At 40.5% G+C, this 72,089-nt stretch overlaps 1 long non-coding RNA gene across 1 annotated transcript; it reads right to left on the bottom strand.

Moving 5' to 3' along the window:
- Positions 1-36,923: 36,923 nt before the first annotated feature.
- Positions 36,924-69,029, bottom strand: LOC140739443 (uncharacterized). Its single transcript, XR_012101641.1, has 3 exons — positions 68,634-69,029; positions 66,403-66,439; positions 36,924-37,831 (listed from the first exon to the last, which is right to left on the bottom strand). It is a non-coding gene; the product is annotated as an uncharacterized lncRNA (long non-coding RNA).
- Between the last annotated feature and the right edge of the window lie 3,060 nt (positions 69,030-72,089).

Genomic DNA, 72,089 nt, shown 5'->3' with positions numbered 1-72,089 from the left:
CTATACCTGCTATCGAGGAGAATGGCCACAGGGGTACTCTGCACTCTCTGCCTATAGGTCACCTAGTTACCTGGGTGCACCTTGGGTGTAACTATCTCTGTGTTTGTCCTGTCTATCATCCTCTGAGCCTCCCGAATGATCTGGAGTTCATCCAGTTCCAGTTCCAATTCCTGAACATGGTCTGTTAGAAGCTGCAGCTGGATACACATCTCCTAGGTGAAGTTATCAGGGACACTGGAGATCTCCCTGCCTTCCCACATCCTGCAAGAGGAGCACCCCCAATGGTCTAAATGTGCAAAAAGAAAGAATGAAAGAATAAATAACAAAAATAAAATCTACATGTAGCCTGTGCCTCTCCTTGCTGAATCCTTGATGAGCCAAAGCTCCATCTCCCCACTCCAACACTTTCCTACTCTCACTATGGCCACTCTGTTCACACCCAACCTCCTTTTTATTGCACCATACCAAGCATCTAATTAGTGCAATCAAACGTTTCCACAGAAATTAAGGCACGCTCAATGTGCTAACTACCCCAGCTTGCTTCTTTTAACCTTTCTCTTGTATGCAATCCAATGTCTCCTTGGAAACTGTGGCACACAAAATCTGCTGAATCCCCCCCCCCCCCCGTTCACTTCGTTTAAACTCTTTTCCTCAACTGCCTGCCCCCCACTTGCTTCTTTTTGACCGTTTCTCCCTCTACACAATCCAATATCTCATCGGATACTGTGGTGCTCAAAATAAGGAAATAAAATATGGGAAAATGAAAATATATATACTTATGGCCAGCAGATTCAGAAAGGGCTAATGGGTTAGGAAAAATATTGGAATGATTATACATGATAAAAGATTTGCCAGTTGCTGTCCTAAGGGATATTTAGAGGATGGTATCTATAAAAGGCAAATAAGTTACTGTAATCTATGGGAAATGAATGGGTATTTGGGATCCATTGAATCCTTTTGGATTAGTTGTTTAGGTTCTAGCTTTTCTGCTTAGGGCACAGACTTGATGACTGAATGGTCTTCTTTTTGTTTTGTTGTGCAATAGACAAATTTTAAAGATTCATAAAACAATGGAGATATACTAAGTAACTATGAGGATATTAATAATACTTTTCAAGATTTTTATTCTGATCTTTATAGATCTCAATTTCCTGTAGATTCCTCCAAAATGGAAGCTTTTTTACATAAGATTAAATTTCCACAAATTTCTGATGAAGATCAACAGATGCTTGATGCTCCAATTACTGAGCATGAAATTCAGAAAGCTATTTTATCAATGCAATCAGGTAAAGCTCCCAGACTTGATGGTTATTCAGTGGGAGTTTTCAAAAAATTTGAAAGATTACTTTCTCCGTATCTTTTGGAAATGTTTCATGAATCCTTTGAGAAGTGTAATTTACCTTCTTCTTTTTTATGAAGCATCTATTTCCTTAATTCTTAAAAAAGATAAAGACCTTGTTGAATGTTCATTATATAGACCTATTTTGCTATTAAATGTGGATGCAAAAATTCTTTCTAAAATAATGGCTAATCACTTGGAAAGTATTTTAATTAAAATTATCTCTACGGACCAGACGGGCTTTATTAAAGGCCGTTACTCTTTCTCTAGTGTTCGGAGATTGATGAACATTATTTATTCACCATTATCTAAGCAATCTCAATGTGTTATCTCTCTTGATGCAGAAAAGGAATTTGATAGAGTTGAATCGCCATACTTGTTCAAAGTATTAGAAAAATTTGGTTTTGGTAATAATTTTAATAGATTGATTCAAATGATCTATAAGAACCCCATTGCCACGGTAATTACTAACAATTATAGGTCTTCTTTCTTTTCACTTTCTCGTGGTACTAGACAGGGATGTCCATTAAGCCCTTTATTATTTAATCTTGTATTGGAGCCTTTAGCTATAACATTATAGGAGGCCAAAAACATTCATGGTATTTCTATAAATGGAACCATATATAAGATTTCTCTTTATGCAGATGATCTTTTGATTTTTATTTCAAATCTTGAGGAATCAATTCCTAATCTTTTGGAAACACTTAAAGACTTTGGAAAATTTTCAGGATATAAACTTAATTTGAATAAAAGTGAATTGTTTCCATTAAATGCTCCTGTTAGTACATATAATGATATTCCTTTTAGAATTGTTAATATATTTAGATATTTAGGTATTATAATTACTAAAATATATAGAGAATCTTCAAATATGTAGTGTGCAACTGGCCAATGAAACTTTTGGCCAGGCTGCACTGCTACAAAATTCACAGGAATATGAGGCCCAAAGCATCATGTGCAATTGAACAGCCATTGCATGATTAACACACCCTGAGGAGTTTACCCCACTCACTCTACCTCAAAGTGCTAGATAAAGGAAGTGGATGAGCAAAGGTAGAGACTGGGGAGTTGAGGAAGATGTCAGACTGGGATAATGGGATCTGTGATCCAAGGTTTGTTAACGAACAGCTCAAAAGAGAGGTTTTAGTGAAAGGAACCTATTTGAAGTCAGTTCCCAGCATTGAATGCCATGGTAGTTCTCCTTTACTTTGAGGTGCATTTCATATACCCTGGCAAGGACTAATGATATTTATAGATGCAGGATTCAGATGCACATTGCTTTGGCTTAGACGCCATTTGTCTCAATGCTTCAATGCAGTCATCTGTCCGACCCAGGGGGGACATGAAAGGATATTTAAGGTCTTGCTTAAACGCTTAAGTCAGAGGTCATTTCGAGATCCATGGTGCACCTTGTGCTTCTTGTGAATCAGAGCAGACTAGGAGCATTGATTAGGCCTCAGGAGGCAGATTCCAATGATATTTTGACAACTCAAAAGCCTTCAAAGGCCTTTGTGATTTGTGGGCCAGTGATTGCCGTGTACAAAAAAAAAATCACCCCAATTAGTAGGAGTTCCAGAGAATTCTTGGATGTAATGCTGGCCAATGGAAGTGAGGGTTGAAAATGCTCTGTGAAGGATATCGATGTGCCTGTTTAGACATTAGCTCTCCCATCCCTGCACCCAGCACACTGAGCTCCTAATACCTACCCTGTCCTCACTAGGCTGATACATCTATAGACTTTGAAATCATAATCCCTGTGCTCTAAAGTTATTTGGCTGTGATAGGACATACAATACCCCATGCCCATCCCTAGGAGGCTGATTGTATACTGCATTTCCTTCCAGTAAGTACAGATCAAAAGATCTTTTTGACTGCTGTGACTTGTTCTCCATTCCTCTCAGCATTTCATGATATTTATGTCGCGTAAGTGTTTGTCAAAGCTTATGATCTCTCTGTGAGGTGAAGCTGACTTCCCTTAGCAGGTTTCTATGTGAGGTGAGCATGGCTGGCAGCAAGTGCAGGTGACTCAGACTGAGTGGAAATTCTGAGCTATTATGATCGCCGGGTGATAGCTGTTTGAAACATACTGAATTTGCCCTTTTACACTTTCCAAACAAAGCCATGTACCACTCCCTTCCTTGTAGGCTAACGAAATATCGATTAGAGATTCAACCCTGAATACACTTGAAGAGTCCTTCAGGCTTAGGCCTAGTACAATGTTAATCTTCAGCCTACACTAAAGGAATAAAACTGCTCTTTCAGTGTCATGGAATAACACCGTATGGTAATAGGCTCTTTGGTCCACCAACTCTGTACTAATGATCGAGCATACATTTACATTAATACTGTTTTATTCTGTCCAGCAATTCCCCTCAGATTCTACATTCACCGACACTCTAGAGGGACAATGTATAATGGTTAGATAACTTAACAGCCTATACATCTTTGGAATGCAAGAGCAAGCTACTGCAAACCAGAAAACCACATGGTCATGGAAGAATATACAGACAGCACTAGTGGTCAGAGTTGAACCTAGACTGCTGGAGCTGTATGGTAGCAGTTCTCCAAACGTTGCTACCAGAATGGCTTTTTTTTGTTTTTCTTCAAAGTTTGCTACAGACTTGCCCCTTTTGTTAATGGGTGATGCTGTGTGCAGTCTCACCAAAGTATCATTGATTCTATCGAAGCTTTGCAGAGAATGTAAACTTGCTCTCTGCCTGAGAGTGAAGTTTGAGGCAGCCCACTCATGCCCTACCGACACTTTGAGCCACGATGCCCAGCAATTTAGTCCTAGTCTAATCGTGGGACAATATACAATAACCAGTTAACCCACTTTGGACTGTGGGAAGAAACCAGAGCACCCGGAGGAAGCCCACACACTCACAGGGAGAACTCCTTACGGGCAGTGGTGGGAATTGAACCTGGATCGCTAGTACTACGCTACTGTGCTGCCCTGAGGTCATATGTGAAAATGCTACCTGACCAAGATATTTTTCTACTCTGCAGACTGTTCTCTTCAGAGACCAGATGGGAATGTGCTGGTTTCAAATAAGAAAGCCAAAATCTGCACTGAAACTTCTGTGGTATGGAGTGGTCTGTTCTTGGTGGTTACTGCCTTAAATGATTTTTTAAAACCACAAATGATCCCTGTGATCGTTTGAATGTTTCCTATCACCCATACCATGTTCTTGTAACTATCTCTATCCCATCAAACACTCCGTCCTTCACGTGATCATCTCTTTGATCCTAAGAGCTCTGCTTTTCGATTGTATTCATTGATTTCTTTGTAAACAAAATCTTGCCTTGGCTTGCCTTGTGCCCTTAACTCCTGGTGGAGTTGTTGGGGTGCCGTCATGACAAGCTTTGCACCAGTCTGTTCCAGCCTTCACGGTTGTGTGCCAGAGCCTGGATCACTGCAAATGTTTTCGCTGTCCATTCTCAAACATTGTCCATCCATCTTTTCCTCTGTCTGCCTCTCCTTCGTTTCTCCTCTGCAGTTCCTTGTAGAACGGTCTTTGCAAGGCCACTGGATCTTGTTACGTGGCCGTACCATCTCAGCTTTCTTTTCTTCGCCGTCGTGAGAAGGTCTTCATGAGGACCATTGTGGTGCCGGATGGTCCTGTGGACCTGCTCGTTTGTGACGTGGTCCAAGTAGGAGATGCCCAAGATGTTGCCATAGCATCTCATTTCCAATGCCTGTATCTTCTTCTGTAGCTCTGCTGTGAGGGTCCATTTCTCGCATGCGTACAGGAAGATGGAGAATACCAATGCATGCAATTCACCATGAAGTACGCAATACCAATATATTGGAGAATACCGTGCAAAACAAAATCTACAGTACATAAAAATTATAAATGAAAAATGTTATAATTTTTCATTCTAAAGGCCATAGTTTCTGCTTTCCAACTTGGAAATCTCCTGGGTGCCACTTCAATGTTCTGTTAAAAATTACTTACAATACCATTACTTGCATTTTTATTACTTGCATTATTGCAGGAACAGTCACTTGTTGAATTCAGTGCCAGATTTTAAAAGTGAGCTGGGCTTGTCGGCACTTTCTGCGGAGCTTGAGACAGTTTGGTTTAGGAGGCAATTGGAAAGGACCAATAAAAAGAAGTTAGCTATAAGTGGAGTGTAGAGTTAGAGTAGAGAGAATGGATCCTAGAGTAGAGGGAATGGATCTAAGATCAGTGGTGTGTTCATCATGCAAGATGTTCGAGATCTGGGAGACCTCCGGTCTCCCTTATTGCTACGTCTATGAGAAGTGCATCTGGTTGCAGCTCCTTATGGATCAATAGTTCAATAGTTAGGGGAATAGAATGGAAATTCGGTGGATGTGAAAGGATCAGATGGTATGTTGCCTCCTAGGTGCCTTTGTCAGGGACATCTCAAATCGGGCCATAGTGGGTAACAGGTCTCTTGAAGTGTGGACATTTCCGGGGCAGTGAACACTGACCTTTACTATAGTCTTGGGAGGGGATGGAAGCAGACGGTGTGGGAAAGTATGTAATTGGGAGAGGGTAAATTATGTTTGGTACTATTAGGCAGGAACTTGTGAGCGTAAGTTGGGAGCAGATGTGCTCAGGGACATGCACAACAGAAATGTGGGGGCTATTTAGGAAACACTTGCATGGGGTTCTGGATAGATTTGTCCCATTGAGGCAGAGAAATGATGGTAGTGTAGGGAACCATGGTTGACAAGAGATGCAGAGCATCTGGTCAAGAAGATGAAGGAAGCATACTTAAAGTTTAGGAAGCAAGAATCAGACAGCGCTCTGGACAATTAGAAAGTAGCCAGGAAAGAGGTTAACAATGGGTGTAAGAGAGCTAGAAGGGCACATGAGAATGTTGGCAAGTAAGATCAAGGAAATGCCCACAGTATTTTACATGTATGTGAAGAACAGGAGGATGACTAGAGTGAGCATAGGATCCATCAGGGATAAAAGTGGAAGCACATACCTGGAGTCAGAAGAGGAGGCCAATGTTGTTAATGAATAATTCACTTCAGTACTCACTGATGAGAGGAACCTTGACAACTGTCAGGACAGAGTTGAACAGGATAATGTGCTGCAACATGTTGACATTCAGTAAAAAGACATTGTGGAATTTTGAAATACATCAGCATAGATATCCAGATGGGATATACCCTAGGTTACAATGGGATGTGAGTGAAGCGATCCAATATTGAATCCAATATTGTAGAAAATCAGTCTTATTACTTACCAGACAGTAGAACCTCATCAGACACTTGATTGGTAAGTATGTTTGAAAGTTTTGTGTGTGATGGGATAGATTACAATGCTTTCTCCTATTTACAGTGATGAGCTTGTGCATAGAAACTGCTGGCCATATGCAGTGAAGTCACTGGTGTGCAATGCATTATTGATAACATTTACACAATTTACCAGTCCATTTACACACTTAATGAATAGCACAGAACTTGGCCACAGAAACAGCCTAATCTTGAGCGTTAATATCTGCTCCATCTTAAAAGGCTTATTCCTCCTTGAGATTGTCAATGCTGGTGAAACTAACAGTAAAGGCACTTCAAGGACCAATATTCTTCTTGGAAAAAAATTCCTGTTTTCCCTTTCTAATATTTTATTGCATTATCACTGCAACCTCCAGTTTTAGAGAACTTTCATTTCCTCTGTGATCCCTGGAATCATCCCCAACCATTGCTCCTCCCTCCTGAATCACATCCCTCCCTCCTCAATCACATCCATTCTTTCCGTGATCTATTCCCTGCTTCCCAATTTTTCTCATTTCTCTCTTCCATACTCCTTCAGAATTCTCCACTCCAGAATTTTCTTTTGAGCCCACTCTGTGTTTTTCCATATTTCTCTTGAATTTCACTCATACCCCTATTGAGCAGACTCTATGCTCTCCTATGGTCCTTTCCCCCCAGTCATTTTACTACCACAATAACTTCTGGCATTCCTCCCAACTTCAGTTCTGATCACTTACACCTGTAATTTTACATCAGGCATTCTCCCCCTAGTCTCCACCTACTATCAGGATGGACATGACTTGTCTGAGAAGGCTTAGGTGTGACCCAGAACACATACACTACTTTCTCCCATTCTGCCAGAAGTTCTTCACTGCTGCATCAGTTTGATGTGAGAGTGTGAGGGTCTGGTGCTTCAAATGCACAGAATGTCAAAAACTTTTGAAAGCAGGATTTTGTAATTTTGACATAGAATTTGTACAAAGTTTTGCAAGTGGTCACTGTAAGTTACAGAATTTGCAGAACCAGATTATAAAACTGAAGTGAAAAATTAGCTGCTGGAGGACCTCTGTGGATCAGGTAGTATCTATGAAATGAACAGTTGACCTTTTGGATTCAAACTATCATCTGGCCCACAGGAAACTAATAGGAAGCTAAGTTTTGGTTGTAACTTAGTTACTTTAAAAAATTCTAGAAACTATGGGTGGATTCAAGAAATCCATTCTGATAGTCCTGACAGTAAAAATAATCTTGACTTCCTTAACATTGGGGAAATGTAAATGTTTTGTGTGGCACTGATTGGAATAATACAGATAATCTCGATGACCAACTCGACAATCAAAAGTATATCTAGGTTTTTTTAAAAACTTCAATTCCCGATATGCTAGTGAATGGACTTAAAGGAAGCGTCATAATATACTTTGAAGAATAAGGCCAAATAATTAACCACTTTAATACTTCTCTCTTTTGACCACCAAGTGGAGCTCAAGTCACACACAGATTCAGGTATATTTTTCACTTCTAGTACTAAGTTAAGAAGCAATCATTACATCTGTAAACAGCAGCAAATTTTGCAGCCCAATAATAAGAGCTAGCTTGGCATGCAATATACAGCTATAAACAAGTGACAATAAAAAATAACTGTTTTCATTAGATAGCATGAAACAAACATATTCAGAGATTCTTTTTAGTCGATGATATATATTTAATCTTTCACTGCTGACTATTTATCTTAAGAAATCTTTGAAAACAGAAGCACTGTCTCCCATTTGTCATTATCAGACAATTCTGCAATTGTATTCTTGCAGGTCACTATTTGATCAATGAGCAGTTGACTGAGCAAATGTGGCCTGAAAATACTGTAAGTACTTGATCTAAGAGCAGTAGAAAGTGTGGCAGGAGGTTTTAGTAAAGCTTCAGAGAAAATATGTTCCCAGAAAAGGAAAAGGGTGGAGTTACCAGATATAAAGTCCTTGGACAATGTGGAGAACACAGTATTACAATGCAAAAAAAAAAGCTTACGCCTTATCGTGAATGATGAAAACTACAGAAAGTTTGGATGCTTACAGAAAGTGAAGGGGCGAAATTAAAAATAGATATCTGGAGAGTGAAGGAAATGACCGAAAATATAATTTCGGACAAGCTCAAGGAAAATTCAAAAAGTAAGTGAAATAAAAAGGAATGATTTGGGTTTGTTAAAAGACCATATAGGTAACCTCTGCGTGGAGGGGGAAGACATGGGTATGGGTTATTGGTAAAACGAAGAAAGATTATGAAATATATAAACAATAGAATGTAAAAATGTTAAAGGATTCAGCATTGTTAGATCTCCAGACCCAGCAATTTATCTCAGGCTCTGAAGAGAAAAAGTGGAGCAACTAATGGAGTCTCCATCCAGTAATTCCCAATTATCTTGGCTAGAGATAATGTGCTGAAGCCTTTGGGCTGCCGTTTTAGGAAGGAGAAAGGGATAACTAAATATTTCAATAGCTTTCAGCCTTAACATCAGTGGTGAGCAGATTATTGGTGCAGATTCAAAGTGATGATATGTATTATAAACCAGAAAGATAGGAATTAATCATTGACATTACACATTGAATAGTTAAGGGCAAGTTGCAATAGAACCTAGAACAATACAATACAGTACAGGTCCTTTGGTCAACAATGCTGTGCTGACCTTTTAACCAACTCCAAGATCAATCTAACATTTCCCACCCACATAGCTCTCTACTTTCCTTTCATTTCATATGCCTATCTAAGAGTCTCTTGAATGTCTCTAATATATCTTTTTGGCAGAGCATTCCATACACCCACCACTCTCTGTAATAAAAACCTGCCATAGACATCCCCTCCACTCTTTACTTCCCCATACTTTCATCGAACCACCTTAACATTTTGCCCTCCCATATTAACCACTTTCACCCCAGGAGAAAGGCACTGAATGTCCACTCTGTTTTATACACCTCAATCAAGCCACCTTTCATACTCTTTCATTCCAAAGAGAAAAGCTCCAGCTCTCTCAATCTTTCCTCATAAGACGTGTTCTCTAATCCAGGCTGCATCCTGGTAAATCTCCTTTGCAAGCTCTCTAAAGCTTCTCTGCTGCCTATTATGAGGCAAACAAAACTGAACTCAATAGTCCAAAAATGCCCTAACCAGAATTTTATAAAGCTGCAACATTACTTTGTGGGTCTTGAATGTAGTCCTCTGACTAATGAATACTAACATATCATATTAACCATTTCATCGATTTGTGTGGCATCTTTAAAGTATCTATAGACATGGACCCCCAATCCCTCCATTCCTTCACACTGCTAAGAATTCTGCTATTAACCCTGTATTCTGCCTTGCAAAGTGCATCACTTCTCACTTTTCTGAATTGAATTCCATCTACCTCTTTTCAGCCCTGCTCTGCATCCTATCGATGCCCCGAAATAACCTTTGACAATCTGCTACACTATCCACAACACTATTGTAGGAACCATGTATCTGTTCTCTATCTGCTTTGTATTCTGAATTGTACATTTATTGTGTTTATTATGCTAACTAGTCACATGAGTGGGGGTGCGGTAAAAGCGAAGGGAATAAGTTACGTATTCTTGCTTATTTCCTGGCAGTTTGTGGCTTTGGACTGGTGGAGCTCATATTTTGCTGACCACCTAATATCATTCAACAATGCTTAATTGTATGTTTGCTGATTGATCAAAATAAGGAATTCGACTCTTTGGAACAATCATTTCATTTGATCTGAGGGTGCGTCACGCAAGTATAACAATCCCGTGCCGGTCACAGGCTAGTGACAATTGTTTTGATTTGGATTTGTTTTTGCTACTACAAACATCAACCTTTGTGTCTTCTGCAAAGTCACTAGCCACCCTTCAACTTCCTCATCCAAGTCATTGAGGAAAAAAAACTTACAAAGAGCAGGGGTTCCAGAATAGATCCCTGAGGAACACTCCGGGCAGTATATGCCTCATCTCCTACCATCCTCTATTTGTCCATTTATGGACAAGTGATTTCAGAATCCATGCAGCTAAATTTCATCCCATGCTTCCTGCTTCTGACTGAGCCGATGATGGGGAACCTTGTGGAACAACTCACCGAAGTCCATATACACCACATCCACTGCTCTGCGTTCATCAATGAGTTGTGTTTGGCTAACTTAAGTAACTTTTGAGAAGGTAATGAACCTTCTGAATGATTCTCAAGGTAGTACATATGGCTTTTAGTAAGGCATTTGCAAAAATGCTGCATAATAAACAGATTGGTAAATTGAAAGTCCAAAGGATCCAAGAGAAAGTAAAAATGGATTCAATGTTATGTTGAAGAAAGGAAACAAAGATAATTGGTCAATAATGTGTAAATTATTGAAAGGGCATTTCTGAAGTTCAAAATTTCTTGTATTTTGTGTGATTTATTAATTATTATTATCTTGCAAAATTAAGACAAGAAAAAAATTATTCTTTATATGTTTCACTGGAAAAGTTCTAATTCCAGAGGTAAGATGTAAATGCCTTTGACATGTAGCTGCTTGTAAACGCCCTCTCCCAAGTGAGCTGCAATGACAGTTCACTGGCAATTAGAATTCAAACAGTAGAATTATATCACTATGTAGATCTCTTGGTCTATATGTATCTGTAAGTACTGTGTAAATACATATGCAGCTACTAAAAGCAGAGAGAGGGTGTTAATATAAAAATTAAACCCTCTGTACAGTAATGCACATAGTGATCAAATAAAATGGAAGGATTAACTATCTGAGGATCCTATATGGAGAAGATGCTTGAAAGAGTGAAGGGTGTATAGAGAACAGGAATGGCAATTGAATATTGCTAGAGGTAACACATATCAGAAGCAAAGAGGTGAGCTGGAGTAGCTGTTTTAGCCAATTGCAGTAGTATAAGAACATGTTATCAACAACAAGATAGTTAGTTAGATTGAGAATGAGTTTTCAATGGGCTGTACCCAAGTAGGCTATACCACAGTTCAACAAATCTATTTATTTAGATATGTAGTGTTGAACAGGCCGACCGAGGTGTACCGCCCAGCCACCCACTTATTTAACACTAGCCTAATCACAGGACAATTTACCATGACCAATTAACCTACGAAAGGTATGTACGTCTTTGGAGTGTGGGAGGAAACCCATGCAATCACACAGGGAGAGTGTACAGACTCCTTACAGACAGCACCAGAATTGAACTACGAACTCTGTGCTAATAACATTGTGCTAAGTTGTTCTGGGCAGATGGGGCTCGTTAACCACGGATGGTAGCCTTTGCCCCTTCTCCTGTCAGTGAGAACAGCTCCCCTGGGCTTAAGAACTATGCCACACGTGGAGGCCAGGAGTTGGACTTGGTTGTCAGAGGCTGTTTGAGACACACGCCATGAAGAGCATTTGTTTAGCAGTGGGAGCTCGTCCCCACTACCGCCCTCCGGCTACGGCTACCCTTGGAGTCAGGCAGGTCAGTGGTGTTCACTTAGAAGGAGAGCGGTTATTCGGTATCATTCTGCCGGCTCATTCAGCAGCAGGAGCAGCACACAGTGAATGAGTTTTTTGCAGCTCGGTGGGAGCAGCACAGAGAGGAGTTAATAAAAGTACCGAGGGGACAAGCGGGGCGGCAATTGTTAGGAGTGGGCTGGTGGTTCGAGCAGGAGTATCAGGTTTTGGTTCAAAGGGGGCTTCGGCTCAGAAGTGATGTTGGTTCTTGGTAAGCTGTCCAGGTAAGTTTCTGTTAAATTTCCTTTTTCTGACTGTGTCAGGGGTACTTTATGTAGTTTAAATGGCCATCGTGTGCTCCTCATGCCAGATGTTGGAGTCCTCAGAGACCCAGAATCTCCCAGGGAACTAATTCTGCGTGAAGTGCATCCTGCTGCAGTTCCTTGAAGACTTGTTAGGGAAATGGAGCAGCAAATGGATGACCTTCGGCTTGAATGGGAGAGTGCGGAGATAATCGATCAGAGTTACAGGGAAGTAGTCACTCCTTAGTTGCAGGAGGTGGGTAGCTGGGTGGCTGTCAGGAGAAATGGAATTTGAACAGGCAGTTAGATCAGAGAATCCCTGTGGCCTTTCCCCTCAATAATAAGTAAACCGTTTTGGATACTGTTGTGGGGGTTGAACTCCCAGAGGAATGCCATGGAGACCAGGTTACTGGCACTGAGCACGGCTCCGTGGTACAGAAGGGAAAGAGGGAGAAGAGGGGAGTGGTGGTGATAGGGGGTGCAATAGTCAGAGGACTGTGGATGTGAATAGGGCACCCAGATGGTACGTTGCCTCCCAGGTGCCAGGGTCAGGGATGTCTCGGATTGCGTCCACAACATTTTGGAGGCAGAGAGAGAGAGAGCAGCCAGGTGTCTTGGTACATATTGATACCAGTGACATAGAAAGGAAAAGCACTGAGGTCCTGAAGAGAGAATTTAGAGAGCTAGGCAGACAGCTGAGAAGCAGGACCTCCAGAGTAGTAATTTCTGAATTGCCACCTGTGCCATGCGTCAGTGAGGGTAGAAACAGGATGATTCTGGCAGATAAAGGTGTGGCTGAGAAGCTGGTGCAGGGGGCAGGGCTTCAGATTCCTGGATCATTGGGATCTCTTCCAGAGGTGATATGACCTGCAGCCACCAGGTTGTAGTTGCAGCCAGCAGGGTGAGTATCAGTGCATTAGGAATGCCGTACCAAAAAAGGGTAGTAAACATAGAAACATAGAAAATAGGTGCAGGAGTAGGCCATTCGGCCCTTTGAGCCATAATCGTTTTTCACTGTGATCATGGCTGATCATCCAACTCAGAACCCTGTACCTGCTTTCTCTCCATACCCCCTGATCCCTTTAGCCACAAGGGCCATATCTAACTTCCTCTTAAATATAGCCAATGAACCGGCCTCAACTGTTTCCTGTGGCAGAGAATTCCACAGATTCACCACTCTCTGTGTGAAGAAGTTTTTCCTCATCTCGGTCCTAAAAGGCTTCCCCTTTATCCTTAAACTGTGACCCCTCGTTCTGGACTTCCCCAACATCAGAAACAATCTTCCTGCATCTAGCCTGTCCAATCCCTTTAGAATTTTATACGTTTCAATAAGATTCCCCCTCAATCTTCTAAATTCCAGTGAGTAAATACAGTACTTCTAAATACAGTACTCTTAGTGTTATATCTTAATGCACAAGTATACCAAATAAGGTGGATGATCTTGTTGCACTTTCACAGATTGCTGGGTATGATGTTGTGGCCGCCACTGAACTGTGGCTGAAGGATGGTTGTAGTTGGGAGTTAAAGGTCCAAGGTTACGCATTGCATTGGAGGGATAGGAAGGCAGGCAGAGAGGGTGGTGTGATTCTGCTGGTAAAGACTGGCATCAAATCATTAAAAAGATGTAACATAGGATCAGAAGATGCTCAGTGAAGAAACTGCAAGGGTAAAAGAACCCCGATGGCAGTTATATACAGGCCTCCAAATAGTAGTTGGGATGTGGACTACAGATTACAATGGGAAATAGCAAAGGTGTGTCAAAAGGGCAATGTTATCATAGTCATGGGAGATTTTAACATGCAGGCTGAATGGGAAAATCAGGTTGGTAACGGATCCCAAGAGAATGAATTTTCTAACCAGCCTACGAGATGGGTTGTTAGAGCAGTTTGTTGTTGAGTCTACTAGGGGATCAGCTACACGCACAACACTCTGGAGGAATTCAGCAGGTCGGACAGCATCCGTGAAAATGAACTGTCAACATTTCGGGCTGAGACCCTTCATCAGGACTGAAGAGTGAGGGGGCAGGGTCCTCATAAAGAAGGTGGAGGGAGGGTGGGAAGGAGAAGGCTGGTAGGTGCAAAACCAGTAAGGGGAAAGATCAAGGGGTGGGGGAAGGGAAGCATGGAGGGGATAGGCAGGAAAGGTGAAGAAGGAATGTAAGGGGAAAGCACTAAGGGGTAGTAGAAGGAGGCGAAACATTGACTGTTCATTTCTATGGATGCTGCCCAACCTGCTGAGTTCCTCCAGCATGTTGTGCGTGTTGCTTTGACCCCAGTATCTGCAGAGTATTTTGTGTAGGGGATCAGCTATATTGGAATGTGTGTTGTGTAATGGATTGGAGGTGATAGGGTGCTTAAGGTAAAGGAATCCTTAGGAGTCAGTGATCACAGTATGATTGAAATCAACTTGAAACTTGATAAGGAGATAGTAAAGTCTGACATAGCAGTACTTCTGTGGAGTAAAGAAAATTTCAGTGGCATGAGAGCGAAGTTGGCCACAGTAAATTGGAAAGAAATGACAGGATGACAGCAGAGCAGAAATAGCTTGAGTTTCTCAAAAAACAATAAGGATGATGCAGGATAGATGTATTCTAAAAACAAAGAAGTACTCAAATAGCAAAATAGTACAACCGTGGCTGACAAGGGAAGTCAAAGCTAATGTAAAAGCAAAAGAGAGGGCATACAACAAAGCAAAATTTAGCAGGAAAATAGAGGATTGGGAAGCTTTTAAAAACCTATGGAGAGCAACTAAAAGAATCGTTAGAAGGGAAACGATGAAATATGAAAGCAAGCTAGCAAACAATATCAACATGGATAGAAAAAACTGTTCAAAGCATGTAAAAAATAAAAGCGAGATGACAGTGGATATAGGATCACTAGAAAATGAGGCTGGAGAAATAATAACGGGGACAAAGAGATGGCAGATGAACTAAATGTGTATATTGCGTCAGTCCTCACTGTGGAAGACATTAGCAGTGTGCCAGATGTTGAAGCGTGTGAGGGAAGAGAAGTGAGTGCAGTTACTATTACAAGGGAGAAGGTGTCCCATAAGCAGAAAATCTAAAGGCACATAAGTCAACAGGACCAGATGATCTGCACCCTTGGGCTCTAAAAGAGGTAGTGGTAGAGATTGTGGAAGTATTAGTAATGATCTTTCAGAACTCATTCATCTCTGGAATGGTTCTGGAGGACTGGAAAATTGCAAATGTCACTTCACTCTTTAAGAAAGGAAGGAGGTAGCAGAAAGGAAATTATAGACCAGTTAGCCTAAGCTCAGTGGTTGGAAAGATGTTGGAGTCAATTGTTAAGGATGAGGTTATGGAATACATGGTAACACATGATAAGATAGGACAAAGTCTGCATTGTTTCCTTAAGAGGAAATCTTGCCAGATGAACCTGTTTGAATTCTTTGAAGAAATTACAAATAGGATGGATAAAGGGGATGTAGTGGATGTTGTATATTTGGACTTTCAGAAGCTATTTCACAAGGTGCCACACATGAAGCTGTGTGGTATTACAGGAAGTTACTAGCATGGTTAAAGCAGGAGGCAGCAAGTGGAAATATAAGGATCCTTTTCTGGTTAGCTGCCAGTGACTGGTGGTGTTCCAAAGGGGTCAATGTTGGGACTGCTTCTTTTTATGCGGTATATCAACTATTTAGTTGATGGAATAGATGGCATTGTTGCCAAGTTTGAAGCTGAGATGAAAATTGGTGGAGGGAAGATAGTGTTGAGGAAACAAATAGGCTGCAGAAGGACTTAGACAGATTAGGAGAGTGGGCAAGAAAGTGGCAAATGAAATAAAATGTGGGAAAGTGCATGGTCACGAACTTTGTTAGAAGAAATAAATGTGCACACTATTTTCTAAATGGGGAGAAAATCCAAAAATCTGAGATGCAAAGGGACTTGGGAGTCCTTGTGCAGAACACCCTAAAGGTTAACTTATAGGTTGAGTCTGTGGTGAAGAAGGCAAATACATTGTTAGCATTCATTTCAAGAGGTCTAGAATATAAAAGCAGGGATGTGATGCTGAGGCTTTTTAAGGCATTGGTGAGGCCTCACCTTGAGTATTGTGAACAGTTTTGGGCTCCTTATTTAAGAAAAGAAGTGCTGGCATTGGAGAGGGTCCAGAGGAGGTTCATAAGATGATTCTGGGAATGAAAAGGTTATCATATACGTAACGTTTGATGACTTTGGGCCTGTACTCACAGGAATTCAGAAGGATGAGGGGGAATCTCATTGAAAACTTTCAAATGTTGAAAGGCCTAGATTGAGTAGATGTGGAAAGGATGTTTCCCATGGTGGGGGAATCTGGGACGAGAGGGCAGAGTCTCAGCATAAAGCGGTGCCCGTGTAAAACAGTGATGCGGAGACTTTCTTGAGCTAGAGAGTGGTAAGATTGTGGAATTTGTTACCACAAGCATCTGTGGAGGCCAGCTCCTTGGGTGTATTTAAAGCAGAGATTGATTGGTTGGTGATTGGCCATGGCATCAGAGGTTACAGGGAGAAGGCTGGGGAGTGGAGCTGAGGAGGGGGAGAAAAAAAGATCCCCCATGATTGAATAGCGGAGCACACTGGATGGGCCAAATGGCCTTATTCTGCTCCTATGTCTTATGGTCTTAAAGAGAATGAAACGTCTTGAAGTCATGCACCTACCAAATCATAAGGGAATTAGAGTGCAGATGTCAGAGCAATGTTCCGTTGAGTAGATTGGCCATCACTTAAGTTGTTGCCTCATAGGTTCACACCCTGGGACCATTTGTGACCCCCTGTGCTTTCTGTATAGAGACTGCACCTTCTCCCTCTGATAGCATGGGTTCCTTAGGGTGCTCCAGTTTTTCACCCACATACAAAAGACATGAAGGTTGTCAGGTTAGTTGTTCCAAGTGTGTAGGTGGGTAGTAAAATATGGGAAGAGTTTATTGGAATGTTGTGGAAAATAAAGTGGGATTAGTGTAGTGTTGTTGTAAATGGGTACTTGGTGGTTAGTGCAGACTCAATGGGCTGAAGTGCTTATTTCCATGTTGTATGGCTCAATTGGGATTGTGAGAAATAGAGACAAGAGTGTCTTGTTTCAGTATACATACCTGTGCCACCCGTTTACTGAATCATTCAGAAAAATACCCGAATCTGCATTAGAAGATAAGTACCTTGTAACTGAAAGTACAATCAAAAGGGAATCCACTAAAGGCTTATATCTTCTTAACTTCTATAGAAGTAATGTGGAGAGCATTCTGACTGGTTGCTTCTGATTTTGATGAATGCGATGGAATTCTGATCAGAGTTAAACACTTTAGAGGAGTAATGTAATATACAAAAGGATTTTGATGTTGCATTACACGATAGGCTTATTATAACCAGAATCATATATATTATCACTGACGTGATGTGAGATTAGTTGTTTTGTAAAAGGAGCACAATGCAAAGGCATAAATTCATGAAAATTACAAAGAATAAATAAATAATGTGGAGAGAAAAGGGAGGAACTGTTCATGATAGACACATGGAATCCGGCAGGAATACCTGAATGTATTACAAATTGAACTGAATTGAATTGACTTTATTTCTTATATCCTTCACATACATGAGGAGTAAAAATCTTTACGTTATGTCTCCGTCTAAATGTTCAATCATAGTAATTTATAATAATTTGTAATAAATAGAACAGTCAGTGTAATATAGAGTAAACCCAAATCAGCGTGAGTTAATCAGTCTGATGGCTGGTGGAAGAAGCTGTCCTAGAGCCTGTTGGTCCTGGCTTTTATGCTGTAGTACCACTTCCCAGATGGTAGCAGCTGGAATATATTGTGGTTGGGGTGACTTGGGTCCCCAATGATCCTACGGGCCCTTTTTACACGCCTATCCTTGTAAATATCCTGAATCATGGGAAGTTCATAAGTACAGATGCACTGGGCTATCCTCACCACTCTCTACAGAATCCTGTGATTAAGGGAGGTACAGTTCCCATACCAGGCAGTGATGCAGCCAGCCAGGATGCTCTCAATTGTGCCCCTGTAGAAAGTTCTTAGGATTTGGGGGCCCATACCAAACTTCCTCAACCAAGGTGAATTGTAGGGGTCCATTTTGGGTGGTAGCAAGCTGCAGATGTAATCCTTGACCAGCCTCTCAAAAAATTGAGCAATTGGAAGAGAGGCCGTGTTGTTGGTGGCACCACAACGTTTGGCTTTGAAGTCTGTGATGGTATTGCAGCCCTTGCCACAAGACATGTGTGATATTCGTTGTGAATCTTGACTCAGTCTTGTCCCTGTATCGTTGTTTGGCAGCCTTGATAGCCTTGCGCAGATTATCGTTGCTTTTCTTGAGCTCTGGCTGATCACCAGTGGTGTAAGCTTGATGTTGCGCTGTAAGTGCTGCTCGCACAGAACTATTGATCCAGTGTTTCTGGTTTGGGAAGATCCTGATCAACTTCTGGGGGACAACATCATCAATGCTCTTCCAGATGAAGCACGTGACTCCACGGTTAAGTGGTTAAAATGGTTAAAATGCGAAGGGCGAGGGTGGAGATATTCAGAATGGACAAAAATAGAAATTGATTTGCAACAGAGATCTGCTCCAGGACCATCTTCGTAAGCTTCATTAATGATTTGTACTTGGGATAAATATCTCAATATTGAAATCCGCAGATGTCATCAAGCCATGTACCAGTCATTGAAGAGAAAATTCAATATAGTAGAAGTCAGGAGAAAACCTGCAGACTGGGCCGTTAAGTAACAAATTGTGAGGCGTTTTGGGCCCCTTATCTAAGAAAGGATGTGCTAACATCGGAGAGGGTTCAAAGGAAGTTGATGAAAATGATTCCAGGATTGAAAGGTTTATCATATGCAGAACATTTGATGGCTCTGGGCCTGTACTCACTAGAATTCAAAAGAATGACGGGGTGACCTCATTGAAACCTTTCAATTATTGAAAGGCCTTTCAAAACCTTTCAAATATTGTTAGAGTGGATGTGGAGAGGATGTTTCCTATGGTGGGGGATTCTAAGACCAGAGGACACAGCCTCAGAATAGAGGGATGTCCTTTTAGAATGGCAATGAGGAGGAATTTCTTTAGCCAGAGATTGGTGAATCTGTGGAATTCGTTGCCACAGGCGACCGTGGAGGCCAAGTCTTTTGGTATATTGGTTGATAGAGGTTGATAGATGCTGTATTGGTCAGGGCACGAAGGCGTACAGGGAGAGGCAGGAGACTAAGTCTGAGGAGAAAAATAGATCAGCCAAGATGAAATGCTGGAGAAGACTCAATGGGCCGAATGGCCTAATTCTCCTCCTATAGCTTATTGTCTTATGGTCTAAGTGATTTTTTTAATGTAAGATGATGTATCTTTTGAGGGAAAGTGGAAACATTACATACAGATAGAAGGAAAAGAAGCTGTAAACACTACCCAGGAACAAAGCCATTACAATATTGATTCAGCTCTCTGAGTCAATGTTTCTGTTTGTTAATCCTTCATCAGAACTTCCTTTGCATCTGATGCCCGGTCATCAAACCAAAACATTAACTCCATTTTGTTCTCCACTGGTGCTGGCTGATCTACTAAATATTTCCAGAAATACAGCACATTTTGATTTTATTTCAGCTTTCCAGTGTCTGTAATTTCCTTTTACTTCCTGATTACTCTGATTTTTCTTGTATGGATGTGAGAAGGACTGAGGTGAGACAAAGCTTATACAAGTTATTAGTTGGGATGCACTTAGAGCATTTCGTGCAGAGTTTTAGATTTCATACAGTGAATATTGGATCAAAGTTCTGGCGAAAGTGCAAGCAAAATTAACAAAGATAGTATCAGAACTGGGAAGTAACAGTTGTTGGAAAGAAACTGAAGTTGCTGGAAGTTTTTGTTTGGTAGAATGAAATGGTAGTTGGGAGAGATGGCTTCATTTGAGAGAGAGTATAAAACTAGAAGCCATAAATAATGTATGTAGGTATGATTATGTCGGGGTACAAATATGTAGGTACTAATTAAATCCAGTGGGGAAATAAAGCAATCATTTTCTCTGAAAGTAGTTAGACGGGAAATTGCAAGCACAGGGTGGATTGAGGCAAATATTTGAGATGCATTCCAAATTAAACCTCATGAGTGCAGGAGAAAGAAGGCAATAGAACAATATTCTGAAAAACCAGGAAGAAAGGAGGATAGTATGGAGTTTAAGTATGAATAGAGTCTCTACATGGCTTGATGTTCAAGACTGATTGAAGGAAGAGCACTAATTCTCATACAATTAAGTAACATTAAAATATGCAGATTTATATTGGAAAAAGAGGAAGCGAGAACTTTAGATCTGAGAATGCTAAAATTTATGCCACACATTGCACACGGCACTTCAGGTGTTCTATGTGAGAAAAATGTCTTGCGCAAATATAACTTATTTTTAAAGCATTCAGATGTTGGAGATGGCATTGCTTTGCCAGTAGTTAATGAGGAAAAATTTTAGAGCTTTACATTAAGAAGACAAATATTGGCATAACTGCTCACAGATGCCTAGGATTGAATAGCTAATGGGTTACTTAATGCATATTGATAAGCACAAAGATAGTTTTATTACTTTGTGTTGAATGATTTAATGGTCATTTATAATAGAGATAAAGTCCTTAAGTGCTGTATTTTGTCCATTATCTGCAATCATGTACAAAAAACAAAATCTATCCATTGGCATATAGTTTAGTTTGACAATTTAATTTTTCATATTTCAGGGCTTCATTTTTGACAGCAAAATTGATGTGAGAACTGGGAGCAATAATTATTTTTCAATTTGTTTCCTGTGTTTCTGTGTGTGACAAGCCCAGATTTCAGTGCTTTTCGCGCAATAATTTTCAGCTGGTCCATAGTACAAATGGCACACAGGTTCCCTATAAAGAAACAGCAACTATCGCGCTGCAATTTGTTAAGTAAACTCACAACAGTTAAATACATCATTAGTTAATGCACACATCTTCTAGAACATGAGATATGGTCAGAAGTATTGACATTTAGTTTCACAGAAAGAAAAATGATTGATGGAAATTTATGCCCCAGATACAAGTAACACTATTAGAACCTCATGTGGAAAAACGCAGATATGACTTATCCTCTGTAACCTTCGCTGTAATAGACACAAAAGCTGAACAAGACTCTCTTGAAGTGGGCAAAACAAAATGCTGGAGGAACTCAGCTGGTCAGGCAGCATCTATGGAAAAGAGTAAACAGTCAATGTTTTGGCTGGTGAACCTTTATCACCTTGGCTTGAAATATCAACTGTTTATTCTTTTCCATAGATGCTGCCTAGCCTGTTGAGCTCCTCCAGCACTTTTGCTTATTTCAGAATAGTTATTCTGCATTTTCATCTTCTATAGACTTTGATCACTCTTCAACCCTTCAGTATTTTATCTCGAAAACAGAAGTCCATTGATATGAAAACAGTAGCTTTGTTTTTCACTCTGCAGATGCTGATTGACACAGTGAGAATATCAAACAGCTTGAATAAATTTATTTTCCATCTTCTGCAGTCTTTCATGCCTGTTTAATGTTGGGATCTTCCTCACAGATTGGGGACTCCCTTCACCAAACTAAAAACTTTCCTTTAGAGGTTTTAAAAGGAGAATAATCCAAGTGGATGTCAGGGCTTGTGATGTCACTTGGCCTTGGGACCCGTGAAGATGACATCACCTTGGAGTTTACAGGTGTCACTTGACCTTGTGGGAGTCACTTCACCCTGGCATTTGTGGAAAGCACCTAATTCCAGGACTTCTGGACTTGGAGCTTTTAAGTATGGGGGAGTGGGTTCAATTGATCTTGGGACTTGTGAGAGTCATCTGACCCAGGGCTTATGAGAAGGGGATAGCTGGGTGGGTGATCAGAGGGTATTCTGGGTATCATTGGTTTATTGAGCTTGCGGGAGTCACTCGATCCTGGAGTTTGTAGGTGCTCATTGATTCTGGGGATTCTGACTATTACCTTTATGGCTTGGAGGTGTTACCTGGCCTTGAGGCTTATGGAAGTCATCTAGCAGGCCAATAGGAGGCTGGAAGGAGGATGTTCCTCATGATTGAGAAGTCTGGATCCAGGGCTCACAATCTTAAGATAATGGGCATGCCATCTAGGGGAGGGATGAAAATGTCTTTGTTATAGGATGGTGAATTCTGGAATTCTTTACCTCAAAGGCCATGGAGGCTCATTCACTTAGTTTATACAAAAGAGTACTTCTATGGGATGCTAACAAGGGAATCAATGGTTATGGTATCATAGGATATTTCAAAGCTGTCCTAAGCTGTTGAGGATGACTCGCTAGCACAATGGACGAGGCATGAGGTACTTGGCAGGGTAGATGGGTAGGATGTATTGCAGTTTGTCCTCTTGTTTTTTTTTTGTTAGGCTTCTATGCATTTCTAACAAAGGACCGAAAGAGTCTTAGTGCCATACTGAATGCTCTGTCTTTGTTTTAAGTTATCATGATCCAAGAGTTCATGTGAGTTATAAGGCAGATATATTATCATAAGTATTTGAGAAAATCCTTAAATATTTTCCTGTCCTCCTTGTAATCATTTTCCACCCGAGGGCCGGTAATAGGTGTGCTGTTTTAGGAATCAGGTGTTGGGCATTTAAATAATATGGCTTGGCTACTGGAACTAACAAGGTATAATTATGTCCATAAGGCCAGGGATACCGGCCTGGGAGAGGAAGCTGACTTCACCTTTCTTATCCTGCCAGTGGATTTGTATAGCATGTTGTGGAGATCTCTTCAGTGCTTTGTCATGCCAGCTGTCTTTCATTCATGTCTCAAAAACATACAATAGGTTAGGAATCACTGAGAGAGAAACTTTGTACCAGATATGAAATCTTGACCTTGGAGCACTAGTTTCTCTAGGTGGTCGAAAGCCCCTACACAGTAGACGGTAATACCTAAAGGCATCCTACAATCTGAGTACAATACAAATGCACATTGTTGTTCTTTCAAGTCAAAGAACTGCCTCCAAGTCCTGGGTATTTTTGACTGGCAGGTAATGACAGCTGTACTGTAAAAATTTATTTACCGGGGCTGCCTTGAGTTGCTTTTGATCTCTTCCTGTAATCTTTCACTAATTCCAGGTCAAAAATAAGTTTCTTTTTACTTTCTTGAGGTATTGAGTCAGAAAATTGCTGTCACGTTTTACAACACAGCACTCATCTCTTCTTTCAATATTTTCCATTTTAGTTGAAAATAACTTCATGTACGTTTTCTGAGCTGGATAGTTTCATACTGTGCTGAACTTTCATTTTCTCATCCAACTATTTTATCTTTGACTGTTCTGTCTGTTTTTTTTTGTTTCTAATGTTTTATTGCCTTCGCATTGCATTGTCCGGCATTTCTTCAATTGAGCATTGTTGCTTTCCTTAACTGTTCTCTTTCTAGGATTAAAAAAAAACTTTCCGAAAATAGTCCAGAGAAGTTCTTTCCTTTTATTTTCATTGACACAACTCTTGTCCCCATCTGTTTCATACATAAAACTGCCCGTTTTGCTGATCCAGTTGTTTTTGAATTTTGCTGCAATTTGTCAACATAATCTCCTGCTGTATCTCGTCTCCATGGTTTGGTGGTTGTAATATATTCACAACACAGTACCATGTATCATCTTAATCAATTATTCTGACAAAATAGATTCTGTTTTTCCATCATGCTTATGCTCGACTGCTGTAATCAAAACTTTGATTAACTTTTCCAGCCATACCTTCTATGCTGTCTATCTCCATGAATATTTTGTATTCAGACACATTTAGCTTCATTTCCTGTGCTTGTCATAGCTATACTTTATTTTGCTACCACTACCATTTCTCTTCTGGAACTCATTAATTCCATGGACTATATTTTGCAAATTTAGTTCTACACTGTCTTAAAACACAAATATTATTTAAACTCCCCTCTTTTTTAAATTCCTTTTTGAAATCATGTGCAGTGTTTTTCATTCTTTGAATTACTTTCACGTTTTCCATCTTTGTTCCCTCCCTTTCTCCCCCATCCCTGCTACACTGATTTAACCTTTACCCGCAGCACCTGTTATTCTCTCAGCCATGAAAATGATTCCCAGCACATTCAATTCTATTACACTATCCTGCTGCTGCTGCAGACCTATCCCAAGGCTTCTTAATTAGTTCCACCTCCAGTTTTTCCTCAGTCAGGCATTTAATTCCCACATCTGTTCCTATGATTGGCTTGTAACAGTGAAAGTAATCCTGAGATTACAAATGCCAGGGCTCTGCCACCTATTTGCTGAATTTGAGCCTGATTCTATTTCTTCATGTACCAGTAGATCAGATGTTCAAACATCCATAACCTTTGCCTGTAGCCTGGAAATTGGACAGTATGCTGCTGTTTGTTCAGGGCCTTGTGCACTCAAAAACCAATTTCACTTGGAGCAGATTGTGCTAATGATCTCATCCAGGTGAAATTACATCAGTCACAACATTGGACTGGACACTTGCATGAGGTCTGTCAGCAAGTCTGATCATTTCCCTGCTTCAATCATATACCTAATGATGTCACTATTTATGCACTGACCATTTCCAGTGCAAATTGGGAATTGGGACTGAAATCAAATCATTAGAAAGAGGTGACATAAGGTCGGAAGGTGTTAATTCATTGTGGATAGAACTAAGGAACTGAAAGGGTAAGCAGACCCTGATGGGAGTTATATACAGACCCCCAGACAGGATGTGGTCTACAAATTGTAATGGGAGATAGAAAATGCATGCCAAAATGGCAATATTACAATAGTCATGGGGGATTTCAATATGTAGGTAGATTAGGAAAATCTAGTTGGTGCTGGACACCAAGTGAGGGAATATCCAGAATGCCTACAAGATGGCTTTTTAGAGTAGCTCATAGTTGAGCCCACGAGAGGATCAGCCATCCTGGACTGGGCGTTGTGCAATGAACTGGAATTGACTAGAGAGCTTAAGGTAAAAGAACCCTTAGGGGAAGTGATCATAATATGATCAAATTCATCCTGAAATTTGAGAAAGGGAAGCTAAAGCCAGATGTATCAGTATTACAGTGGAGTAAAGGGAATTACAGAGGCATGAGAGAGGAGTTGGCCAGAATTGACTGGAAAATAACTCTGGCCATAAAAGCCAAAGAGAGGGCATATAATAGATCAAAAAACAGTGGGACGTTAGAAGATTGGGAAGCTCTTAAAAACCAACAGAATACAACTAAAAAAGTCATTAAGAATGTAAAGATGCAATTTGAAAGTAAGCTAGCCAATAATATTAAAGAGGATACCAAAAAGTTTCTTCAGATACATAAAGTGTATAAAGCCTTTGTGCAGGATTGAACCCTAAGGGTTCATTTGCAGGTTGAATCTGTGATGAGGAAGGCAAGTAGAATGTTAACATTCATTTCAAGAGACTGGAATATAAAAGCAAAGGTGTGATGTTGACATTTTATAAAGCACTGGTGAGGCCTCACTTGGAGTATTGTGAGAATTTTTGGTTCCTTATCTCAGGATATGCTGAAACTGGAGAGGATTCAAAGGAGGTTCATGAAAATGATTCCAGGATTGAATGGCTTGTCGTATGAGGAGTGTTTGATGGCTCTTGGCCTGTATTCGCTAGAGTTCAGAAGAATAGAGGGTGACCTTATTGAAACCTTTCGAATGGTGAAAGGCCTTGATAGAGTAAATGTGGAGAGGATGTTTCCTGTTGTGGGAGAGTCTAAGACCAGAGGAAGCAGCCTCAGAATAGAGTAGCGTCCCTTTATAATGAAGATGAGGAAGAATTTCTTTAGCCAGAGAGTGGTGAATCTGTGAAATTCTTTGCCACAGGTAGCTGTGGAGGCCAAATCTTCAAGTATATTTAAGGCAGAGGTTGATTGATTCTTGATAGTTCAGAGCATGAAGGAATATGGGGAGAAGGCAGGAGATTGGGGCTGAGAGGAAAATTGGAGCTGCCATGATAAAATGGCGGAGCAGATTCGATGGGTCAAGTGGCCTAATTCTGCTCCTATATATTATGGTCTTAAGGTTCCTGTGTCATGGAGCAACCTTTTTGAAATAGGAGCACATTGTGCTCATTCATAGTGTTTCCCATTTCTGAAAGGATGCCCTAATAACATTGAGAAGCTGGACTGGGCAGCCTTACAACTTACTGAAAGTTGTACAAGCACCTTTTAAAGACCACAGGGTGTGCCACAACTTCCAGCGAGGGCTTTCTTCAGCACTTAGCTGCTGAGGTATTGATTCAGAGTAGGTGCCTCAGTTGTGCCTTTGCTGGCACCATTCCATTATAATTTGGGGATGAGAAATTAATACAGCAGGCAATGACATGGCCAGCAGTGATGAGTTTATAATAATAATAATAATAATAATAACAACAACAACAATAATAACAGTTACTTTATTGATCCCAAGCGGGAAATTATTTTGTTACAGCAAAAACATTTAAAAACACACTTAGCAATAATAATAAATGTAATAATAATTTTAACAAATAATAAGGTACAGAATAATAATCTACCACTGTGCAATAATAATGTTCAAAATAATAAAACAGAGACTATTTACTATGATGTGTGTTCTCCTGTCACACAGAGATGAACTGTTGTTTATGCTTACTATGTTTGGTAGGCAAGATTTTCTGTGATGATCAAGAAGGCTGGTGTATGTGGTTGAGTGGGATCCAGGATTAACCTTGATGGAATGAAGGAGCAGACTCAATGGGCTGAATGGCCTAATATTGCTCCTATCTCTTATGGTCTTATGGATCCTTGTGACATCAGAGCTGTATGAGTCTGTTCAAAAAGGCGTTTCACTGCTTATTCAATAGGTCATGGAGAGGTTGTGCTTGATTGTCCATAACGAATAACAGTTTGTTTAGTGACATCCTCATCACCGCTAACTCAAAAGAGTCCGTGTTGTAGCCAAAGACGGATCCAGCCTTTCTGATGAGTTTATTTAGTCTTTTTGCATCACCAGCACCAATGCTGCTCCCCCAACAAACATAAAGCTGCAAAGGCGACTGCACTCGCTACAACAGACTGGTAAAAGGTCTCCAGCATCTTGCTTCACACATTGAAAGATCTCAGCTTCCATAGAAAATAGTGTCTGCTCATCCCCTTCTTGTAAGAAGCCCTGATGTTGGTTTTCCAGTCAAGTCGAGATGAACACCCAAGTATTTGTACTCCTCCACCACCGCAACTTCTTCTCCCAGAACGTATACAGGACTCGTTGCAGTCCTCTTCCTCCTAAAATCAATCACCATCTTTCTGGTTTTGGCCACATTCAGGAGCAGGTGATTCCTCATGCACCACTCCACAAACTCTGTACTCCGACTCCTGCACATCTCTGATACACCCAACCACCGCAGAGTCATCAGAGAACTATTACAAGCGACAAGACTCAGACTGGTACTGGAAGTCTGAGGAGAACGGTGTGAACAGAACGTAAGACAGGACAGTTCCTTGTGGCATTCCAGTGCCACTCACCACCATCTCAGCCAGACAACAATCATGCCGTACAAACTGGGGTCTGTCTGTCGGGTAGTCAGTAATCCAGGAGATGGTGGATTTGTCTACACCCTTTCTTTGCAGCTTCTCATTCAGAAGAAGGGACTGAATTATATTGAAGGCATTAGAGAAGTCAAAATATGTGATTCTCACAATGTCACCAGCATCATCCAGGTGGGACTGAGCTCTTTGTAACAGGTAGATGATGGCATCATCACTCCCACATGAGGTTGGTAGGTAAACTGTAAAAGATCTAATGAAGATCTCAGCTGCAGTCCACGGTAAGTCAGGACCAACCTCTCCAGCAGCTTCATCATATGAGATGTGAAGGCAATTGCTCTGTAGTCATTATGTTCAGATGGAGTCGCCCTCTTGGATACAGGAACCAAGCAGGAAGTCTTCCACAGCACTGGCATCTTTTCCTGACTCAGACTCAGATTGTAAAGGTGCTGCAAAATATCAGACAAGCTGGCTCACACAGTACCCTGGGGCTGATACCATCCAGTCCAGCAGCCTGCCTTGCCTTGAGGGACGGTGTGTGGTTTGGGCAAGTGGGGGAGGGGACAGCAGGAGGCCCCATGCTGAGCATGTTGATAAACAAGTTCAAATTGTTGGCCCTAACCAGCCAGCCCTTTATCTTCCTTTCCCTAACCTTGAAGCCAGTGATCTGCTTCGCGCCCAACTACACATCTCTTATGCTGTTCTGCTGGAGCTTGTACTTCAGCTTCCTCTTGTAGGATCCTTTCCACTCCCTCAGCTTTACCCTCAGTTCACTCTGTACTTGCCTCCAGAGCTATTTCCGGAGCTGAAGGCTTTCTTCTTCATATTCAGAAGTTCTTTCAGGTCACTGGTGATCCAGGGCTTATTGTTGTGTGTGGTCTGTGGTGTTCTCACAGAATCTGTGATACGATCAGTCATTTTGTGTGGCTCACGTAACATATTCCAGTCCATCATCTAAAAGCATTCCTGCAGTGCTTCATCAGCATTCTGAGTCCATCTTCTTACGGTCCTTGTTGACCCAGGCTGCCGCCGCACGTACCTGTGTGTTGTCAGCAGCAGGCTGTAATCAGATCTGCCAAGTGGCGGAAAGGCAGTGGCACTGTATGTGTCCTTTACTTTCGCATACAGAAGGTCCAGTGTTCTATTGTCCTGTGTAGGGCAGCTGACATATTGATAAAAAGCTGGTATTGTTGCCTCGAGAGAAAAATAATTAACATCCCCAGTAACAGACAGAAGAGCATTGGGATATACCCATGGACTCTATAGATGTCAAATCCTACCTGGTCTCCTTCATCAGCAATGCATTTGTAGGTGTAGGCTCAGTTTTGTCCATGTCTATTATCCCTGAAATGTGTGGCATTTGTAGCAAGACTTAGGCAGCTTACTATTGTCATGTTAACTCACAACTTTCTCACCATAGAAAGCGATAGCAGCGGTCCTATTGGCTACTATCTGCTTACATCAGTCCAAGGTCATCTTGCACAACTTGCTGAGCTGTGAACACAATATTGTGATATGCTATATGTTGCCCAGATGTGCAGATTGAAGAGAGAAACTGGGGTAAAGAATGAGTAGAAAGCAGATCAAAAACTAATGAAAATTATCTCTCCATCAGGGGCCCCTGGCAAAGATTCCCTCCTTCATGAGAGAGAGCTGAAGAACAGCAGAAACAGAAGAAACAGGAGGATGGGAAAGGCAGCCAGGGTGAATCCCAGGTGATATAAACAGGTCATCTTCCCAAGAGTGGAGGAGGAAGCCAAAGCCTGCATGGATACAAGGGAATACTCAGACAGAACCTTCATACTTTGGAGCCATTTTCCCATCCGAACCCTTTATCCCTTAATGCCCCAAACTATATCAATCTCTAGTCTTGAGTTCACTCAGTGACTGAGACACTGCAATCCTTTTGGATAGAGAATTCAAGGATTCAGAACTACTCAGGAAAGGGTAGATCTTTCCACCATATTCCTAAATGCCCAAGCTCTTATACTCTGAATTCTGGTTAAGGACACTTCAGTGAAAGGAAGCATCACTTTGCATCTAATCTCTCTAGTTTCTTGCATTGGACATTTCAATGCAAGAAACTCTTCTTCTAAGCTCAAAATAATACATTGAGTCTCCTTAAATTCTCCCGATGGGAAAATCTCCCCATTTCAGGAATCTTCATCTGGCGAACCTTTGCTGCACACCTTGTAATACGTCCTTCCCTAGGTACAGAAGCCAGATTATATAATACATTAAATGGCAAAATCAATACAGTTGCATTTGCTGAAATTTCATAAAAACCCAAAGAACCCAACTTAACTACAGTAATTCATTTTTACATTTGCATTCAAACACTCTTGCAATGAAAGTCAACACTTTAAAAAGTGATTGTTGAGCTTCATATTAATTTTAAATTATTCATGTAGGAAAACACCTAAGTTCCACAGAAGACCAACAGCTTTGAACTCTGGCCATTTAAAGTAAAATACCGCTTTTCCGGTTTTCTGCTGAAGTCGATAACCTCATATTTTTCCATATCCTTGTCTATTTTCTTTGTTTGCCTATAACCCTCTGAAGTTTTTGTGTTTCCCCGCAAGTCACATTGACAAACGTGGATACATTACCTGCAATGTTCTGATCCAAACCATTGAAATAGATTATGAACAACTATGATTCCAGCATTGATCACTACATCACCCTATTTCTCAGTTTCCAAACCAGAAATTACCTACTTAGTTTGTAAATGCTTCATTATTGTCACACGTACACTGCCCAGAAAAAGGCAATGGCAAACCACTTCTGTAGAAAAACTTGCCAAGTACAATCATGACCATGATCACCCATGCCATACTGCATGGCACATAATGATGATGATAATGACTGAGATATAGTGAAAAACTTTGTTCTGCATGCCATCCATACAGATCTTTCCAAATGAAAGGATATCAAGGTAGTACAAAGGAACCACAATAAAACAATGCAGAATATAGTGTTACTGTTACAGAAAATCTGCATTGCAGGTTGAGGAATAAGGTGTAAGGGCTACAGTAAGGTAGATCGGGAGTTCAAAAATTCATCTTTATTGTATTATCTCAATATCTTTTTATTGATTCATTCAGGAGTCTTGTATCAGATGGATAGAAGCTATCCTGGAGCTTGGTGGTTCATGATTTCAAGCTTTTGTAGCTTCTACCGATGGAAGGGTGGTGGGGGGAAGAGAATGCCCAGGTTTGGATGGTCTTTAATGATGTCTACTTTCCCGAGGAAGTGGAAAGTATAGACCGAGCCAAATGGAAAGGAGGTTGCTTTTTGTGATAGACCTGGTGTATCCACATCTCTCTTCATTTTCTTAAAGTCTTGGGAAGAACTGTTGCCATACAAAGTTGTGATACATCTGGATATGTCCTGAAGAAGGATCTCAGTTAGAAATGTCGACTGTTTATTCATTTCCATAAATGTTGGCTGACCTGCTGAGTTCCTCCAGCATTTTGTGCATGTTGCTCTGGATAAACACCATGGTCCTGAAAAAACATTGTCTCATTTTTACTATGTACTGTACCAGCAGTTATGGTCGAAATGACAATAAAAGTGACTTGACTTGACTTGATAAATGCTTCCTATGATGTACGTATATAAATTGGTGAGGGTCAATAGGGAATTTCCTTAGCCTTTGAAGAAATAAAGGCACTGGTGTGCTTTCTTGGCCATAGTGTCTGCATGGTTGGACCAGAACATGCTGCTGGTGCTATTATTACCAAGCAACTTGAAACTCTCAACTATCCCCACTTCAGTACCATGGAAACATACACCAAATGTTACAATGCCCCGAATCCCATGTACTCTAATGTGAAGGTATCAAATTTTATGATTCCCTCTAAGCTAAAATCCTGAACTTCTGCATTCCAGTGACTGCTAAACGAATGAACACATCATCTATTGAGAAGGGATAAAATAAGTATCAGGTTCTCATAACACGTCTTCACTTAAAAGAATCTGATGCTTATAGTTCATCTATATAGACTATGAAATTCCCAGTATAGATTTCTGAAATATGTATAAAATTCGTTAGCACAGAGCTGCACTTGTCCTCAGTGGAGCTCTGAGCTTGATGACAAATATCAATTGCAGTTTTTATTCTAGATCACTGTACACTTATAAACAGCACACACACACCTGGATTTGAGGTGAAGACAGGAACAGGACACAGCTGAACAACCTGTCCCTACCCAATATATATAGACTTGCACGTTATGAATGGCTGCATAAAGAAGACAAGATATTTATTTATTTATTGCCATACATTGTGGAATAGACCCTTCTGACTCTTTGGAGCCATGTTGCCAAGCAATTTCCTAACTTATTCCTAGCCTAGTCATGGAACAATTTACAATGACCAGTTAACCTACCAACCGCTACGTCTTTGGACTGTGGGTGGAAACTGGAGCACCCGGAGGAAACCCATGCAGGCACGGAGAGAATGTTCAAACTCCTTACAGTCAGTGGCAGGAATCGAACTGGGGTTACCGGTACTGTAAAGCGACATGCTGCCCCAGATTCCTCTCTATGTGGAGAATAATAGGGGTGAACAGAGTTCTAGCGTAAGGTGACAGGGCAGATCGGTACTTCACATAACTCATATGAACAGTTCACACTTTCACTGTTGGACTATATGCCAGCAGTATGCCGAGGCTCCAGAAGCCACTGACTCACAAAATTGATGAGGCTGACTGCTATTCAGGGTCCTCGCAATCCTCTAAGCTATTTATTGTAAAATTGTACACTTGAACTTTAAATAAATTAATCTCTTATCATTGCCACAGAAACTTCAAGGCCATCGATCACCTTATTTTACGTTAAAAGTCAGCGTAAAATAAAGTGATTGGACTATTTTGCCTCACTTCCAGCTCAGTTCTGCTCCTGCAGTTAGTTGTCAATGTCTGTCAATCGGCATTTTTTTTTTGTGCGGCCAGGAATGTTTCCTGGAAGAGATAAAAAAAATGGTTCTTCATGCTTGGACTACCTGAGACATGCCAGCAAATGAATGATCCCCAGCAAGTCACAGAGCTACGTTCTAGAAGCCAGCTGCCAATCAAGTGCTGCTCAGGTAGCCCCTGGGTAAGATCCCTCTGCTCCTAATGTGCCACAGTTGATTTGTTTCAGTTCCCATATAGTTATATGTCATATAATACCTCTGTTGTACATTGTACTTCGGTATAGTATGTTTTCAGAACAATCTCCTGTTCTGAAGAAAAGTCACCACTCTAAAACAAAATCTCTGGGAATATTCTACCAGTTTCACTGGGAGTGAATTCACTTACAAATGTCTGCACTAATGGCAGAACTTGAATCCATGATGTTCATTAGAATTAAAATTAATAGGGAAGAAAGATACAGAATCTGAATTTCAGGAAAATGATTAGAAGAGCTTTTAAGAGATTATAAATAAAATTCAATTAATCTTGCTTTTGTCAGGCCTTGTAATATTCTATGAGTTTGAAAAAAAAAACACAAGACATTCAGTGCACTAACCCTGACCATAACAGAATTCTTTCCTTAAAACCTTGATTTGCATATTCAGGTATCCTGGGGTCTGGTTTCCATAATCTCTATCCTATCTGTGATTCCCTTGCAATACTCCACCAACTTTCCATCATTTTTTTCCTTCCCTCTGGTCCATAAGTACTTCCTTTAATTCCAGTACGTTTCCTTATGACCAAAGTAGCTTCTTCCCTCTTACCTCACTCCTGTTACTTTGCTTTTCCAACATTTGACATACTCTCTATCAACTTACAGCTTCTCTGGCTCCCTCAATATTTTCCCGAGTCCTTAAAATCTCCCTACACTTTCCTTCATTCCCAAATGTTCTTCCGGTGGATAGCAGAGTGAAGCACCTCATAGAGTTTCTTCTTCACAGCTCTGGAGATCTGGGTTTAATCCAGATCTCTGGTGCTCTCTGTGTGAAGTTTGCATGCACTGCCTGTCACTGCATGGGCTCCCAAGCACTACTGGTTTGCTCCCACGTACCAAAGACTGCGGATTAGTAGATTAATTGGCCACCTGAAATTGCCCCCAGTGTTTTGGTGTATGCTTATATCTGAGGGATTTGATGAGAAATTAGCACGAGGAGATTAAAGGGAAAAATTAACGGAGTAATGGGATTGTTTTGCAAACTAACATTGAGGTGATGTGCTGAATAACCCCTTCTACATCATAACAAAATCTGAAATTGTTCTTCTGCTTCCTTTCCTTTGCCTTTAAAAAGCCATGATGAAGGAGCACAGAGGAATCAAAAGTGACCTGAATGGAGTGTTAAATGGCAAAATTCCTGATGGTAATAAGATTGGTATGCATTTCAAACTGATTACAATGAGCATCCAAAATCTTGGCTGTAGTAGTCATAGACTGGACAGGGAACCACAAGAAGAATGGCTGACAACAGTGATGCCAGTGTTTCATTTGAACTGTGAGTTTAAATGAAAGCAATATGAAAGGACTATTTAGGAATCAGAATCAGGTTTAATATTACCAGCATATGTCATGAAATTTATTGACTTTGTGGCAGCAGTACAATGCAATATATAATAATAGAGAAAAACCTGTAGATTACAGTAAGCTATATATTAAATAGTTAAATTAAAATAAATAGTGTAAAAATAGAAATAAAAAAATAGTGAGGTAGTGTTCATGGGTTCAATATCCATTCAGAAATCGGATGGCAGAGGGGAAGAAGCTGTTTCTGAATCATTGAGTGTGAGCCTTCAGGCTTCTGTGCCTCCTACCTGATAGTAGCAATGAGCACAGGGCTTGACCTTGGTGATGAGGGTCCTTAATGATTGATGCCTCCTTTTTGAGGCATTGCTCCTTGAAGATGTCCTGGATACTACAGAGGCTGGTGCTCATAATGGAGCTGCTTTTATTTACAAAAAGAAATGAGTGTAATAGGGGATAGGCATTGTATAAAAAAAAAATCCTGGACCAATCTAGTAGCAGCTAACGAACACACTGAATGCCAATGAACATTTCAAATATAAAAATGAAAGAACACTACAAGAGGACATTTGACTTGGGACTGGTCTTCAGAGAGGTATGATGTCAGTTTGGCAGCACTCCATCACACTGCCCTTTATTATTGAAAAACATAAGCAATTAGAGGCAAATTTTTGATTCAAGATTTTGACAGAACATATGCTACTTACAGTGTTAAGCATATGCAGTTAGCGTCTGAGTGCTGTTACCTTACTCTTTTGCTGTTTAATCTGAGATTTGCAATGTAATCATGAATATGGTTAAACAGTTGGGCGGGTTGATGGAGAAAAGAATGTTTTTCTTCAGTCCTTGTTTCACTACATTTTATTTGAGCATGCCACATCAGGGACTGTAAGTCTATCACTGCAAGTGTAATTTGTATATAAAATGTCACAGATAATAAATATATGTTTGCATTGAACCATAGAAGAGAAATCAAATGTATGCCATTCAGAGAAAAAGTACAAACTGAATATTTCGAAACTACATATTAAGTTCATATATACCTTGGAAAAAATCATGCTCTGCCCAGAAATACATTGATTATGATCTACAGAATAAACTGGGTCAAGCCTCCTCTTAACATAGAAATGTATAGTAGCAAATGTATGTCGCTATAAGTTACTGCAAACACTAGCAGACTGAAAGTCTGTCAAGTGTAGCAAAGCAAGAAATTCTATAAAGCTTGTGGTTATGGGTAGAATAAATGAAGGTTTCATTCATGATATTTGGTAAAAAATTGTCTTAATCAAGCTAATAACAATGTTTAATATGTTAGCTAAAGCTGAAGAAAATAAACTGATGTTTTAAAGCGTATTTTTGAGTTTAATTCTGTTTAAGAGATTCCAGCCAGTCCATTGAATAACTAAAGGGCCAGATTCAGAATTCAACAAAGATTCTACATGGTGAGAACTTACTATCTTGACAGGAATGTATGAGGAACGTCTGGTAGCTCTTGGGTTGTATTCACTGGAGTTCAGGAGAATGAGGGGTGATCTCATAGAAACATTCTGAATGTTAAAAGGCCTGAACAGATTGGATATGGCAAAGTTATTTCCCATGGTAAGGGAGCCTAGGACAAGAGGGCATGACTTCAGGATTGAAGGACGTCCATTTAGAACAGAGGTGCTGAGAAATTACTTTAGCCAGAGGGTGGTAAACCTGTGGAATTTGTTACCACAAGTGACTGTGGAGGCCAAGTCATTGGGTGTATTTAAGGCAAAGATAGATGGGTTCTTGATTAACCAGGGCATCAAAGGGTATGGGGAGAAGGCAGGGGAGTGGGGATGACTGGAAGAATTAAATCAGCCCATCATTGAATGGCAGAGCAGACTCGATTGGGTGAATGGCCTAGTTCTTCTCCTATATCTTCTGGTCTTGTGGTCTAAGTTCAGTGTTGAATGTATTACTTTTATTCCTTGAGAAATTCTGCTCCTTTCTTTGTAGGGACTTGTTATTTATCACCTTGCAGTGTTTGGTATGTACCAAAAACCAGAATTGCATTTGCCTTTTCCTTGTGGTGTTTCCTCCACTCCTTCACATTCTCCTTGTTTTCTTAAAACCTGCTCCAGCAGTAACTTTTCAAGTTCTGATGAAAGATGCATGCCCAGGCAAAGTTGTTTCTGTTTCATTGCAGTAGTCCCTAAATCCATGGCTGGTAGTGGTAATTTCTGCTATTTCTCATTTACATCAAATGGTAACAGGACAACTTATTTAATTTAATTCATTGGTTCAATCCACTTAAGATAAGCTATTGATGTTTTACTTTTGTAGAAAAAACATTGTTTTAAATAATTTTGCAGTAATATGTTTGTTTCTAAACAGTTTGTTGAGACTTCTGAATGTTTGTTGGATGTCAAGGAGCTGTGGGGGGATTTGATGGCTATCCAAGCCATTCTGAGAGTACAGCTGGCCACTGGTGCTTTGCTACTTTGGTTAGGGTACAATTAATGCACTGGCCTGAATTGAGATGTCCTTTGTAGCATCAGAAATAACTACTTCAGCCTTTTTAACAATAAAATTCTGACTGGTCTATGCTGGGTCTACATGTCCTCATTTTTATTTTTGCTTCGTCTTATGATGCACTATCAATAACTCCAAAAGACTGGAAGTAGAGTAAATACAGAAAGGCTTTTATTAGCAGTAAAACGGAGCACATCCATGCTGGATGACTGCCCTGGACTGTGGGAGGAGCAGTGACACAATCACCTTTATCCAGGGGTCCGTGAGAGGAGCCACAGGAGCAGTCAGCAGAGAGACGTGTCCAGACAGATATACATGGTTTACCACATCTTCTAACATATATTTTCAATCTAAAAGAGGTCAGTGAGTATATTTCAAAGAGAAACGAAGAGGTCTTTTCTCAGATGTGCAGGTAGTCAGATCACAGCTTTGTGAGGATTGCAGGCTTCGTTGTGTCTAGGGACACACAGCACGGCAACAAATCCTTCTGCTCCTATGCGCCTGTGCTGCCCAATTACACCTAACTGACCAATCAACCTGCTAATCCATATGTCAGGGAATGTGGGAGGAAATCAAAACACCTGGACGAAAGCAACACAGTCACAGAGAGAACATATAAATTCCTTACAGACAGTGGCAGGAATCGAACCCAGCTCTTTGGTGCTGTAATAGCATTACACTAACCACTGTGCTACTGTGCCATCCCATTGGATACATCTGAACACTAAAACCAATTAAATCTTCCAATTCTTCAAAATCCAGTTGTTGTTCAGTGTTCTCCAGTGAATCAATATCCAAAGTGTAATCATGCCTTCATTCTCTGGATGTTTGTTTTGGTGGGTGCTTTTAAACCGAAACAATAAGCAAAATGGAGAAGAAATCAGCGTTGTCCTTCACGTGGCTGCACTGCTCGAATGTCCCTTGCTGGATTTGGCAGAGTCTCTGTCGTCTGCTACATGATGCATATCCTTGTGTTTATGAAGGGGAAGTCAGTGCTCTCCACCATATGTTCAGCAGAGAATGCAGAAGATTGGAGGAAGTGAAGAGACAACCTATATGACACAATTCTGCTTGGTCTATCTGAAAAAGATAAATTCCTGTAACATCATCCTTAATTTTCCATTCATCAACCTTGACTCTTTCATCTTTAATCATCATTGCATCAGCAGTAAAATCTGTCACAACCCAGGGGCACTTTCTTTTTGAAGAGATTTGTTATTTTAGTCAGTATATGGACTGTATTTTCTTGGTGTTGCCTTGTGGATATGTAGTATTCTTTGTGTAACACCCTGGGGAAAGGTTTCATTGCTAATGTAGTAGCTTTTCTGTAGCAGCAGGGTTTGGGTTATGGCTAGAGATAACAGTGGATTTGGAATACGTGCCGTCCAATGAAGGGAGTGTTTTATTTTCTTGTGTACCTGAGACCAAGGTGATCTGGGTCTTTTGTTTGGCAGAAGATGGGGAGAGAGAGAGAAGATGCCAGAACAGGAGAGGTCGTAGACACCAGGATGGAGTGGACTTGGAGTGGGACTGGGAGTTGACGAAGCCCGAGGAAATCAATAAAGGACCAACGGAAGGGAAATTATGAGCTCCAACTAGTGCACATTAGACTGTTTCATTAAAATGGGCCCTTTTTTGTTTCTCTTTACTAACCCTTTAGTTAAATTAAGAATTACAAAGCTGCATTGTTTACTTGCATATGGTGTACTGTCTGTTATTTTGTGGTACTGATTTGTAACGGGGAACAGATCACACAGCATCCACCCAAACAAGAGGTTTTGCAACTCAGATTTGACATGCTTGGCAGGGCCAGAAACTGTCTTTCCAAGACTAACGCCACTGGCTGAATCTGAGGGTTATGCTTGGATTGTTTATCTTTGAACTAGATCAGGGTTTTCAATCTGTTTTGCAGGTGTCTCATTTGGTATCACGGGGATTGTTAAACTCCCTTTGTATTTATCACTTTTGTTCTACTTGGGGTAATTTAGCACAGGATTTTCAATGTCTTGTATTGTCATTGTTGGCTTTGGGGATTATTGCTTCACTGGACACCACGGCTGTCTGATTGGTGCTGAATTCCTATGTGGTCCAGGGTGTATTTCTGGTGGGGGTGGGGGGGAAGGCTTGCCAACCCCTCTTTGCTGGGTCATTGTGGATCATTGCCTAATGAGTCATCAGTGATTTCAGTTCGTCAAGGTTCAGCACAGTTTGCCTGAGCTCATATTAGATTCTTTGGTTAATTTCTGTAATAAATCTTTAGTTTTCTTTGAATTAGCAAAGTCTTTGTGATTCCTGCACTTGAGTTTGCTAGCGGCCCTCACAAAAACTGGGTTGAAACAAATTCCAAGTTTATTAATTAGATCTTGCCATATTCCATCCAATGTTCAAGCCGGGTGCCTTGCCTTAATGGTTGTCTTCCTGGGGCCTTTTTAAGCTGCTACATGCAGTACAAGTTCAAAGGTTACTGAATGTCAGTGGAGGGCGGCGCTTAGGAGGATGACGGTGCCTAACGGCGACTCCTTTGCTTACATCTTTGGAAACAGCTCTATTTCTGTCTTTAATATCTCTTTTTTTCCCCCCTTTTCTGTGTTCTTTTGTAGACCATGACCTGAAGTTGCATGCTGACTTTGGTTCTTTGCGGGAATGGGACCCGCTTCCGGGGTCACAGAACCGGCTGCTTTTCGATATGTCGAGGATGCGGCCTTGGTGGCTAGTACATCTTCGGGGTGCCAGATTTCCGTGGCTCTGGAGGTGGGCAGACTTGTGGTCGGTGCCGCCAACTGGTGCGTTGTGGGAGACGGAAGATTGAAAACAGCGAGCTGACTGCTGGCTGTGTACCCAGAGACCCAAGTTCTTTGGGCACCGAGCTTGGAAAAAGTGACACAACAGACATTTAACACCATAAGTTGGTGGGTTGCTTTGCTCTGTCTCCCCCCTCACTGTGAAATGGGGACATCTCTTTTTCCCTTATTAGGGAGAGAGAGAGCCTGTGGTATGTTGACTACCGGGTGAACAGTACTGTTTTGGGTAATGCAAATCTTTATCTTTATTGATGCTTTGCTGCACGCTGAGTGCTCGGTGGGGGTTGCTGATGCTCTTTTACTGGTGTGGAGGTGTGGATTGTTGCTTTGCTGCTGCTTGTGTATGGGAGGGAGAGCTGGAGCTGGGGAGAGCTTTGGGTTCTAACATTTTAATGGTCAGTCTTTCTTTTGGACACTCCTCTGTTTGTGGATGTTAGTGAAGAAAAAGAACTTTAGGATGTGTATTGTATACATTTCTTGACATTGACTGTACTTATTGGAGAGCCTGAAAATGTCTGTGAACAAAAGGACAAGGTAATAAAATCCTGCCTGAGGAGTGCTTCATCCTAGTGTCAGTGAAAGGAGTTTGGCCTGGCTGGGTGAGGAGCAGGGCTGTGTGGAGATACACCGTTTTCCTGAAAGGGGACAGTTCGTTTGTATTCCATTGAACTTCTGAGCCTCTGGGATGGTGCCTCAGGCTTCGCAGTAATCTGGTGGAAGCCTGATTGTCAGTCCACCATGAAATCTCTAATCTTTTTGTCCAAAGTGATTGACAGGCATGAGTTAATAATACAGCAGTCAGAACTTCCAGCACAGTCATTCATTACAAATGCAAGAAAGTCTGCAGATGCTGGAATTCCAAAGCAACACACACAAAATGATGGAGGACCTCAGCAGGCCAGGCAGCATCTATGGAAAAGAATAAGTAGTCGACATTTTTGGCCAAGATCCTCCTTCAGGATTGTCATTGGTTGTCACTTGTGCTATAACCAATGCTCTGAAATCACCATTAGCCTTGAATAATAGTTCTGATTATCAGTGTGAAAATGGATTTTCAGGCAAGATAGACAAAGGAGAGCCAGTGGATGACGTTTACTTGGATTTTCAGAAGGCTTTGAAAAGGTATCACACTTGAGGCTGCTTAACAGGGTAAGAGCCCATAGCATTACAGGACAGATACTAACATGGATAGAAGATTAGCTGATTGGCAGGAGGTAAAGAGCTCGAATAAAGGCTGGCCTATTCTGGTTGGCTGCTAGTGAGAAGTGGTGTTTCACAGGGGTCACTGTTGGGACGGCTTCTTTTCATGTTATACGTCAAGGATTTGGATGACAGAACTGATAGCTTTGTGGCCAAGTTTGTGGACAATACAAAGATAGGTGGAGGGGTAGGTAATGTTGAGGAAGTAAGGAGTCTGCAGAAAGACTTGGACAGATTGAAAGAATAGGTAAAGAAGTGGCAGATAGAATTTCATGCAGGGAAGTGTATGGTCATGCACTGGTAGAAGAAATGAAAAGGTTGACTATTTTCTAAATGCAGAGAATATACAAAACTGAGGCACAAAGGGATTTGGGAGTCTTTGTGCAGGATTCTCTGAAGGTTAACTTGCAGGTTGAGTCAGTGATGAGGAAGTCACATGCAACGTTAGTATTTATTTTGAGAGGACTAGAGTATAAGAGCAAGGATGTGATGCTGAGCTTTATAAGGCATTAGTTAGACTGCAGTTAGAGATTTGTGAGCAGTTTTGGGGCACTTAAAAGATGTGCTGGCATTGGGGAGGGTCCAGAAGAAGTCCATGACAATGATTCTGTGAATGAAAAGGTTAATGTATGAGGGGCGTTTGATGGTTCTGGGACTATGCCCACTGGGGTTTAGAAGAATGAAGGAGGATCTCACAAGTCCTATCAAATATTGAAAGACCTTGACAGAGTGGATATGCACGGGGTGTTCCTTATAGTGTGGTAGTCCAGGACCAGACGGCGCATCCTCAGAATAGAGGGGTGCCCATTTAGGATGGAGATGAGAAGGAATCCCTTTAGCCAGAGGATGGTGAACCTGTGGAATCCATTGCCAGGGCTGGCTGTGGAGGCCAAGCCACTGAGTATATTTAAAGAAGAGATTGATAGGTTCTTGGTTAGTCTTGGAATCCAAGGTTACAGGGAGTAGGCTGAAGAATAGGGTTGAGAAGGATAATAAATCAGCCATGATTGAATGATGGAGCAGATTTGATGGGCCAAGTGGCCTAATTCTGCTCCTGACTTATGCTCTTGTGGACTCTCGCTCAGGATCTTTGTATTGCAAAATGAGCAGCACAGATCTTCACTTCTGCCCTTCACCCCTGAACATAGAACCGTGCAGTTCAGTACAGATCCTTTTGCCAATGACATTGTGCTGACCTATATAAATATATTCTATGACCAGTCTAACCCTTCCCTCTTGCATAGCCCCAAAGCCTCCATTTTCCTTCCATCCATGTGCCTTTCTAAGATACTCTTGAATATCCCTAATGTATTATCTTCAACCACCACCATCCACTGGGAAATTTTGTGTTGTGGACAGAGTGCACATGAGGAAAGCAAGCAGTGTATGCATGTACCACTTGCAAACTGTAAATCAGGAGAGACATTAGGTGAAAGGAATGGTAGGAAAAAGAGGAAAAAGCCTTGCTGCTGGCTATGGTCTCAGTAATGGGATCCTTGTGGTGGTCAGCACCCCTCTGACTTGGAAGTTAGGGTAGATGTTGTACCTCCTCACCACATCCAATTAGCTTTGGCTATGTCCAATTATATGTCATCTTGTCGTGGGCCAGAAATAGTCTTATTGAATTTTGTGGTGTGTATTTATGAGATGTTACTATCATGGTTGGATAGCTACCAGTGAGAAGTTGGTATGAATCACTGGGAAATAGATTGTATTGCAGTGAAGTATTGTATGTGGTTTTGAGCTCTTAACAATGAAGAATGGTGGCTGTGTGATGAGTGTGTCGTCAATTGTTCCTTCCCTTGGCTAAAGATGGAACTTTTAGATGGAGGTTCTGGATGATGAAGGTGTATTTGTTGACCTATCATGGGACTTCACTGAGCATCTTGCAACACTGAGGCTTAACTCCTAGCATTGACCTCCAAGGCATCAGAGCATGAATCTGGAGGGCTTTCAGACCCCTGCAGATACTAAGTGTTGTCCTTCCCTTCAGCCTTCTCTGTAGAGGCCCCCAGTGGAAGTTCTGAAAAGCAGGGTCAGTTGACTCCTATGCCATGCCATTCTTAATGGATTTAAGCACATTTGTAGAATGCCTGTCAGAGCCTGCTCCAGCCACATTGCACCTTCTCTTTAATAGGTGCAAGTTGGCTTTAAACAGTAGGGTTAGTTTTAACTGGAACTACTCAACCACAATGGAGTATTCTGTTGAAATGTTCCCCCAATGAGTACTGTGGGTACTGGCTGGTCACTACACTCATTAAACTTAACTGAGTGTTTGGTTAATACCAAACAGATCTGAATTAATTGTGCATCACAATTTCTGCACCTGTTTTGTGAGTGTTTAGCTTACTAATTCTCCTGCACCATTTCCTCATTCATTTTAGTGAATGTGGCTCCAATGGAGGTCAAAGTCAACAGGTTCACCTTGGTTTATTTGTGTGAATTTATTCAGGAAGTGGAAAAATAATTGGAGTGCCAAAGGGAACCTTTCAGTAATCATGCTCCCCTGGATCATTATGTTTTGCCTTTATGAATTCTGTTCCTATTCTATAAAAAGAAAATGTAAGGAAAATAATTAAATTCTATAAATGTCCTAATTTAATTATGTTCAGTTTTACGCAGTCACCAAGTTGAGAAAGTCAAACAAAGTGGCATGTAATATTTTCATAAATATTGGAACTGTGTTAAAGAACTCAAAAATGTATGGTTAATGATTGCTCTTGTATATATTTTCTGAGTCTTAGATTTCAAACTTGGCAGTGACGACAAAATGATAAATGATATCAATTGTTATTGCCAACAGCAAATTTAATAAATGTGTGCCTCTGAGAACAAACAACACATTCTATTTCAATACTGTGTGCGAGGGGCCAGCTCCTTGAGTGAGCATGCTTTGCAACCTGTTATTGGGAAGCTACAATAATCCAAGGTGAAGGACTGAAGTCAGTGTTATACATTTCTGAAATTGCTCGTGAAAGGTCGGCATCCTCGCATACTGGAAAGGGGAGGAGAAAAATGACCTGAACTAAGCTTGACTTAACTTTCACAGTGAAACCATGCAATCTAATTTCTGTTATTGCCTTATGTGTGTAAGTAATAAATAGAAAGACTTGGTAAACATTGTATCATTAAGAGTGTCCCATTTAATGGATTTCATTATTTCTGTTGAATGTATCTGAAAATGTCTCTGGGGAGCTGTAGCTTTGCATGCAGAACACTTTCAATACCAAGTAGCAGGCAATCTGATTTGTTCTATTTATACTGGGCAGCAGAATTCAAAGTGACTGTGCTATTGTAGGTATCATTAGCTGAAAATATGCAGGACATCAATCAAAATGTTAGAAGGAAATAATATCTTCTGTGCTTCTTTCTCTTTATTTTGTTTTTCTGATATGCAATTGTCATCTACATTCTAATAAATAACAATAAAAGACACACTAGGTATATACAGAGTCACTTTGCAGGATCCTTTGGAGTCATTTACTTAAGATTGGCTATTAAGCCTTTCTAATCAATCTAACATATCAGCATGTTCCCAAAACCCTAGTTCCGGTCTTCTGATGGTTCATTTAATTGCTCAGGAGCACGTCATTTTTATTTTTATATTGGGGCATATGGTGCTGTGTTACATACGATAGCCTGGTAAAGAAGGGAGGACATTCAGTGCGGTATTAAGGTGAATGCTCTGCTCTTCCTTGGATATCTGACAAACTGTAACCATGGATGTGATTATTCTGAGGAGCCACTTGCAGTGTGCATCTATTCAATTATCAATTGCAAAGGTCAGGGATCTGTTCAACCATATCGCAGCCAGCTAGTATCATACTTTGGTAGAATGCCTCTCCTCAAACAATAATTTCAATGCCAGTGTTCTGTGAGCCTGTCTGTTATGCATGACTGATTTCTTCTATATTTCCATTTTCTCCAGGTTTTTTGTTTAGAAGGAGGCAGTGCCTATTATTAATTAACTATCCAACAAGCTTTTTAGCTTTTCTGGAATTTATAATCATTAGTTCAGGGATCTGAGCATCCCTTGTGGCATTGCAATGATGAACAGCAACAGACAGATTTACAGCAGTCTGCACAAGTTCTGGTGGGTTGGGAAGGGCATTGAGCATGGGGAGAATTGCCTTCCACTACAATGGGGAAACTGGAATTCCTGGTTGGAGTTTGAAATATGCCATTACACAATGAAGCAAATGACTCTGTTAGGGAAACTCTAGGAGGAAGAAATGAATGGTCTGATCAAACAGGGTCTGTTCTAATTCCCCTGTAAATCTCCAGTACAAGCTCTGCTATATCTTTAGCAGTGACCTAGGCTCCACCTCCCGCAGTATGTTGCTAAAGGAACAATGTATGCATATTGGAAATGAGGGTGTGATAAAATGTTGAAGTGGAAAGATCAAGGGAACATGGGGTGGGTGGGGGGGGGGGTTGCTTGGAGGGATATGGGCCGAACACAGGAAACTGGCAATAGCTGAGTGGATGTTATGGGCATTGGACCATAGGACTGTATTGTTCCATTGTTCTAATAAAATATCTTTGAAATTGTTGTTTCTGAATGTACTGATTAATAAAGAAAAATGTTCTTTTAACCATGATGCCTTTTTCAATAATGCCTCAAAATGCTTTATGTTCATTCACATGGTAAGAACATCATTAGCAAAGGTAATATTGATTTCACTTAGGAAAGTGGTGGTGAGCTGTCTTCCTAAATCTGTAATTAATGTGCTGTGTTAGGTCGGGAGTTACATTATTGAGAGTGAGAATATGGAGTCAGTGACATATTTCCAGGTCTGGGCCTCCGGAGGCAGAAGTGTTCTGATGCACTTTAGCCTTTTGGGTGGTGAAGATTTGGTTGGAAACACTTTGAAATATTGTTGTGTTAGGTTGCGTGGGATTTGGGGGTAGTTAGATAGTGAAGTGAATTCAGAATTTGCTCGATAAGAAACAGGGTGATAGTTACAGGTTATACCTCTGATTAAATAGTATGACTAATGGGGTGCCCTAGGAGTCGATGTTGGAACCTGTTGTTCATTATTTATGTAAATGATTTGGATATGAATGTACATAGCAATTAGCAAATTGAATTGGGGGGGTCTTGTTGATGGTGAAGCAGGTAACAGTGAATTACAAAGAAATCATGATCATTTAGGGGATGGGCTGAGGAATGGCAAATGGATTTCAATTTAAGTAAGTGTGAGGTGATGCATTTAGGACAGTCAAACCAAGGTGGGACTTGTATAACAAATAGCAAGGTACTGATGAGTGTGGTGCAACAGAGGGATCTGGGATTCTAGGCGCAGTTTGCTGAATCAGCTGCACCGGTAGATAGGATATTGAAACAGGCATTTAGAATGCTGGTCTTCATCTATCAGGGCATTATGCTTAGGAGTATGGACATTATTCTGCAATTGTACAAGTTGTGGTGAGACCACACTTGGAGTATTGTATACGGATTTGGTCATGCAGTTGTTGGAAAGACATGATCAATTTGGAGGGGGTGTAGAAGAAATGTATAAGAATGATGCCTGGACTGGAGGGCCTGATTTGCAGGGAGAGGTTGGTTACACTAATCTTTATTCCTTGGAATGAGGGGAATGAGAGGAAACCTTACACAAGCTTATAACATAATGAGGGATGTGGATCAGCAGGACATTCAAAGTATTTTCCTCAGGGTTGGGGAGATCAAAACTAGACATAAGAGGGGGAGAAAGATACAAGGAAAAAGATTTAAAGGAGATGAGAGAAAACTTTTTTTATACAGAGGGCAGTGAGTAACTGGAATGAACTGCCAGAAAAGTGGGCAAGATGGGTAGAGTGGCAACATTTAAGAGGTGTTTGGTACATGGAGGAGAAGCACAAAGGGTTATGGGCTGAAGACTGGAAACTGGGACTAGCAGAGCAGGTGCTGTGGTCAGTATAGACCAGCTGGGTCTAAGGATCTGTTTCCATGCTGTGTTACACTATGACTCTACATTGCTCAATGGTCTGCCAATTGATTTGAAATGCTATCAGCGTTGTTATATAGAGAAATATTTTTTTCACAGCAAAAGCTACAAGGTTAACTGAGCAGCTGATTTTCTTTCTGTATTATTCTGTCAGGGAGTGATGTTGTTCAGAACACCTACAGAACTTGTGTTGCAGTTGCATTTGTACAAGATGTTGGTGAGACTGTAGACTTGTGTTCAGTTTTCATTACTACAGGAAAGATGCCATTAAGATGGGAAGACTGCAGAGAGATTGACGAGGATGTTGTTTGGCAGGACTCAAAGGACTGTGTTATGGAGAGACATTGAGCAGGTTAGGATTTTATTCAATGAAGTGTAGAATAAGAAGGGATCTTATGGTGATGTACTGTAAAAAATCATGGGGGTGGGGTGGAATAGACAAGTAGAATATGCACAAACTTTTTCCCCAGTTTTGGGGAATCAAGAATAAGAGGACCTGGGTTTAGCGTGAGAGGGGAGAGAATTAATTGGAACCTGTGAGGCAACTTTTTCATCCAGAGGGTGGTCAATACATGAATGAGCAGCCAGAGGAAGTGGTTGCAGCAGGTACACTAACTATGTTAGCCATGGCAAGTACATGGATAGGGATGTTTTAGAGGGATATGGACCAAATGCAGGCAATGGGAATGTTCATCAGCATGGACCTGTTTCCACACAGTATGACTCTGTGAATAAGACCTCCTCCCCATCTGACTATATTGTCTTAGCATAATTTTCAATCTGAAAAATGGCACCTCCTGTGTGTCATTGTACAATGTCTGTCCGGTTTCCTGGACTTGGATAGAAACATAGAAACATAGAAAAGAGGTGCAGGAGTAGGCCATTTGGCCCTTCGAGCCTGCACCGCCATTCAGTATGATCATAGCTGATCATCCAACTCAGAACCCTGTACCTATTTTCTCTCCATACCCCCTGATCCCTTTAGCCACAAGGGCCATATGATGTACCTTATGATTAACGAGTCAGTTCACTGGCAATTGGTTGAAGTTGTCAAAAGAATAAAATGAATATTTATTTTTATGTAGTGCCTTTCACAATTTCATTGTATCTCAAGATGCTTTACCATACAACTAATAAGAAACCTTGGGATTGTACCTAATGTTGAAACATGGCAGTTAAACTCCTACAATTAGTAACAGGATGAAGAAGTGTTTATCAAATTTATTGATGGTGGTTAAAGGAGATATATTGATCAGTAAACTTGGGTTGCTGTTGCTCATATAAGAGGTTGGTTGTTACATAAATTGAATACAGAATAATAGCCAAATAAGTTGAAATAAAGCTGTAAAAATGCTTAACTCAGTAATGCCACTACAGTTTTAGTTCAATTTTTAATGTGGAATTAAAAATTCACACTGCCAATTGAGTTATGGTTAGATGATATAATTCAGAATGACAGCTCACATATGCCACTTCCTGCCTGAAATCGTCCTCCTTCTTAGAAACATCTTAACTTGTCTTTGGAACCCAATCTGTTTTCACATTTTCTGTGACTTTGGTGGTTAACCTCATTTCAGAAGTCAAATCTTTTTTTTGTTGAGTTAAGTGGGTACTGTTTATTCATAACATTTCAGGCTTTTACCAGCTATCACTTCTTTAATGCTCTAAATGTTATTTCTGATTTATTAGAGCATGAGTAGGAAGTAGCTAGCCAGACTACATTGTGTATGTACATCCCACCTACAAGCATCTCTATTTATTCTCAGTCTGATTCACTGTCTGGATTATTGGCTTTTTGATTAATTTTAACCTGTTTCTCTCGAAAGATTAAAAGAACTCCAATCTAATTGCCTTTCATTCTGGCAATCATTTAAACAGTACAGTATTTAAAGATCTTTATCAGTGAGCTTATATTGCGGCCAAGTCATTAAGTTATAACTTTAATTGCTGAAGTTTTATGATATTGACATAGTTGCTGCTACTCCATTTAAGTTCAACACAATTGTACCTTCAATACTAATCAACAAGCTCTAAAACCTGGGCCTCTGCAACTGGATCTTTGACTTCCTTACCGGGAGACCATAGACTATGCAGATCGGAAATATCATGTCCTTGCTGGCAATCAACCCTGGTGCACCTCAAGGATGTGTGCTTAGCTCACTGCTCTACTTTCTCTTACACACATGACTGTGTGGCTAGGTTCATCTATAAACTTGCTAACTGTTAGCAGAGTTTCATATGGTAATGAGGAGGCATACAGGAGTGAGATAGATCAGCTGGTTGAGTGGTGTCACAGCAACAACCTTGCACTCAGCAAGGTATTGATTGTAGTCTTCAGGATGGGGAAGTTGAGGGAACACACAACAGTCCTCATGGAGGGATCAGTAGTGGAAAGCGTGATCAGTTTCAAGTTCCTGGGTGTGAACATCTCTGAAGGTCTATCCTAGGTCCAACAATTACAAAGAAAGCATGACATTACCCATATTTCACTAGGAGTTTGAGGAGACTTGGCATGTCATAAAGACACTTGCAAATTTCTGTAGATGTACTATGGAGAGTATTCCAACTAGTTGTATCACTGGTATAGAAGTAAAAGCTGCAGAAGGTGGTAACCTCAGCCAGCTCTGTCATAGGGACACTTTCTAAAGGCAACACCTCAAAATGGTGGCATCCATCACACAGAACATGCTGTCTTCTCATTCCTACCATCAAGGATGTGGTAGAGGAGCCTGAACTTTTCAGGAACAGCTCCTTTCCCTCTGCCATTAGATTTATGAATGGATAATCAATCTATGAACACTACCTCACTATTTTTGCTCTCTTTTGCTATCCTTATTTATTTTTTAATATACACTTATTGTAATTTTATTTATTATTGTGTATTGCTGCTACAAAACAGCAACTTTTATGACATATACCAATGATATTAAAACTGATTCTGATCCTGAACTGTGAAAATAATAACAAATATTAAAAACATGGAGCAATGCCATGCAATATAAACAGGAAGTCTGGAGATACTCAGCAGACAGTATCAATGGAGAAGGAAAATGAATTAACATTTTCAGGTTTATAATGTTTCATCAGAGCTACTGTATATACTGCTATGTAAAATAGACTGGGAAGTTGAGATGAAGCAGAGACTGGGAGAGGACGCAGGAGCTGCTACCGGGAAATGACGTACTTCAGAAAAAAAAAAGTAGAACTTTGGACCAATTTCTAACTAATGCTATCCTTGATGAATGACATAATAAATATTAATATGTAAAAACCACTGAAATTACAGGTTGGGAAGAATTTTCACAAATACTTGAGAGAAGCCCAAATGATGATTAATGTGATTAATAACAGCAAAAGGAATATGGTGAAGAAGAAGTTGAGCTCTGGGGCAGTTCTTGACATAAGAAACAATTTCTTAGGATCTCAGTTTAGTTTTTAATGAGGAAGTATATGACAGAGTTATTTGAGATAGTGCAAGTTTTCTCATTGGATGTATTTGAGTTGTTTTCATTAACTAATAAATATAAAGTAGCATTTTTTTATTACTACAGTTGAAGAAATGCCATCTAAATTTGGAGGTGGGTATAAAAGTGGTTTGCGTTGGGTTATGTTATTACACATGGTGACCTTTGTCATTGATTTAGAGCTTCATTTAAAGTGATTTTCATTTGCAAATAATACTTTTAGTTGTAAGGTTTTGTACATGCGGGAGAAGGATATGGTCTTGAGACAATTCTTTGAAATGAATTATAATGTAGATAAATTTGCAGGTATTTTTGAAAATCAATTAAGTTATCTCTCTTGCCCTCCTAGTTCTGCTCATGAATGTTCAGCTTGCATCAATAGTAGCTAATAATATATTAGGCGAATATATTATCTAAGGTGCTGGGGAGTAGGTACAGAGGAGATGTCAGGGGTAAATTTTTTACTCAGAGTGGTGAGTGTGTGGAATAGGCTGCCAGCAACGGTGGTAGAGCTGGATACGATAGGGTCTCTTAAGAGGCTTTTAGATAGGTACATGGAGCTTAGTAAAATAGAGGGCTTTAGCTAAGCCTAGTAATTTCTAAGGTAGGGACATGTTTGGCACAACTTTGTGGGTTGAAGGGTCTGTATTGTGCTGTAGATTTTCCATGTTTCTATGAGAATCTTTGGAGTGTTTTCATTCTTTTGCCATCTTCTGTTTTGGTGTCATTCTCTCAATGGTTAATTCTTGCTCTTACACTGCAAAACTCTTTTTGGACATTCATCCATTTTCACAATCATACCCCTGAAAGATGTATTCCTGTTTCTTCAGTGTTATTTGTTGTTGGGTTCAGATTTCAATGATTAAAAACTTACAGCTACATTGCAAATCTAGTTTAGTAAAATATCACAAGGTTCTTATGTCACAGAATTTGACACTGTGTCATAAAAAGAAATCAATTTACAGCCAAAGACTTAGCTTGCTGTCATGCAAGCCTAGGTTATTTTGCCATTTTAATCTAGATTCCTTTGTTAGCTGGTGCTTGAAAATATTACAATATGTCCCCCTGACCTGTTTCAGATTGCTAGATTTATTTGTCAGTATGTCCAAGGTATGCAACAGTAGCTCTGACATGCAGTTTTCCATCAGTCATCTAGTCCCTGTGGTACTTTGCCTACATATCAAAACACTCCCCATCAACTAGAACTCCTGAATATCTGGGTTGCTTTTGAGCCTGGTGACATTGTGTCCAAAACTGGGACATCCAGGACCAGAGACACTCATGACCATCTGCCAGTATTTCAAGGGAATGGCTTCTTCTACTTTGGTTGCAGCTAATTTCACAGAAGGAGCAAAATCAGCAAAAGCAGGTAACAACAGAGGTCTGTTAGTCCTTAGCCTGGTTAGGTTAGGTGAATAACCACACAAAGTCTAATTAATTCAAGTCACTCACAACGTTAATGCATAGAACCAAGTGCAATTGTCCACCTAATTTGTTCCTCATCCTAACTCACTTGCACCGAAATTGTGGATCATCAGGTAGTCAACCAACTACTTCTTCTCCTCGCTGTAGGTACAGTGATCTTCCTTGTGACAGTTGTTTTCCCAGGAGCTTTTCCTAGTGAGTTTCCCAAGTCCTCTCTCTACCTCCAAAAGCCTTCATTATTATTATTATTATCATCATCATAAGTATACATTTTCCTTTTCAGTTCTGCATCACTCTTCTTTGATTCATAGGGCCATCCTGTGTCCACCCCTTACTGACTCTGACCCAAGGGCACAGGTGGCACCTCATCACAACATGCCACTCACTGAGGATTTTTCTTCATTATTTTCTGCTGAATTAAGCCACTAATTATAGCCAGTTCAAATTGGACACAGGGCTCTGTTCATTCCAGTTCATTGGAGGCAGACTGCTTCTCTGATTGGTCTGTTTTCTTTTGCCTTATTAAAGAGCATCCCACTAATATCTCCTTATTTGGATATAATCTTTGATTTAGCAGGTTATCAATATCATCTTCCTTATGTTCATTTCTAGGTGTTTCAAGCATAAAGAGTTAATTCAGGGAATGTCAGCCTCCACTTCCACCAGCCAGTCAGAACTAAGACATGTGGTCAACTCATCAGGTAGATAGATAGATAGATAGATACTTTATTCATCCCCATGGGGAAATTCAACATCACTTGTCTTTGTTTTGTTCCAGATGTCTGTTCTGCAGATTTTTAATTTCTTCACACCAACAATGCACAAGGTTATTGGTAAATTACTTTGTGGCTTTAGTGTGGTTTGCATACAAAAAAGATATTTGGCACATTGGTTAGCTAAGCATTTGTAGAAGATCAGCAAATATTGGGAAGGCAGCATTAAAACTATGTTGCTATGTAGATTCAGGTTTCTCATTACTTGTCATCTGTCATGGGTGGTGGTTGATGCTTGGAGGCCAACATGTATTGGCAGAGAGGAACCACCTTACTGATCCATTGCTGTATGTGCACTCCAAAAATGTTAATATGGGGGAAAACTCCAAAACTGTGAATCTGCATAAACATGGAAACAATCAAATAAAAAAAGTGGGAATTACCCAAAGCATATTTCCTAGTATTTTTAACATCTGTTTTTTATTTCAGATTTTCAGCAATAAGTTTTTTTTTTGCTTTTTGATCATAGCAAAAAATGAAATATATTTGTATGTGAGATATTTTATGATTTGGTATCTGTCTGACATTGGTAAATTAGCCAAGCATCTGCTGCCCTTGATGTTTGAGATGGAGTTTTCTGGAGTGTCGAGCTTTAATGACAGCTCTGGGTAATTCATGTTTAAAGCTCCGGCCAATGGAGGAAGCAAGGGGAAGCATTCTTGAGTGTTCTTCATGCGGAGGGGAACTTACCTGGTGTCCTTGATGTGAGCTTATAATTGGAGTAATCCTTCAGTGCAACTTAAGTAACTCGCGTCTGTGATCACAATAATTACCTGGAAAAAGAATTCAGCAGTTCTGGGAGTACTGGGGGGTGGAGGGAGGGGGGGAAGAAACAGCTGTTTTTTTTTTCATCTCTGCTTCCTTTTCCTCCGCTGCTGCCTGATATACTGAGTGTTTCCAGCATCTTCTGTTTTATTTCAGATTTCCACATCTGCATGTTTGTTTTTAACATTCAAGGGACTATTTGGCTCAGGTCTGTGCTTGGTCATTGCTTTTAGGGTGCTCTTGCTGGGGGGTGGTGGTGAGGGGAATGGTTATGTTGCTCAACATAAAGCAAATATATTAAGGGTTACGAGTGATGTATATGCTCATTTGCTAGGGTCTGGTATTGATCCAATGACACATTCCACTTCAAGTTCAAACGTTGGGGAAGTTTTACTGAACTTGGGGACAGATTACCTCTCCTTGTATTCTAGGTAGCGGAGCAAAAAAATCTGAGGGTTGCAAGATGTTCCAGATATTCACTCTGGAGAGAACTGCACAGTGGCCACTGTTGATTAGGCAGCTCAGTCACACTTTGAAGTCCTTGATAATTATTTCAACTCGGTTCTTTGTGATTCTGTGCAATTGTTTTAATGTGTATTTCATGATCTCCTGCTACCTGGGAATGTCCCCTATGGGCCTTTAGACCATCTGGTGCAGAGGCTGAAATAAGACAGGCTGTATTAATATGACTGGATCCTGCTTCCTGCTTGGATATTGTGGGAATGATCATTAGTCTTACAAACTGCACATTCAGTGCGTCCAGTTGGCATTCTTGCTGATGGAAGGCTATGTTGATGTGTGGAGACCAAAGCACCATATGGATGAGGTTTATTATTCCATGAAGTTTTGGAAAACCTCACAGTATGAGCAATTCATTGTGCACTTCTTGCCTGCTGATTTCCTTGAGTAGAGTGCATCTCACAGAGGGGAGAGTACTACAAGTTGACATACATGAGATGGATCAGGCATCAAGGTTTTAATTGAACCAGAGGCTAAGAATTAAGGGGAAAGAATGATCAACATATCTATTGGGAGTGGTTCAAGTCCCAGTGCCTACCTGGGGCTCAGCTACTGAAGGTGCTAGATTTCTATCATTGCCAGATTGGAGAAGCTCAGCATTTGATAGGTGTGTCATGAGATGCCTTTGTGAATTTACTCCTGGCCATTCCCTTTCTTTCTATGCTTTTTCTCTTGCTTCTGGTTGTGCAGAAGAGCCAGCACAACCATGACTGATGTATTCATGCTCACAGGCACAAAGAGGCCTCACTTTAATAATGTTCTTAAATCTCTAAAGGTAATGCAGCCTCAGTCTTCACCTGGATGAGGTCAACAAGCTCCCATCTAGTTGCCTCTGCAACCACCCTGCAAAAAAAAATGATGGCCCTTTAAAGTAGTACAGTTTCAGCAAACTTCTTGCTGTTGAGACCGTATACAAGGCCATAAGATGTAGGAGCAGAAACAGGCCAGTTGGCCCATCATGGCTGATCCAATTTTCCTCTCAGCCCTAGTCTCCTATCTTCTCCCTGTGTCCCTTCATGCCCTGACCAATCAAGAATCTATCAACCTCTACCTTAAATATATACAAAGACCTGATCTCCACAGCTACCTGTGGCAAAGAATCCCACAGATTCACCACCCTCTAGCTAAAGAAATTCCTCCTCATCTCCATCCTAAAAGGATGCCTCTCTGTTCTGAGGCTGTCTCCTCTGGTCTTAGACTCCCCTGACATAGGAAACATCCTCTCCACATTCACTCTATCAAGGCCTTTAATCACTTGATAGGTTTCAATGAGGTCACCTCTCATTCTTCTGAATTCTGGTATATATAGGCCAGAACCATCAAATACTCTTCATATGACAAGCCATTCAATCCTGAAATAATTTTCATGAACCTTCTTCGAACCCTCTCCAGTTTCAGCATGATATTTAAGATAAGGGGCCCAAAATTGCTCACAATACTCCAAATGAGGCCTCACCAGTGTTTTATAAAGTCTCAACATGTATCCTTGCTTTTGAATTTTAGTCCTCTCGAAATGAATGCTAGCATTGCATTTATCTTCCTCACCAGACACTAAACCTGCGATTTAACCTTTAGGGAATCCTGCACAACAACTTCCAAGATCTTTGTGCACCCCAGTTTTCTGTATTTTCTCTCCACTTAGAAAATAAACATAGAAACATAGAAAACCTACAGCACAATACAAGGCCCTTCAGCCCAAAAAGTTGTGCCAAACATGTCCCTACCTTAGAAATTACTAAGCTTACCTATAGACCTCTATTTTACTAAGCCCCATGTAGCTATCTAAAAGCCTCTTAAAAGACCCTATCGTATCCGGCTCCACCATCATTGTCGGCAGCCCATTCCACACACTCACCACTCTCTGCATAAAAAACCTATCCCTGACATCTCCTCTGTACCTACTCCCCAGCACCTTAAACCTGTGTCTTCTTGTTGCAACCATTTCAGCCCTGGGAAAAAGCCTCTGACTACCCACATGATCAATGCTTCTCGTCATCTTATACACCCCTATCAGGTCACCTCTCATCCTTCTTCGCTTCAAGGAGAAAAGGTTGAGTTCACTTAACCTATTCTCATAAGGCACACTCCCCAATCCAGGCAACATTCTTGTAAATCTCCTCTGTAGGCTTTCTATGGCTTCCACACCTTTCCTGTAGTGAGGCGACCAGAACTGAGCACGGTATTCCAAGTGGAGTCTGTCAGGGGTCCTATGTAGCTGCAACATTACCTCTCGGGTCCTAAATTCAATTCCAATTGATGAAGGCCAATACACAATATGCCTTCTTAATCACAGAGTCAACCTGCACAGCTGCTTTGAGCATCCTATGGACGCGGACCCCAAGATCTCTCTGATCCTCCACACTGCTAAGAGTCTTACTGTTAGTTCTGTATTCTGCCATCATATTTGACCTACCAAAATAAACCACTTCACACTTATCTGGGTTGAACTCCATCTGCCACTTCTCAGCCCAGTTTTGCATCCTATCAGTGTCCCGCTGTAACCTCTGACAGCCTTCCACACTATCCACAACACCTCCAACCTTAGTGTCATCAGCAAACTTACTAACCCATCCCTCCACTTCCTCATCCAGGTCATTTATAAAAATCACAAAAGTAAGGGTCCCAGAACAGATCCCTGAGCCACTCCACTGGTGATCGACCTCCATGCAGAATATGACCCGTCTACAACCACTCTTTGCCTTCTGTGGGCAAGCCAGTTCTGGGACCACAAAGCAATGTCCCCTTGGATCCTGTGTCTCCTTATTTTCTCAAGAAGCCTTGCATGGGGTACCTTATCAAATGCCTTGCTGAAATCCATATACACTACATCTACTACTCTTCCTTCATCAATGTGTTTAATCACATCCTCAAAAAATTAAATCAGGCTCGTAAAGCATGGCTTGCCCTTTACAAAGCCATGCTGACTACTCCTAATCATATTATACCTCTCCAAATGTTCATAAATCCTGCCTCTCAGGATCTTCTCCATCAACTTACCAACCACTGAGGTAAGACTGACTGGCCTATAATTTCCTGGGCTATCTCTACTCCCTTTCTTAAATAAAAGAACAACATCTACAACCCTCCAATCCTCCGGAACCTCTCCCGTCCCCATTGATGATGCAAAGATCATCGCCAGAGGCTCAGCAATCTCTTCCCTCGCCTTCCACAGTAGTCTGGGGTGCATTTTGTCTTGTCCCGGTGACTTATCCAACTTGATGCTTTCCAAAAGCTCAGCACATCCTCTTTCTTAATATCTACATGCTCAAGCTTTTCAGTCTGCTTCAGGTCATCACTACAATCACTAAGATCCTTTTCCATTGTGAATACTGAAGCAAAGTATTCATTAAGTACCTCTGCTATTTCCTTCAGTTCCATACACACCTTCCCACTATCACACTTGATAGGTCCTTTTCTTTCAACCCTTTCTTTCTTCTACCAAAGTGCATGACCATACACTTCCTAACACATTATATTTCATCTGCCATTTCTTTGTCCATTCTCCTAATCTGTCGAAATCCTTCTGTAATCTATCTACTTCCTCAAAACTACCTGCCCCTCCACATATCTTCATATTGTCTGAAAAACTTTGCACAAAGCCTTTAATTCCATCATCCAAGTCATTAACATATACTGTAAAAAATGGTCCCAACACAGACCCTTGTGGAACATCACTAGTCACTGACAGCCAACCAGAAAAGCTTCCCTTTATTCCCACTCTTTATCTCCTGCCAGTCAGCTGCTGCTTAATGCATGCTAGATTTTTTCCTGTAATACCATGGGCTTGTAGCTTGTTAACCATTTTCGTGGGTGTTACCTTGTCAATGATCTTCTGAAAATCCAAGTACATGACATCAACTAATTCTCCTTTGTCTATCCTGCTTGTTATTTCTTCAAAGAATTCCAACGGATTTCTCAGGCAAGACTTTCCTTTAGGGAAACCATGCTGACTATGGCCCATTTATCATGTGCCTCCAAGTACCCTGAGATCTCCTCCTTGTAATAGACTCTAACATCTTACCACTCACTGAGGTCAGACTAACTGGCCTATAGTTTCCTTTCTTCTGCTTCTCTCCCTTCTTGAAGAGTGGAGTGACAATGGTAATTTTCCAGTCTTCTGGAAACATTCCAGAATCTAGTGATTCTTGAAGGATCATTACCAAGGCCTCCATGATGTTTTCAACAACCTCTTTCAGAACCCTAGGGTGTAGACTATCTGGTCCAGGTGACTTGTCTACCTTCAGACCTTTTCAGTTTTCCAAAATTCTTCTCTCTCTTAATGGTAACTTCACACATTTCATGACCTCTGACACCTAGAACTTCTACCATACTGTTGGTATCTTCCACAGTGAAGACCAATGCCATATACTTATTCAGTTCATCTGTCATTTCTGTGTCCCCCATTACTGCCTCTCCAGCATTGTTTTCCAGGAATCCGATATCCACTCTCGCCTCTCTTCTACGCTTAATGTATCTGAAGAAACTTTTGGTATCCTCTTTAATACTATTGGCTAGCTTACTTTTGAATTCCATCTTTACCTTCTGAATGACTGTTTTAGTTGGTTTCTGTTGGTTTTTAAAAGCTTCTCAATCTTCTAAGTTCCCACTAATTTTTGCTCTATTATATGCCCTCACTTTGGCTTTTATGTTGGCTTTGGTTGTGTCATCTTTCCTTTAGAATCCTTCTTCCTCTTTAGGATGTATATATCCTGTGCTTTCCAAATTGCTTCCAGAAATTTCAGCCATTGTTGCTCTGAGGTCATCCCTGCTGGTGTTCTTTTCCAATCAATTCTGGCCAACTCCTCTCTCGTGCATCTGTATTCCACATTGTTTCGTAATTGTATTTATATGAATTATTTTCACTGTGGAGGCATCAGTTATGCATTCCGTGGGAATGTACATCACCCTAGTAAGACTTTAATGCATGAAGTATGTGAATTGCATAACCAAATGTATTATGCATTATTAGATGCCGGTCACATTTGGCCATCAATTTTAACCTGCAAGTCAATCCTCATACACTTTCTAAATATCTGCCATGCATTTGAATTTCTCAGCCAAGTGTACAAGCTAGTACATAATGCTGATTATTCTTATTCAAGCATGTATCTAACTCCCTTTGGATCTCTTTTTCACCTTTCTTTCAGGCACTGAATTCCAGATCATAACAGTTGGCTGCAATGGAATATTCTCTTTATCTCTCCTCAGTTCTTTTACCCAATTATCTTAAATTTCAATCTTCTGGTCATCACCTCATCTGACAGTCTTTCACTTAGTATTCCATCAAAAATCAATCATGACTTTGAAGGACACTTGGGTTGCTTTGAGGTGTTTGAATGTTCAATTATGTTTGCAGTTTTATAGAGGTGAAATTGTTGCAAATATTATTTCATATCAAGCTTCTCCATCACTGGCATGATCTCTTTAGATCACCAGTGAACTCTCCTGAGTACTATCTCATTTTTCCTGTAGTTTAGTGTTCAGAACTGCACCCAGTTAGTTAGTGTTTTATTTAGTTCTGACATTACCTTCCAATCCTTGTGTTTTGTGCCCCAGCCAATAAGAAAAGTATACTTGTGCCTTCTTTACCACATTATTCACCTGTCCTCTTCCCTCTCTACTTTCCTAAGCCTCTCCACCCATTGCATTTTCACCTTCCTGTAACTTATTATGTATTCTCTTGTTTTCTTTCTTGTTTCAATCTAACTCATTGATACCCCATATGAAGAGCAAGGATCTTCATACTTTCACAAGTCCAAAACATTGCAAAATCCATTAAACGCAGCCTTCCCGTCACTAAACTATACAATGATAGCTCTTTTCACTCTGTTACTTAGTCAATTTTGGATTAATTTATTTCTTTTCTGAGCATTTCATGGGGCTGTATAGTATGTGGGATTACATTAGATGCTTTTAAAAATCCATCAATCCTCCTCAAAATATTGAATCAAGTTATGTGTAACAGCTTCATGCTGCTATACATTGATCAATAGTATTCATAATGGTAATTTAAACAACCCTTCAGAATTTATTCCAAAATTTTCTCTACACCAATATTAAACTAAGAGTAAATACTTCAGAGATCTGTGTCTCCCTTTCCAAATAATGATAAAAAACGTACCTTCAATAAATGTCTTGGAGATGTTTATGTTGTTTATAGAACAATATCAAAATATGAGAAATTGAAGTTGTGTTGACCATTCAACTCCTCTTTCCAACTCTACCATTCTATAAGATCATGTTGATCTTTTAGCTTAATACCACTTTCCTGCAATAGACAATAGACAGTAGGTGCAGGAGTAGGCTATTCGGCCCTTCTAGCCAGCACCGCCATTCACTGTGATCATGGCTGATCATACACAATCAGTACCCCCTTCCTGCCCTCTCCCCATATCCCTTGACCCCGCTATCTATAAGAGCTCTATCTAACTCTCTCTTGAATGCATCCAGAGACTTGGCCTCCATTGCCTTCTGGGGCAGAGCATTCCACATATCCACCACTCTCTGGGTGAAAAAGTTTTTCCACATCTCTGTTCTAAATGGCCTACCCCTTACTCTTAAACTGTGGCCTCTAGTTCTGGACTCACCCATCAGAGGGAACATGCTTCCTGCCTCCAGTGTGTCCAATCCCTTAATAATCTTATACGTTTCAATCAGATCCCCTCTCATCCTTCTAAATTCCAGTGTATACAAGCCCAGTTGCTCCAATCTTTCAACATATGACAGTCCCGCCATTCCGGGAATTAATCTTGTGAACCTACGCTGCACTCCCTCAATAGCAAGAATGTCCTTCCTCAAATTTGGAGACCAAAACTGCACACAATACTCCAGGTGGGGTCTCACCAGGGTCCTGTACAGCTGCAGAAGGACCTCTTTACTCCTATACTCAATTCCTCTTGTTATAAAAGCCAGCATGCCATTAGCTTTCTTCACTGCCTGCTGTACCTGCATGCTTGCTTTCATTGACTGATGTACAAGAACACCTAGATCTCGTTGTACTTCCCCTTTTCCTAACTTGACTCCATTTAGATAGTAATCTGCCTTCCTGTTCTTGCCACCAAAGTGGATAACCTCACATTTATCCACATTAAACTGCATCTGCCATACATTTGCCCACTCACCCAACCTGTCCAAGTCACCCTGCATTCTCATAACATCCTCCTGACACTTCACACTGCCACCCAGCTTTGTGTCATCAGCAAATTTGCTAATGTTACTTTTAATCCCTTCATCTAAATCATTAATGTATATTGTAAACAGCTGCAGTCCCAGCACCGAACCTTGCGGTACCCCACTGGTCACAGCTTGCCATTCCGAAAGGGACCCGTTAATCACTACTCTTTGTTTCCTGTCAGCCAGCCAATTTTCAATCCATGTCAGTACTCTGCCCCCAATACCATGTGCAGTAACCCTTAACCTCTTAATTCCTTTAATACCCTTAAGCTTTAGATTCTGGAATCTGGAGAAACAAACAAGAAGCTGAAGGAACTCAGCAAGTCAAGCAGCAGCTGTGCAGGGAAATGGATAGTCAACATTTTGGGTTAAAACTGTTCATCTAGACTAACTCTTCCTCTGAGTTCCTCAATTTTTTATTATTAATTCAGTTCTGAATATACTCAGGGTTTGAGACTCCACAACCTTATTTTGTAGAGTATTCAAGAGTTGTACTACTGGTGACAAAATTTCTTCACATTTCGGCCCTGCATTACTGACTCTTCAGTCTTGGACACCCAGAGAGAAGGAGCACCGTCTATGCATTCACTTATCAAGCCTCAATACACTTCAATGAAGCTACCCCTCATTTTTCTGAACTCTGAAGTATCGGTCCATTCTGGATTATTTCTCCTCATCCCAGGAATCGAACCTTTACTACATTCCTTCCATCACAAGTATATCTATATTAAAGTTGGGAGATCAGACCTGTCCATAATGTTCCAGGTGTGCTCTCATCATGAATCTATTTAATTAACCTTGTCTCTTGTAATCAAATCATCTGTAGTAAAGATAAATATACTGCTTGCTTGGAAGCTCATAAGAAAAATGATGCAAATCTGGAAATCTGAAATAAAAACAAAAGAACTGCTGGAAACACTCAACAGGTCAGGATGCATTTGTGAATAAAGAAAATATTAATATTTCAGGTCACGAGGAAATACTCAGATAGATTTAGGTTTTGAATAAAGGGTCTTTGACATGAAATGCTATCTTCCTCTCCTTGCAGACAAATGCTGAATATTTCCATGTTATCCTGATTTTTCTGTGCTTTACATACTAATTGCTTTCAATGCCTGCAAGTTAGTTTTCAGTGATATGCATGCAAGATCAGCCAGGTCCCTTGAACCACCAACATTTTTGCAAGTTATTTCAAATGTGTGTGTGATGGCTTTGAAAAGTTCTCTACAAGTATCCTGGTTCTTCAAATATTTAATGGTAATCTTGCAAGGAAGTAGAGGACAGTCAATTTGGGTCAGTGGTATTATGTTGTATTATGAACCTGGAGTGAATGACAGGTGAAAACCTTTTATGTTAATGAGGTGGGGGGGGGGGGGGGGTTCACTACAAGGTTGCACCTGTATTGAATAAACGCCAAAAAAAAAACTTCTTGAAAAAGGCATAAGTGTTTCAGGGGAAGGTCGCACATGTACTGGGGAGTTGTATGATTAATACAGAACATTTTTTAAAAAATTCACTAAGCACTGAGTTGCGTGTAAGAAAATTTCTAAGAAAATACTCAAGGGAGAATTATAGATGTAAATATGTGAGAGAGGTTGCTCAGAAACTAACTGGACCTTCTGAGGAAATCAAAGAGATTTGCCATACAGCAGAAAGAGTGGAAACCCAAATTAAAGAAATTAGTGAAGCAAATGGACTGGATGTGAGAATTGAATATAAACTCATGGAAACTACGAGGCAAGGCTAAAGATATAAAGGTGTGGAAGGAATTCAATTCCAAGGGAGGGAATTGCGGTAGATTATGTAACATGTAAAAAGAGCAATCAATTTGCAAATAAATAGTTTTTAAATAGAAAAGAGACACAAGAGTCTGTAGATACTTTAAACTGGAGAACACATTAGCTGTCCAGCCAATTGAGGAGACACAGGGATGGTGAAAGTTTTGGGTCTTAATCTGAATGACGGATGCTGCCTGACGTGATTTCAGCAGTTTGTGCAGGTATGAACAATTCATGAGGAGCTAGAAATAACAATAGTCTTGTTAGTGGAGATGCTAATGGTAGGGTTAGGCAGTAATCTGAGATACAGATTGCCAATATGTACAGATAATGAAGTGTAAATTGTTGTCCCTTATCCCTATTTTCTGAACTTCCTAGGTGGGTTTAAACGCCAAGAATCACAGAAGTTTATCCTGACAGATGAAAAGCTACAAAAAAATTCCTGTAGAACAAACATTAGAAACAATATAACAAAAGATCTTAGAAGAAATTACAAGTTTTTTTATTTTAAAGGACAAAAACCATACTTGTGACAAATAGACTAAATCAAGCACTACCCCTCTGTTACATTATTATTAGTACTTTGTTTTTAAGCTCTCTTATTCTGATCACAAGATATGTTCCTATGTTAGCGACAAAGCAAGATGGCACTCAAAGTATCAGTCTTCCGTACCTGCATACTAAATGTTCAAGCAATATATATAAAAATGGAATTAAGTAGATTCTAGACTGTTTTATTAAAAACGTGGTAAAATAAATACTGATCTGTTTGGTAACTCCCTTTATTTACTTTTTTTTAAAAAAGGAAAATCTGTTTGTGGTTGGCTTGAATGCCTGTTGTCCAATACTTGAAAATAGTTATGTTATTAAACTAATAAGTTTGAAACTTTATCAGCTCCCCTCTCCACTTTATTCCTCTTTTCCTATTTCCTACCTGCCACATTTAAGGTTTGACAAATGTGACTCTAAATATAGGTTAATGGGGTCCTGGAGCTACTTGGTTCCATTTGCTGCCTTACCTTAGTCTGAGAAAGGATAGATTTGCATTTCACCTAATTGTTTTTACTATCAGCTTATCTGACCTCTCTTTGGAGGTGGGAGTGGTGTCTGTAATGTTTCTGATATATGTCTCTGACATTATGACAAATGACCACCAATCTGCTTTACGTCAAACATTATGAAACCAGTCAAGTCTGAAACCTGGGGAAATTAGAGGCTAGCACAGGTCACGTACCTTAATGCTGACTTTCTATTTTTTTTAACGCCTGCTGCAGCAAGTCAGATCAGTCAAACTAAATTGGAAGATCTGTCGTAGAATATGGCTTTTAAACAGAACAATACAACAGAGAGCTCATTAGCTGTATTTGCACGGCAGTCCATATTCATTTTTTTTGTCTCAAGATGTTCGTGGATTGAATTTAGATGAGTTCTCCCACATGATATTTCTGGTATATACATTTACTGAAAATGTGCAGAACAATTTTGCTTATGTAATGATCTGAATGAGAATTCTTTTCATGTGTGTGCATTTAACCCAATATATCTTGGCATTTTAGCCTGAATTATCTGGCATCTCATAAAAGTCCTAGTTAAAGGGGATCAGGGTGGGGTGAATGAGGGCTGCTGCAGCACATTGAAGGAAAGGACGAATTTGTACTGTGAGGATTGGGATATTGAGGTAACAAGGGTAGAGTGTTATGATCAGCTGTTCAGAGGAGACAATACAACTTGGTTAGGTTATGTGGTAAGTGCTTAGTTTAGGGACTGTTCATGGATCCACGTTCCATGGGTTTGGGCCAGGTCAGGCAGATTTAATGTAAATTGGACAGAAGATGGCTTCAGGTGACTAGCAAAGACCCGTTTCTGTATAACTCTGTGAATGAGTGAGGCTGAATGACATTTGAAGATGCTGCAGGTCTCTAGAAAATACAAAATGTTCCTGTTGACCGTCACCAGTGTTTATAGATGTATGAGTTATTGGCCTGAATCCATCATGTTGAGAATTGTCTTGTATTAGTAAAGGATGCCTTGATGGTCAACAAGACCTCAATGATCCTGAATTTCTAGCCACCTGGTTGCTATATGCCCATCCAAGAAGTCAGTTTAGATCTTATGCATGCCTTCCCACAGCAAGTTCTTTGTTGAAGCCTGCTTTGGTCTTGTTGGTGAGGACCTTCACAGCAGGGGTCTTCTGAACATAGGTGAAATCCTGTCCAGAGCAACTCCAGCTGACAGAAAGCCGATCCATCTTTGACCACTGGCCAGAACTGCTGCCTAAGAAACTGTTTTTAAATGCAATTCAAACCAAAATGTGCAGATGTTAGAAATCTGAAACATAATCAGAAAATGATGGGAAAAACTCAGTGGTCAGGCACCATCATTTTTGAGAGGGGGGGGGATCTTTGACATGAAATATCAACCCTGTTTCCCTTTCCACAGATGCTGCTTGACTTGCTGAGTGTGTCCATTATTCCTTTGTCCTTGTCAAGAACTTTTGGACGTTTAATATCTTGGAATTTGCCAATTTTCTGACACTTAGACTAAGAAATGCCAAAGGTTGCATATAGACATCCAAGCATTCAGAAAAAATCTTTGCCACTTTCTAAGCAGCATCATGTTCCTTTCTACCACTGTGTTCCTGTATTTGGGTGAAGCTTTGATCTTGCCGTTCCGGAATACAAATCTGCCAAGTACATTATCGTAGCGGTAATGGCTGTGTGAATTATTTGTGGGGAAAAAAACACTCAGTTTAGAGCCAACAGAAAGAATATATGAATGCATTAATTAAACATCTTTAATGTTTGGGATCCCTCAGTTAACTATCGTCAATTCTTTACTTTTATCATGTAGCCTTCCTGGAGAAAACAATAGATAATTTGAAAGTGCAATAAATCTCAATGTAATAAGCAAATAGACAAACAATTGTAGTGGAATGGAATAAGCAATAAATGTTAATGAGTTCACTGGCAGAACTAATCTGTGAATAACGTCAGGGGACCTGTTATTTCCATCAGAGCAACTTCTAAGTGATTTGATTTGACAATGTATCACTTCCTCAGTACCATTACAGAAGCACCTCACTGGCTAAAAAGTACATTGGAACCTGGTGGGATTGTGGATGATGTTATGTTATATACGCTTTTTCTTTCTTTGGTGTTGAAGTGTTAACATAATGTGTGCTTAGACGAAAAAGAAGAATTTGAACTTCTTAACTTCTGACTCAGATGAGAATGATACTACCAAATAAAGATGTCTTTTGTAATACAGCTCTTTGTAGTACTGGTAGTAAAATAATGTGGACAGGTCTCCATGTAAAGACCCACGACTGGTCCAAAGGCAAAGCTTTAGTGAAATCTACCAACCTAATATTCATCATTTGAGTCAATCTGACATTCAAGGTTGACTCGAAGTTAATAAGGAGGCAATGTTGGCAACTGGTTATCATTTGGCCAGTGCTGCAGGCTTGAGGAGACCGCAGAATGGAGAGGAAAGAGTATATAAACATTACAGCTGAAGGAAAAATGAATGCACAATCCTTCAGGAGCTTTGCAGTCATTATAGTGGTCTTATATAAACATGTCATTTCATCACATGCTATAAAGATGATGATAACATGTTTTTTTTTACTTGAGCCCAGTCCTGCTACTCAAGCTAAAAATATTTAGATGTTATCATCATTTAAAAAAGGGTTGTTTCATTTGCTTTTTAATTTCATCTTAATACTCTGCTCAGTTTGATGTCTAAAGACAAACCACAGTTAATTTGGTCATAGTGTTACGTACCCCGTAACTGGGTCACTTACCAGCAAAGATCGAGAGGTCCGTTGACGTCTGATGGTACTATTTAAAAAAATTTTTTATTTATAAAGGGGCACAAAAGTAAGGTTAATACAAACATTCAGATAATATACGTCATCAATACTCAATCTAAAGCGCGGGTATAGTAATAATCATCAATAAGAAGTAGCTCTATCATTTTGACTAGGGGTAAAAATATTGTCCGATGGAAATATAAAAGTCTCTCAAGTTCATGCAGGCTTTAGCCTTTTGGGGACCGCTGGGTTTCACTTGTTGGAGAGAGAGAGGTTTTGTGAGAAAAGAAACTTGCCCAGTCTTTTAGGACGCAAAACCATTGAATCGGGAATGTTGGTTCCCCGTTGTTAGTTCGAAGTCCTTTTCGGGGTTATCAGCCACCCGCTCCCCAGGCCAGGGGAAATGGAACGCACGTGGCTTCTGAATAGCTTCCCGTTATCACGGGAGCGATGAGCGATGGTGTGTCGCTAGGGGACTGCCCCCTGCAGCCCCTCTTTTATCTTGACTTGCAGGGTAGTAGATGTCAATCAGGGTGGGGTGATGCAATCTCCAGCCCACATTGCCCGAGGGTGTGCACGTAGCCCAGTCCCCAATCCACAAAGGTGTCTCCAAGAAACAATGGCCAATGTCGCGTTATTTTGCATCTCCGGGGGGAACGAGGCATCCAGCACGTCGCTCTCCCATTTCCTGGGTCTACTGACCCCCCCCCTCCACTAGGGCTCTTGTGATTCTCACAAAGGAGGGGGCTGCGGTCATAACAATAGCAATTCAGAAATCTATACAGTTATTAATAAAAGTGCACAATATAACTCAACTTAAAATATTCTGCCACTGGAAAAGTGGAGGCATGAGCTTTGCAACAATCCCTTTTGTCAAAAGGCTTCAGGCTGAGTTGTGGTTTATTTCCTCATTCACTTTCTGTGAGCTTGGATGCAAATATCCCACAGGCAGAAAGAAAAACAATTCTGCATACAAGGAACCAACTGTATCACAAAATCTAATTGTTTGATTTTGGAATTCAGAAGTAATTTCAAGCATTGTACTATCAACAGATTAACATGATGAAAATTCTTGCAAGCTTTTCCCACCCCATACCTCCCACCTGTAAGCAACCTAGCCATAACTAAATGGATTACAGTCACACAGAAATTACTTGCAATAAATCAAATCACATTGAATTAATTCTAGAAATCTGGCATGTGGCTGAGAAATACCCTTTGAGCACAAAAAGTTATAATATGGATGAATTCCTATGAGGAAAGACGTGCATATTCAGTCAACAGTAAGTATCCACACCTACAAAATAAGGAAGATGAATAGAAGATCATACGGAACAAAAAGGTTAAGGAGAGGGATTAATTGAGTTGTATTGATTTCTTTCTTGTGGACTGGATGGCAACTTGGTTCTTTATTCTGGAGCAGCAGGTTTAAAAATGAGAAATGATCAATGAGTGTAATGAATTTCATGCTGAATGAAAGCCCTCAGGGAGCAAAGGATTTGTCTGTAAGGTACACTGGAATCGATATATCTCAAGATCACATACGTAATGTGTAACTTTGGGAAAAAGAGCTAATACCAAACAAGGAAATGGAACTCACTGGGGTAGCAAATATATTAAAAAAAAATCGTGCCACGGGAGACAATGCAATAATTATACGTAATTGCAGCCTGCTTGAAAATGAGATTGGAATTCACTCAGCAGATGTCATTTGGTACAGCTCAGCTGGAGTGAAGATCCACATAATGCCATGAGAATTTCAAAACTTAAAACACAGACAAGGAGCAATAACTACAGATGAAGTGGGAATATTGAAAGCAATGAATGTTATTGAATGCACATTTGCAGTTGGATCTGTGCTTGCATGCTGCTATCTCGAACTTACTTTCACATTTCCCCTTCTATGCTTTTGAAATGATGTTGTTTTCCATTACAAATGAATACTGCCAAATGCCAAACATCACTTGAAATTTCTCAGTTATAGTTGGGGTTGTATTCATTTTTGTAATATTTGTAACAACCATATTACCTAAGGTTTAAGTGGATACTTTATTGCATTTATTTACATTTAAGTTGTCTGTGAAAGCAATAAAATTAAAAGTCAAAAGTGAATTTATTTCCATATGCACGAGTGCATGTAGGTGGAAATGTAATGAAAAACTTGTGTGCGCCAACATTAAACATAGCATCAAATGCACAGCAATTAAAAGAAAAAAACATACCTCCTGTACCTAATAAAGTGACTGCTGAGTGTATGTTTGTGGCCTGTTGCTGCTGTAGCCCATCTACTTCAAGATTTAAAAAGTTGTGTATTCAGAGATGGTCTTCTGCACACCACTTCTTTAAGGTGTGATTATTTGGGTCGGTCTCTTTCTTGTCAGCTTGAACCAGTCTGTCATTCTCCTGAGCTTTCCCATTATTAAGGCGTTTTTACTCATCGAACTGCCGATGAGATTTTTTTTCTTGTTTTTCACACTATTCTCTGTAAACTCCAGAGAATGTGTCTGTCCCAGGGAATCAGCTGTTTCTGAGATTTTCAAACCACCCCATTTGACACCAACAATCACTCTATGGTCAAAGTCACTTAGATCACATTTCTTCCCCGTTCTAATGTTAGGTCTGAACAACAACTGGACCTGTTGACCATATCTGCATACTTTCATCATTGAGTTGCTGCCACATGATTAGCTGAGTAGGTAATTACATTAACGAGCAGGTGTAAAGGCATAACTAATAAAATGGCCACTGAGCGTAAATTAGCCACAACATTGTAACGAGCAGAAGTGGAACAAAAAAAGCAAAGACCACTGTAGTGTAAAGTGGTCAAAGTGTTGCTATTCTGAAGTAAAGATTCAGCTTGTGAATTTAACTGAAATTATTAAATTTTCATTTAATTTTTATCCACTCTTTCCCATATTCCTCCTTTGGCTTGGCATCATCATTTGTCTGAATTATCTTCTTATGAAGTAATTTAAGACAGCATTTCTGATTTATGGCACAATTCTTTACACTAAACTTGCTATATGAGAGGTGATGGGTTGGGAAATGAAAACAGACTCTGTTCTCGAGCAATCTGTAACTACAGACAGTAAGGGTTATTGGAGGATCACCTACCTATCCGCGTGATCATTTTCATGCACTTGCATGTCATATTCATGGTATCAATGTGGTAATGTTTATGGTTGGAAATTATTGCTGTGCTTCCTATAATGCATTACACCTCCAAATTTCTGTCTTTGCTAAGGTATTCATCCGGAGTTGACTCTGGTATTCCTGTGTGAATAGCTAGAAAGTAGATAGTTTGAACAAGAAGATGAATTTGAGGTTGTATCCTCAGGATTTCTACATATTTTATGGAAACACACACCTTGTATTACAGAAGCATGACTTCGTTCTTGCCACTGAAAAGTTTCTTCTCAGTTTATCTTCATTCATACTCTGGATAAATCTTCACTTTTTCCTTTAAGTTTTGCCGTTGATTTTAAAATCTGGAACTCATTTGTCATTGTATATTTGATCAGTTTCCATGTCTCCAATTTACTTTGATTTGGTCACAATTAGAGACGATGCCTTGAGTATAGAGGATAGTGTCAGGTCTGCAGGTCATGATGTTCCTCCAAGGAAAAGAGTTATGATGTTCTCACCTCCCATTCCCTAATGGGTGAAGAACCTGTCAGCAAATATTGTCTAAATTCAAATGTGAGCTCCAAAATATCCAAGACAGGTAACTTCAATGTCTTTTGCTGGGTTTTCCATTTATAATTGATACCTGCGGATCCACGCTGAAGAATTAGTCACAATGTCTTCATCGTTACAGGACGAGTAGACCCATCTGCACGAAGAATGTGGCTAACGCTCCACATTGACAAGGCTGGGCAGTTGTGGACTAAAGGCAGTTTGTGACCCACATGCACAAAATCTGACCAGAATTGCAGAGCATGACATATATCTAGAGAAATATGGCTCTGTTAATGTCCAAGTTGAAAGAAGAAACAAAGACCGAGAGATATGTAATTGCTAAGATTCACCGCCTATCATCTTCAACCTGCCTGTGCTTTTTTTTATTGCATTGCAAGATTTGTAAGACTGCAAGAACAGGATTCACAAATGTCTGGTTTGATGCTCAAAGCCTCTAGAAATGCTAAATTGTCAAAGGCAGACATATTTCCACCTGTAAAGTTGTTGAGGCCCTCTGCTGGTCAGAGTCAACCATGGATGTCGCATCCCAGCTGCCTGCCTGATGCACAAGCGAGGGCAATACGAAATGGAGAGCAAGATGTTGCCGATGTAGTAGGCTCCCCCTCTGCACGCTGCTGTTGAATCCAAAGGAACGGCAGAGACTGCTGCAGTTTGGCACCAGTGGCGTCGCTGGAGTTGCCAGTCAGTGTTGAACTCAATGTACGACTGTCTGAGGGCTCCAGCTCTGGATTTTTCCTCTAGATTTACTTCCAAAGACTTCCCCACGAGCGGATATCGCTGCAAGGTAGCGGAGATTTCAGATCAGAGCTTTCCTTCTCCTAGATGAGCAGCCAACCACTGCTGATGAGCCTTACCTGCTTGAAGTGCCTGGTTTTAAGGCACAATAAGCCACCGTTGCCCCTTTTTCCTGTCAGTTGATGGGTTTAGTGGCTAATCCACATAAAAAGGTCAGGAGCTGGACTTGGTTGCCAGAGGCTATTTGAGATGCATGTTAGTGGGAACTTACCCCCACTACCACACCTGGCCATAACAACTTTAAAGAACCACCTGTAATGTAATCTCATTGTGAATATCTAATTCTACTGTCGCTCTCTTTCCACTTTATAGGGACTATGAAGGGGAGAAGGGGAATGTCCAGTTTTGCATTAGAGCAAAAGGGAGGTTGCAATCAGAGGGCTTGGCGGGGTTTCACCATTCATTCAAGACCTTTTTGCAATGAGATCTCCGTAGTCTGAGAAAGTAAGCCTGTCAGCCACCACCAGATGTTGAGATATGCTCATCGAGAATGACTGTTAATACATCTTGCGCAGCTCGTGACATGGAGTGGAGAGAAAAAAGGGGGTACCATAATGATAGCTGTAACATCAAGGTTACAACAGCACATCGAACATTATAGCAAGTTACTGACCCTTCGGTCCGCAATGTTGTGCCGGCCTTTTAACATACTCTAAGATCAATCTAACCCTTTCCTCCATTTTTCAACCATGTGCCTACGTAACAATTTTTTTAATGCCCCTCATGTAACTGTGTTTATCATTGAGGTCAATGAGAAACTCCAGTGAATTATTCAATGTAATACAGGCGGCTGAAAAGTGAAGCTGGGAGATGATGTGGGCAGGACATCATGAAGACCATGTAGATGGGTTGCAATGTCCTTGTGGGCCACCCGCTATTTTCAGCTGCCTGCATTATGTCGGATAATTCACTGGAGCTTCCACATTGGCATTAGACATTTATTCACACTTACTTGTGATCAGAGTATGTTAATCAGATGCCCACTGATCACCCAGCAGCTTACACTGGGTAGAAACTGTCGAGTAGGCCAGTGCAACGCATGGAGGTGGCCCAGACACACTGCAAAACAATGTTGCCATGGTGAAGGTGTCTTAATGCTCTCTTTGTAGTCTCTGGAGCAATATGGCAGCCAGAAGTTCTGCTCAAGTAGCCATGACATGAACTGATTCCATTCCAGCAAATTA

Source organism: Hemitrygon akajei, chromosome 15 (genome assembly GCF_048418815.1).
Source record: "Hemitrygon akajei chromosome 15, sHemAka1.3, whole genome shotgun sequence".
NCBI classification, from domain to species: Eukaryota; Metazoa; Chordata; class Chondrichthyes; order Myliobatiformes; family Dasyatidae; genus Hemitrygon; species Hemitrygon akajei.
This window is presented reverse-complemented; position numbering and strand designations above follow the sequence as displayed.